At 37.9% G+C, this 60948-nt stretch overlaps 2 protein-coding genes and 1 pseudogene across 3 annotated transcripts; all 3 read right to left on the bottom strand.

The window, feature by feature from the left end:
• Positions 1 to 1840: 1840 nt before the first annotated feature.
• On the bottom strand, positions 1841 to 21739 carry LOC139007094 (transmembrane protease serine 11B-like protein). 2 transcript variants are annotated; one of them, XM_070410166.1, is made up of 10 exons: positions 21656 to 21739; positions 14284 to 14399; positions 10102 to 10220; positions 9938 to 10005; positions 7511 to 7671; positions 6577 to 6615; positions 5904 to 6078; positions 4928 to 5187; positions 4309 to 4451; positions 1841 to 2689 (listed from the first exon to the last, which is right to left on the bottom strand). In XM_070410166.1, the coding sequence occupies exons 1-10, from the start codon at positions 21661 to 21663 to the stop codon at positions 2528 to 2530; spliced, it is 1251 nt and encodes a 416-aa protein (XP_070266267.1). In that variant the 5' UTR covers positions 21664 to 21739; the 3' UTR covers positions 1841 to 2527. The 2 variants fall into 2 exon arrangements, with proteins under 2 accessions (XP_070266267.1, XP_070266257.1); XM_070410156.1 differs by lacking the exon at positions 21656 to 21739 and having other exon boundaries at positions 14284 to 14416.
• LOC139007088 (large ribosomal subunit protein uL1 pseudogene) lies at positions 16945 to 17568 on the bottom strand (annotated as a pseudogene).
• A 7393-nt stretch (positions 21740 to 29132) lies between the features above and the next one.
• Positions 29133 to 47007, bottom strand: LOC139007084 (transmembrane protease serine 11B-like). Its single transcript, XM_070410129.1, has 10 exons — positions 46891 to 47007; positions 44392 to 44510; positions 42639 to 42754; positions 42487 to 42554; positions 40737 to 40897; positions 36108 to 36146; positions 35111 to 35288; positions 31652 to 31911; positions 31154 to 31296; positions 29133 to 30403 (listed from the first exon to the last, which is right to left on the bottom strand). Exons 1-10 carry the CDS (start codon positions 46896 to 46898, stop codon positions 30242 to 30244), a joined length of 1254 nt encoding a protein of 417 aa, XP_070266230.1. The 5' UTR covers positions 46899 to 47007; the 3' UTR covers positions 29133 to 30241.
• Positions 47008 to 60948: the final 13941 nt, after the last annotated feature.

Raw genomic sequence — 60948 nt, 5'->3', positions numbered from 1 at the left:
CCGGGGGGGCATCAGGTTTCCTGGCCCGGTGCCAGGGCAGGGGACGCGGCTTGAGGTCCCCAGCCCGGCACTGGGGTAGAGGTGTGACCTGAGGTCCCCTGTCAAGCCCCACCAGGAAGGGGGTGCAGCCTGAGGTCCCCAATCAAGCCCCACCAGGCAGGGGGCGCAGCCTCTGGTCCCTTGCCCTGGCCCGGCACCACACAGCCTCAGGTCCCTGCTGATCATTCTTTATGGTTTGTTACGGGAACCCTGCATCCACTGTGGGCGCAGCCATCTTGTGACAGCGTGGCAGAGTGAGGGTCAATTTACATATTACCTCTTTATTATGTAGGATTTCTTATCATAATGAATAATACAATATTTGATGTTAGTTATATAACCAAATGGGTTAAATAACAAGGTAGATAATAACTGAATTTAATATGCCAAGACTTTTTTAAGAGTCTTTGGTCTTTGAACACAAAAAAACTAGGGTTATAGATGATGGAAAATAACTTATAACTGCCATTAAAAACAAATTTATGAAACTCTGGAATAACTAACTTATATGGTTGTATATAATATATATTTATTCCAGGTCTTATATAGAAAATGGTTATAGGTAGAGAGTAAAATCTATATTTTCTGGGAGGAGAAAATTCAATAGGTAAAACATTTCTTTTTATATATCCAAACTCAGTAGTGGAAGCTTAAATAAAATTTAAACACTGTATAAGGACTCTTGTTAAGCCTCTGAGTCAAAATTTTAGTAAAGACTAATAAAAATTTCTACCCTTGAAAGATGAATATTACAAACTAAAGTCACTGAATTTATGAAGATTGTATGGTTCATAAAACAGGATTCTGTGCTCACTTCCACAAACTGAGACCAAGAACCTGGCCAGTAATTAGCATTTCTCGCATACAAAACAGCCAACTACAGGCAGGTATCTGGGTATGGAAGCAACTGTCTCTTGTTTGGATGCATCTGCCCTCCAGCCTCCAGTGACCCTCCTTTCTCCTCAGCCCCCAGCTGCAGCTTCCAGAGCCTTCTCCTTGGTCATTCCATCATCCACTTCTGAGACCCACAAATGTCATTTTTTTGTGTATGGTTGGTTCTGAGTCGCCAATGAACCATGAGCCCTCAAATCAGCCAGAATTAATTCTTCTGAGGTGGAGGCTGCCGTCACAGCCTGGTCAACCTGCATCTGTGGCCTCCTCACCTGCCTCTCTCTGGGTCTCCATAACCACGGGATCACATGACCCTGGTCCACTTGTGCCACTTCTGTGAGTTAGAGGAGGAGAAGCAGAGCGCACCCTCATTTGAAGTTGTAAAACCAGTGCAGCAACAGAGCCCTTTTCTAGGAAATTCAGAAGCCATCCTGAGAAGTGAGGTGGCAACCTGCACGCCATGAAAACCTCCTTGGCCAGGAAGGCGAGGCACATCCTGAGCTCTATCTGCATGCCCACCAACTCTTTTGCTTCCTGGAGAAACACTTCCTAAACCCAGAGCTGACACTCATGAGAGGATAGACAATCACCTGACCAAACTCCGCAAGCTGTCTGGCCCCATCCCTGGCTGACGCAGCCTCATCCTCAAGTGTAACTAGGAGCCTCCCTTGCCCACTGCATGCCCCTGATCTGGCCCAGCCTCTCCTTCCCGCCTTCTGGTAGCTGTTTAACTACCCTGTTGCTCTTTCCCAAGTATTTGACCAAGTGGAAGCAATAACAGAAAAATAAAAGAAGGAAGTCACCTGCAAAACACTAATAAGAAAACAAACGAAAAGAAACAAAAAGTGTCATATTGAACAAGGATGATCTACTTTTATTTTTTCCTTTATTTTTTAAAATTTACCTTTATTGTTGAATATAAAATACATTAGACATCTCCATGGCTCATAGCTACTACTTCTTTTTATATATGTTACAAATAAAGAATTTCTACAGAAGCCTGTATCAACATTGAAGAATTAGTGCACCTGGTATCTGTAAATCTAAGATGAGTTGTTTCACCCAGTTTTGCTGGTGGTGAAATTCTTTGACTGAAAGAGTTGATTACACCAATTAAGAGACTCTAAGTTAGTGCCTAAATTCTGACAAGATTTAGTTCACAATCACAGCCCTTCCACAAAAACTATGATCTGAGGGCAGATACGGAGCATTCCAACCCACTTCTCAGAAGGTGTTGGTTCCAGACTCTCACAGTGTTGCCTGGTAACTTGCAATAGACAAAAGCATACTTTCATAATTCTGCAAAGTCTGAATGCCTAAAACCAAGAGCTGTATTTCATGATATGGGTGCATGAAATAGAAAACAAATAGTAATTGTCAGTTTTTGATAAGAGTGCTTTCTTAGGCCTTTCTTGACTAAACACGAAATTTCTTCTTTTGTGGTGTCTGCTTAAAATTAAAGTTCATAAATATTCCCTCAGGACCACAATTTTTTCTAAACAATCATTGTATACGCTAATTGAAAATCCACGTTACATAAGGCTTAGGAGTAATAGGTTATAATGACCTAAGATAGTTTCTACAAGATACTTTTCTCTTAAATACCAGTCTTGGAGGCAATCCAGTTGCGATAGGCAGTCACTCGCATATAGACACCTGGCTTGTTGATTTTTCCACATTCTACACCCCAGCTCACTATTCCAACAAGGTACCAAATATGTCGAGAATTGGGATAAACCAGTGGTCCTCCAGAGTCACCCTAAACAAAACAAAAAAATATTTATCATTGTGAGAATTTATTCCCAGATACTTAAATTACCCTGTATGAAAAGCCAAGATGATGTTTGTGATTCATGCTTCATAAAGATCATAGGGAGGTACATGATGTAAATCCATTCTTCATCCTTAATCGTAACTGTGACTGGCCAGAATGTAACTGCAATCATCCAGGATATATTCTCTGGGGCTCTTTGGAGTTGACCTGAACCTTGAAGGCATGAACTGATAGGTTATAAGGTCTAATTCCATGAGAAAGCTTTGGGAGACATATTATTAATAAACTTGCAATAGAGGGCTTCCTATCTGAGAAAAGTAGCCAGACCCCTAACCATGAGGAGGCTAAAAATATAAGAAAAAATGAGCTAAAAACAATTGAAAACTTTCTGAGGCGGATTTTCTTTTTTCTTGTTGGTAATCCTCACCTGAGGATATTTTTCCATTGATTTTTTTAGAGAGAATGGAAGGGAGGGGAAGAGAGAGAGAAAGAGAGAGAGAGAGATTGATTGCCTCCCACATGCACCCTGACGGTGTATGGGATGAAGCCTGCAACCGAGATATGTGCACTTGACCAGAGTCAAACCTGGGACTCTTCTGTCCATGGGCATACACTCTATTCACTTAGCCAAACTGGCTAGGACCTGAGACTGATTCTTTATTGAAATATGATCAAGATTATGGATTGTGATGCTAAACTACTTGTTTCGGATGCCAGCTTTCTCACTTAATAGCTGTGTGACCTTGTGCAAATTACATTACCTTCTTCTGCCACTGTTTCAGTATCTATAAAATTATAATAATGATAGTAGCTACATGACAAAGTCATGATTAAAAGGATTAATATTTGTAAAGTACTTCAGTTTGTGCTTGGCTCAGAGTAAGTCCAACATAAATGTTTGTTAAACACTTATAAACACACTAGAGGCCCGGTGCACGAAATTTGTGCATGGGAGTAGGGTGGGGAGGGGAGTCTCTCAGCCCAGCCTGCACCCTCTCGCAATCCAGGACCCCTTGGGAGATATCCAACTGCCAGTTTAGGCCCAATCCCGCAACTGGCAGTTGGACATCCCTCTCACAATCTGGGACTGCTGGCTCCTAACCACTCGCCTACATGCCTGCCTAATTGCCTCTAACCACTCTGTCTGCCTGCCTCATCACCCCTAACCACTCACCTGCTGCCTGATCACCCCTAACTGCTTGCCTGCCTGCCTCATTGCCCCTAAACATTCTGCCTACCTGCCACATTGCCCCTAACCACTCTTCCTGCCTGCCTCATCACCCCTAACCACTCTGCCTGCCTGCCTCATCACCCCTAACCGCCTCTGCCTCAGCCTCTGCCCCTGCAGCTTCATCCAGAAGGACATCTGGAATGATGTCCGGAAGGTCGTTAGGCTGTCCGGTCTAATTAATATATTATGCTTTTATTATTATAGATGTTGCATGTAGGGAAGAATCACTTTAGTGCCACAGCTGAGGGAGTTTGACAGATTGTCAAAGTACAGATTAACTTAAGTATAGAATTCTCTTCATGTTGAAAATTTTCATAAAATAATAGCAGTTACTTATATTTGTATGTCCAATGTGAATAATGTTCAGATTTACCTGGCAGGCATCAATATGTCCTTCCATGTATCCAGCACATAGCATCGTGTCCTGCACCATACCATTGTATGCTTCCCTAGAATTACAAGTGTTTGTATCGATAATCTTCACAGGTGCTTTCTGAAGTATCGTTGGGTATTTACCTAAAAGAAGTAAATATTCTCAGCAAAAGAGCTGCTCTGAAACAGAGCAAGATGAAAAATTTGGTTTTTCCTTTGTGCATAAGACCTATATTTGACTGTTGCTATTCTTAGGATGAGAAAGCCCTCTTAGCTCCCTCGCAGTAAAACCAATGAAAAAGAAATGTTCAGAGAACAATTTGAACCATCCTCCTAGTGCTGCCTTCCTATGTCTTTGTCTCTCTTTTTACATCTTTGGACCAGAACTTTCTCACTTAGGTTCTCCAGCTTAGAGAGTTTTCACAAGTTGGTCTCCTTAGAATGTTCTAAAGCAAGGCAATTTGCAAAGCCACAGCTCCAAATGCAGCATTTTCTGAGAAGTTGCCTGGGAGTACTGGGCATCCAGAGGTAAACAATGCCTTTGACTCTGTACCTAAATCACTAATTTCTCTTGTTGCTTTTGTACCTTATTCACTATGTTAAGATTTCCCTGGACTTACCATTATACGAAAGTGCTCCCCATCCTGTAACAACAACGCCTTCACCTGGTAGAAAAATCTGTGTGGCTTCGGGAAGACAAACTCGATGGACATCATTCTTAAATAATACTTTTTCAGTGAGCAGTACAACTGCAATATCATCATGATGTTCGCCTGGGATGTAGTTTTCATGAATAATAATTTGTTGAACATAATGTTGCATATAGGGGGGAGTTACTTTGGTGCCAAAGCTGACAGTATAGTTTTTTGGATTTAGTGTCCTAAAGAAACAAAAATCATTTTGTATTTACTTCAAAGTGATAGAAATACGATCTGCATCTATTATACTCCTTTCATGACATTAATTTTTCCTTCCTTGATAATCCATTAATAGTGATAGAACCTGACTTTTAAATTAATTTTAAAAGCCTTCTTTGACTCCTTTCAATATACACTATGTAAGGCTATGAGGATACATATATAAAAATAAACCCATGCCTTCAAGAAATTTAAGTCTAATGAAAGATGGCATAAACACAGGCAGTTATGATTGCTTAAATGATTGTGTATATAATTAGTGGGACCACAGTTATATACATGCACTAGGAAATGGACCATTTCTTGGGGAAAGTAGCATTTTGGGTGAAACTATAGAGCTGAGTCACATGTGACTACAAAATGACAAGGGGACAGGCCCATGAAGAGGGGGAGGGAGATGTGTTTTAGCAACTACAAGTAGTTGCAGAATAAAGTGACATGAGATAAGCATCATGTGAGATAAATATGTCATATTATGAATGAATGACTCTTCCCATTCTTATTGGTAAGGTAGGAAAGCCTTAGATTGTTTTACCATATCATTTATCTTCCAAACCTTCCAGGACACTTTTGAGAATGAAAGGGTGTGCTACTGATAATTAAACTGGGATAATGGAGGTCAACTGGGAATGTTCCAGGGCTTTTGGTCCCCCTAGCCTGGGCAACATGATGAACTTACTTTTGAAAGCAGTGAGCTGCAGTCACCAGGTATCTGTCACTGATCAAAGATGCCCCACAGTAGTGTCGGCCATTTATTTTGAGACTTGCTTGCCAGGGCCATTCTCCTTCCCGAACATTGGAACCTCCCTTGACTCTATCATATGTAGCTGATATCCTTGCTCGTCTCCCACAGCCTGTCAGAGGGAGTCAGTTTTGTTCCATTGAGAATAGGAAAATAATGTTGATTTGATGACAAAGCTGAGGTATTCTTTTATGGTCTGTCTGACAATATCTTACACTGGTAGGAACAGAATCATCTCTATAGGAATCACTAGCAACCTCAGAATCACCTCCATAGGACCTCCAAGACATCTCATCACTTGAAGAGTGTAAAAGCTGTAGGAGGCATGTAAAGTCATGGTTAAGTCCATGGCCTCTGCAACCATACTCCCTGGTTTGAGTTCTGTTCCCACCTTTTACAAGCTGGTTGAACTTAGGCAAATTATGCCACTTCTTTGTGCTTCAGTTTCCCCATCTCTAAAATGGGGTGATAATAACTAATTTAGAATGGTTTAGAATGGATTAAGTAAGTTGTATGTAAAGCACTTAGACCTGTGCCTGGCCAAAAGTAACAAATCTTGACTTATGTTTTAGATTGTCATATATTTAAAGTAAAAGGTATCTGAACTTACGGTTGTTGATAATCCTTTCAGTATCGACCTTATTGGTTTCTGAAATAGAACAAAAAGGACATGGTAAATGAAATACCTGGCATTAGTCCATTGGCCCTGGAACCCATGGAGTGAGATGGTAGGTACAGTAACACTCTCAGGATAAAATGTCGATAGGAAGGAGAGAACATGGGTTTATTTGAATTGTTCTTTTACTGTATGTGAATGTGATATGAGTATCATCTTCATAGTTCCATGTGAGAGATTTCCTTCTACTTAATTAAAATTGTATTGTGTATCACCTAGAGTAGAAAACTACCAGTGTCTTCCTTTGTAAGAACAGGAAGTCCCCACAAGTGAATCTGATTCCTGTTAGCATACAAACATAACTTTTAAAAAGTGAGCTGTCATAAGAGCAGATCCTATGCAGTTTTTTTAATATATTTTTAATTGATTTTTTACAGAGAGGAAGGGAGAGGGATAGAGAGTTAGAAACATCGATGAGAGAGAAGCATCGACCAGCTGCCTCCTGCACATCTCCCACTGGGGATGTGCCCGCAACCCAGGTACATGCCCTTGACCGGAATCGAACCCGGGACCTTTCAGTCCGCAGGCCGACGCTCTATCCACTGAGCCAAACCGGTTTGGCCCTATGCAGGTTTTGAAAGCTACAGGAGATCGTGAAAAGAATAGCAAGACACACCATTACTTCTAGGAACTGTTCAAAGGCTTACTATCCGCTTCTTAATAAGAAGTAGCTTTATTCCCACCAGATCCACTTTTAAGGTGTGACATTATGATTTGAGTGTTTTTAGTAATGAAGACTGCTCTGATGTAAAACAGTGTCATTCATTTTAAAAAAATATTGAGGATCAGCTTTGTTTCTGGTGCTTGTGATATGTGTCCAGATAAAAAGAAGAAAACAATACTGCTGTGATTTAATACATGAGCTTACCCACAAGCCTAAGAGAATTAGGATCTGTAGTCAAGGATCCTGAGTTGTTACTGAGCATCTGCTGTAAGATGCTTTCGATTCTTCTTCTTGTGTGTGCCTTCATTGATCTGGGAACCTTGAACATCAGCAATATATGTGCTGTCACGCTGTTGCTATCAGGACTGGAAACAACATAAAGGTGTCATATGTTGCTAAAAAAAAAAATTACATTTCCTTCTTTTTTGCCTGATCTTTCATATCTTGATTTCTTCTGATTTTTAGGGGTCTGTGCAGTACCTTCACTTTAATCACAAGATTATGCGTCTAACTACATTTTACTTGGTAACAGTATATATGCCCCTATATTATTCAGTTAAGAAGATAAATAGTTTTACAAATCTGAAAAATAGGAAAGGCCTGAGCCACAGGGTAGAAGAACTGGGATCATTTATTCAAACATTCATTAATCATTTATTGAGCAACTGCTAGACAAACAACTGAGCCATGCAAGGGTGACTAGGACACATTTCCCACCCTCAAGAAATGTCCAGATTTCTAAGAGAGATAAAATATGTATACAAATGACTATAATAAATGTGTCAGAAGTGGTAAGATATTTATCTTATCTGCTGATAATAATAAAAAAAGATAAATCCTTTTTTACTTAAAAGATCATAGAACTTTTCATGGAAGAGGTGACATACACACTGGCCCTTAAGCATTTTTATTGCTGCTTCATCATCAAGCAGGAAATGTCATCAGGCAAAGAAGAGGAGGAATAGTACTCCAGAATAAGTAGAGAGCAATGACATTAATTGGTGCTTATTGGCCATGTGCTGTGTTCTGAATACTTGCTTATCACATTTATTATCACACTTAGTCTCCGCAGTGACCTTGCAGCACAGGTGTCATTATCTTCACTTGATAGAAAAGGAAAACTTGAGGTTCTGAGATGTTACCTAAAGTGCTCAAGATTGCACAGCTACTCAACTAGGATCCAGATTCAGTACGTTTGACTCTGCACCCCGACTCTTTACTTGTGGACTCTGTCTCCCTCTGCCCAGTCAGCTAGTGACAACGGTGTCTAAAAGACTGGACCTAGGAAGGCCTTTAATGCTAGCCAAAGGCCAGCAGTGAAGAGAAGTTGAGTAAAATCATGCTTGAGGAAGATCACCTGACTGTGGTGCTCAGGGCAGATCTGTTTGAAACTGGGAAAAGGAGGGGAAGCCAAGAGGCTGGCTAATGGAATTGTCAAGCATCCTTGAGGGTAGTGTCCGAAGTGACACTATTATGCTTTGGATCTCCCTAATGAGCTACCGTCTTTTGGCGTATAAATCAATAATCATTCCCAGGAAGCATTCAGCTTGTGGAAGTGAGAGTTTGATTATTGTCACAGGGTGTGCCCAAATGAGACACTACCTCTCCATCCCTTCGTATAGATAGCTGAAGTTACTAGAAAGATTGCCTTGGTATCAAAAAAGGAAGTCTTTCTGTCATTGCAGTTTTGTCTTAGAGGTATATGGCCCTTTAATTTTAGTCTCCTATTTCTTTCCAGTACTAAACGTGACCCCCAATGTTAATGCTAGTTGAAATCTTGATTTATTGTGCAATTCCGGCAGTTCCAGGAGTAGGGGAAATGTAGGCAGTCTGGTGGCATTGATGAAGGTAGCAGCATGATTCCCTTCATTTGAAATGTGTTTATTTGCAAATCGTTGCATGCATATTACCTTCTTTGATCCTGAGCACAGTTTTATGGGTGATGCAGTGTAGGTGTCATTATCAACATTTCACAGGCAGGGGAGCTGATTCAAAGTGGTATGGTGACTTTCCCAAGGTTCTAGGTTAAGTGGCAAAGGCTGAGCTCAGGTTGTCTATTTCCTATTCTAGGATTCCCTCTCCTTTTTCATGCTACTCCAAACCCACATGCAGAGAACACAGAACAGGTATTTCACTTCTTGCTGTGGTGACTATACCATGCTTTGATGCCTGAATATCAAAGCATGGTATAGATATGTTCTTTTCCCTAAGAACTCTAGAATAGTTCTATTAAGTGCTTAGCTGACTTGCGAGGAGGAAGACAGGAGAAAACAAGATCTGTGTTTATGCTACTGCTAAATAAAATTGTCAGAGCATCAAACATCAGTCTAAGGGACCATCTAATAATGTTGTCTGAACATAAAAAGTTAGGAAACCAGAGGGATATATTTTCTTTAATTTAAGGATTGATAACATTTTCAATAGGTCTAATGAACTCAGTTATATTGCCTGATATTTCCTTTGGTTTTATACTGAACAATTAATCTGACACTTAGCTTAGGACAATATTGAATATTAGTAACTCATTGGCTAATTACTGTAACATATTTATAGTAGACTGTTATAGGAGAATTATAAGCATAATAATATTATGGTGGGTTGATCTCTTTTATGTTACTGTTAGTTACTTACACCAGTGTGATAACTTGAGAATTGAGATATTGTTTGTAAATACTAGAACTCTGAAATGCATCAGCCATCTGTTAAAGAGAACACATAGAGTCAAACATCAAATTCCAATAATATATTTATATTTCAGAGAATTAACGAGTAAATATAGGAAAATACTAATTTACCTTAGTCTCAAGAATTGTGCTAAGATAGTTATTTTCTGATGATGTCTCTCTTTCATAATTTCTATTATATGGGATATCCAGAACCTTAAAGTTACCTTGGTAGTAGTAGACTGTGTTTTCTGTGAGATAAAGAAATGATGCAAGAATTAGTTAAGTGAAATGGGTTTACAATCCAAATATAGATGACATAGTAATACCAACTAGTAAGAACTGTGCTCATATTAGATATTGATAAATGCTGTGAATCTTTCTGGCATGGTTGATTAGATAACCTGGGCATTGTGACAACTATTTATAAGACCAAGAATGAAGTAGATATATATTAGACAAAAATCATAAAGAGTTGCCACATCTTGATGAGACAGGTAGGACCATATATAAATAAAATTTCTGTCTAGAATAATCAATTGTCAGACAATAAAAATAGTTACCATTGCCCTAACCGGTTTGGCTCAGTGGATAGAGCATAGGCCTGCGGACTGAAGGGTCCCAGGTTCGATTCCGGTCAAGGGCATGTACCTTGGTTGCAGGCACATCCCCAGTAGGGAGTGTGCAGGAGGCAGCTGATCGATGTTTCTCTCTCATCAATGTTTCTAACTCTCTATCTCTCTCCCTTCCTCTCTGTAAAAAATCAATAAAATATATTTTTAAAAAATAGTTACCATTTATGAAGTACTTACTGTGTAAAGATACTTTACAAAAGCCAGATGAAGTATACCCATTTTTTCAGAGAAATGTAGTCTTAGAGATATGCAGTAACTTATCCAATATCACATAGCTAGTAAGAAAGCCAAGGATCAAAACTTGGTCTGTCCAAAGCCCACACTTAATCCATTACATTTCCTTCCTAAATTTTCATAGACACTAAGCTGTTTGGTATCTGATGTATCTTACCTCTAATCTTAATCGATATTAAGCATCTAAGAATATGTTAGATACTGTATAACTGTATCTAGCATATAATAAGCTCTAAACAAATGTTAATTTTATTTTGCAATATAAGTATTGCCTTTAAAAACTATTTTGTGGAAGACACAGACTCAATGAGGATTCAATCATTGAGATACCCATAAGGATAATTAAGTGATAAAGTTAATTGTTATATATGAATTCAGAGAAGGGAGATACTATACTTAAAATAAAACATGAACTATTTTGCTGTCATAAATGTGAAAATATTTTACAGTGAGAAAGGTAATGAAAAAAAAAGCCAGAAAGTGCTAAATAAAATGCTGAAAATGGGTTGGTTATAAATAATGATATATGAATGAAAATTATTAATTGTAGTTAGCTTGTCTGTAAGTCATGGATCCTTTACTACGGAGACCAAGTTTTGCAATGGTAGTTTATTAGATTTTACCATAAATATCAAAAGTATTCAAATTCATTTTTTGTAATTTACTATTCACAATAAATGCTTCAGTTCTTTGATTGGATTCCTAAATATCCATTACCTGTTACAGCAATTAGGCAGCCATGAATATTTTTCAATGTAAAAAACAATAAGTTGGCAAATTTTTATTTCAACTGCATGGAGCATTTTTCCCCAAGTATAGTGGATAAACTGAATATATAATTGTCTAAGACATTTAAGACTAAGAAACCATACTCTGGAACAAGGAAATCAACCCTTGAATATCATATTTTTAATTTAATTTTTTGCAGCAACCTTAATGGGTCACTGTGCATATAGCCATTGTGCTCTGTTGGTACCTGATGAGATGAAAATAACCCCTTAGGGATGAGGTATTGATAAGGCTTACTTAGACTTTATGATAACATTCCCATCTCTATTGGTTCAAATACAAATAGGAATTGAGAAAGATGGAAAAAGGGGCAGAAAGAAGGAACATGTTTTATAACTTTTGCAGGTCTTGGTTGCTTATAGCTTATTTCTATAAGGAAAACTTACACAAACACATGATGTTGTCATTTTGGGGGATTCGTTTATACTAGGAGTTCTCTATTTAATAACATAGTTTAAGCATCAATTATGAGAACATCTATATTTGAAGCTGTCAGAGTATAAACACTTCTATATTCTCCTGTTTTAAATTCCAGGGTGGGGCGGGGAGAAGAAAAAAAGATGGAGGGCTTAAGTTGAAGGGAAAAAAAGAAAACAGCCATGACTCCAAATAAAAAACTATGAAGCAAATATGACAAAAACTGAAATATACACTAAGGTAAGAAAGGATATAGAGCAGAGATTCATCTCCTCACAAGTTGAGATGAATAAAGATTTTTCTAAAAGTTCTCAATGATTCTATGATTCTAGTAATAAGACTTCAGATTCTAGAAAGAGATAAGGAATATTTCTGTAGAGATTTATTTTGACACTGCAGAATGACGGCAGTGAAAATAAAAGTGAAACCATACTACTGTGACATTTTTTATTATATGTGGTCTAATCTCCCAGCTGAGGAAATTTGCTGGAGCTAACCTGCGGTGAAGGGAAGAAGTCAGAATCACTCTGCCATAATTCAGAGAGTGTAAATTAAGGAACTATCCTCAGGGCAACCCTGGCTTCTTAAGCGTTAAAAACTGAAGGTAAATGTGCCCCAGTGTTAAAGAAAAATAACAAACTAAATAAGAGAACGTTTGAGGGGACAAACTAAAATATAAGCTCCAAACTCCCTTAGCCTATGAGCAACCCCTAGACTCACTTCCCACAATAATCCTTTGAAAAGAGTCTTGTCCAAATCAAAAAGAGTAAATAATAATTACAAAAAGGATCCAGTAAGAAGCTTTTTATAATTATCATGAAACAAAGGAAAAGTTTTTACTAGTACTTCCCATTGTCTTAAAGATATTATAGAATAAAGAGCTCAAAATATACAATTTAGTGAAGAAGAAAATCTGGAGGATTCAGTAAATAAATGGAAGAGGAGCCCTGGCTGGGTGGCTAAATTGGTTGGAACATCATCCTGTACACCAAAAGGTTGTGAGTTCAATTCCCAGTCAGGGCATGTACTAGGTTGCAGGTTTGATCCCTGGTGAGAGTGGGTACGGTAGGTGATCAATGTTTCTCTCACATCAATGTTTTTCTCTCTCTCCCTTACTCTCTCTAAAATGAATAAACATATCCTCAGGTGAGGATTTTTATACAAAATTTCTATACTATTTATTAAGGTTCAGAATAGAATTAAGACATTTTCAGACATGCAAGTTGTCAAAAACATATACTTCTCAGAAAGCTCCTAAAGTATAGTATACAATGTACCATAACTGAGTAAATAAAATAATAAAAAGAAAATATGAAATACAGGCATTAGAAAATTAAGTCCAACAGACAATTGAAAGTAATCCCCAAGATGTTACTGAAGGAAAATCCCTAGTGAATTGCTATGTAGCCAGGATGTGAATGAGTACAGAATCCTCATATTCCATATGTGAATAGATAAAACCAGTAATTGAAAAATTAGGACATAACAATATTATGAATCAACTTAAAGAGTTGAAAGTGGTTGCCTCTGAGAAACTGGAAATAGTGGAGAAGGAGCTGCATTTTTTATAAAAAGCTCTGCCAGTTAGACTCTAAATTATGAGTATATATAACTTTGTAGGGGGAAAATCCAATCATGCCAAGGTCATGGAAAAAAGGTTAATGATAAGCATATTCAAAACTAAAAAAACTGTAGTGATTATGATTACAGACCAGAAAGAAGTGTTATAAACAATGAAAATGTAAAATAATAATAATATTGCTTATAAATTGCAGGAAAGTGTGGGAGAAAAATGAGAAGTATGATGATTTTTTTTTGTCTTTCATAGCAGGATATAAATACAATATTGTCTACAGTCAAAACATTATTTCTAATAGTAACTCCAACTATCCTCATGTTTTCAAAGTATTTTATCTATGCTAAAGGAGTTTTTATATTAATATTTTATTAGGAATAAAAATTAATCAAAATGCAATATTATTTGTTTTATCTTCTTCATATAAAATAAGTAATACTTTAATTATAAATAACATATATAATACCATCTTGGTAGAGTACTTTTTCTGCCTATCAAATATGTAGCTATGCATTCATATCTAGTATATTCTTCTATCCATGATCCCAGAAACATTTTAAATAGAGATAGTTCATTGCTTCCAATTGTCTCTTTTTTTTTTTGTAGAAATGGAAATAAAGTTTACAACAAACTGTAATAAGTAAAAATGTATATTTTACCAACCTACTACCAGAAAATGAACCAGGAGACCAATAGTTATTCCCAGGATTGCCAACACTCCAAACACAATAAGGGCAATTATCCATAATGGCAAAGATGTACGGGAAGTTGTGACTGGTCTGAAAGAAAAGGACATACATATGAAAGACATATTTAAAAAATCAGTCATTCTAAATATTTGTTTTTCCTTTTGCTCATATCTAGAAGCTCCACAATTTAGGCACAGGAATAGCAAAAGACATTTTAAGACAAGAGAGAGAGAGAAAGAGAGAGAGAGAAAGAGAGAGAAAGAATAAAGACGGGAGGAAAGAAAGCAAGTCCATGAGCTTACCTTTATAATCAAACCTCTCTGGATCTGTGCTATGAAATTATTTCTCAGGAGTTTGATGATTGGTGTGTCAAATTATCTATACTTAGCGTCTAGTTCCTTCCCATGATCAGTGGATATTGATAAAGTTGGTATCAGTAAGTGACCAGCTTGCCAGGTTGCAGGGGAAGAGGGGTGGAGAATTGAAATGTCCTAGAAGTTCTTAATGCCTAAGCCTATCCTAATTCTTAAAGTATGATCATAAGCCTATCTTATTTATTATGTCCTTATTATATATAAAACACACACAAATGTGAAGTGCTATATTGGGTCAAAGCAGTGTTCATCTCTCTTATTAGTTTGTTTATGGATATAATTCAAAAAATGATTTTTTATAGACAAGCATGGTATAATCAACCTACAACAAATAAGATATTTTCACTGTTTCATTTATACAACCAGAGACCTGGTGCATGACATTCGTGCACTGGCGGGTGTCCCTCAGCCCTACCTGTGTCTTATCACAGTCTATGACCCTTCAGGGGAATGTCCACCTACCTGCTTGGGCCTGATCCCCAGCAGGTAGACATCCCTCTCGCAGTCTGGGGCTCTCACAGTCCGGGACCCCTCACTCCTTACTGCCTGCTTGCAGTGGAGGCGGGAGAGGCTCCCGCCACTGCCTCTGTGCTCGCCAGCCATGTGCCCAGCTTCTGGCTGGGTGGTGCACCCCCTGTAGGAGCACACTGACCACCAGGGGGCAGCTCCTGTGTTGAGTGTCTGCCTCCTGCTGGTCAGTGCATATCACAGCAACCGGTCATTCCGCCATTTGGTCAATATTAGGATTTTATTATATTAGATAAATACTGGTATGTGTTGAGAGCCACTGCTTAAATAGAAGTATGTGTAGAACTTTCCAAAGAGGCATGGAAACATGTCTAAGAAGAGGAAACAACATGTAGTGCTCAAAGAATAGCCAGCAATTCAATTTTCTTGCAGCAAACTGTGAGGCATGATGATTAATTTTATGTCACCTTTGGCTAGGCTTGGTCCCAAGTTGTTTGGTCAATCACTAGTCTACATTTTGCTGTGAAGATAGTCTGTGATAAACTTTTATGATCAGTTGACTTTACAAAAAGATTACTCTCAATAATAAAGGAGATAATTCAGCCTCATCCAATCAGATAGTTTTCCATGGCCCAGCTAAAGCTGAGGTTTCTGGAAGAAGAAGGAATGCTGCCCTGGGAGTGTAACATGGAAATCCTACTTGAGTTTGCAGCCTGCCAACTTGTCCAATGAATTTCATATTTTCGAATTTCACAACTTTGTTAAGTAATTCCTTAAAATGAAATCTCTCACTCTCCAGATGATAGTTAGCTAGTTAGATAGATGATACATTAGATAGATATGATGAGTGCTATATAGATAGATAAATATAAATTTATGGGCATATAGATATATATAATGTATTATATCCAATAGGATCTACCTATCTATGATCTATCTATCTATCTATCTATCTATCTATCTATCTATCTATCAAAAGAGATAGCCCATAGCAGGGGTGGGCAACCCCTGGCACGCATGCCAAACATGGCACGCCAGTAACTTTTGCTGGCACGCGAAACCCTCTCTTATAATCTTCCATTTAAAATTTTTTTCTTAACATCTACTTTTTTATTTTTCAGATAAATTCGGTGTAGGTGCATCTTAGATAAATAAATAATTTTACATAACAAGTTATCTTAAAGACCATAGACATGGATTGACGAGAGAGGGGAAGAGCAATTTCTATGCCTCTGCCTTAACTCTCCCTGCCTTCCTAGATCCGACCAGTGTTTTGGCTTCATCGACATACGCTTGTGAATCTTTGTTCTCAGTGATGAATTTTGTTAAGTCTCGTAATAGGAGTAGCCTGACGGATGAAAGTAGTAGCTTGTGCATATCTCTGAAGGTCACGAAATATAAACCTGGTGTAAAATCTCTGTCATCAGTGATGCAGCAGCAAAAGTCCCACTGATAATATCAAATGGAGTCATAAAGTTTTCTGTCGGACTATCAGTGTACATATATACATTAAAAAACAAATGTATTTTTCATCATCATATACTGTGTTTTTGTCGCTCGAATGAATTTTATTATTTCTTCAAGGTTCTTCACATATGTTCACCTTAAGAGATATCAAGTAGGTGTAACATGTTCTCAAAAAATTAGGGTTGGCACACAGAAGAACTGTGAGTCAGAAATTTTGCTGGTTTTGGCACGCACTCACAAAAAGGTTGCCCACCCCTGACCTATAGGTTCCGTTTCTTTTTTAATTTTTTTTTTAACAGTAGCAACATGGTTTGTTAAGCTGTGCCTTAGTACAGGCGCTGGGGCTAGCCCATGGTGCTATTAATATACAAAGCTGGGACACTCTGCCAGTTCTTTTTGAGCAATGATACCAGGAAGTTGACAACTAAGTGGATGCTGTACACAAGCTCATCTGTCATCTTCACGTGGCCAATAGCCACTAGCAGACACAGCATCTTCTTCATCTGGAACTTGATTGTGAATTTCACCTCATCGACTTTGGCCACCATGTTCTCATTGTGGGTCAACAAGGAAGGGAACTTGCCAACCTTATTTAGTCCTGGGCCCCAGATTCATTGGATCTGCTTGATCAGAGACTCTGAAGCCAAAAAGGCATGGTACAACTTGACCAGTTTCTTATTCTCATTGAGTTTCTTCAGCACCTCGATGTCCATGTGGGGGATATCCAATGCCTTGGCCTCATTACAGTGCTGCTGCTCCCCTGGAACACATACAGAGAATTTGGGGTGGGGAGTGGACTTATGACTAACATGCCCGAGAAGTGTTTGTCCTTCTGAGGGTCATAGTTCTTCAAACTGATCTGCAATCTCCAAAAACTTCCAACGCTTGTGCTGGATCCTGTGCAGGACTTCCCACGCCACCTCGGTGTTTCAGGAGACTTTGCTGCTCATAATTCCTAGCTGCAAAACTAGGTTGTGATTCTTTAGAGAATCCTGACATCAACAGAGAGGCAACAACAAGAACCACCTTTGATGTCAAACAAAGGTATTGATATTTTGTCTTATATGGTGGGTCTCCTCCAAGTGTGATTGGAGGATGACCTTAGCCAGACAACCTGGGAGTGTTTATTAACTATGCAGATCAGATCTAATGAATTCAGATTCTTAAAAAGGCCTGAGAATTTGCACTTTAATACTCCTGGTGCTGCAGATTCTCACTTAACCATGTCAACATCAGGGGCAGTGTTTATGATATATTGGATTTCAGATCAAAATTAATTGGGTTGATGTTTTCAAGAAAAAAAAATTTTAATCCTCACAATTTTTTTTTTTACTCTCTTTGAAACTATTTCACATTTATTTTTCCTCAAACCTCCAGCACTATCTGGTCCATCCTCAGTCTTAGCTGATAGCCTTATTTCCTAGACTACTGAGAAAAGACCGGGCATCAGAGGAGAATATTTACAACTCCATTATTATATTTTTGAACTCTTTATCTATACCCTACACTCTGCTTTTTCTTCATAGTTCTATAAATAACTATGCCCCTGTCATATGCCAACATCTCATTTCACTTTTAAACCTGTGTTTCCACCTGTTTCTAATCTATGTGCCAGTCATTTCAAACTACTCCGAGTTCCATGGACAACCCAACTCTTTCACGTTTCCATATCCTTGCACATTCTGATCTTCTACCTAAAATGTCCACCTCAAGTCTACCCAGTGAGATTACACTCAAACTTTATTACTCAACTCTGTCATCCCCTCTTCACTGATGTCTTCCATGGCCCAGCCTATTATGTGTTTACATTGAAAGTAGTTTTTATTTTTATATGGAAATCATTTTACTTATAGTCGTGACCATGTTGCTGTCTGGGGCCATGTCATTATTTGTTGTTTTATACTTAGGGAATAGGGTGGTGTCTAGCACATTATAGATAATACTTTTTGAAGAAGTGAATGCATGAAGGCAAGGTATATTAAGGACAACTAGATCATGAAGGATAGATAGATAGATCAGAGGAATACAGTTTGTGGAAAGCCTTCAGTACCAATCAGAAGAGCCATAACTATCATGAAGACATGTGGTGCTTAAGAAGATGAATCTGCAAGTAGTCTGCATGATGATAGTTTAAAGGAGAGAGAAAAATGAGAGGACCAATGAGTAAAGAGACTACTGTAATCTATGGGAACATAGCAATGGAGTCCTGGATGGTGGTAGCAAGGAAAGAAAGTGATTAATTTGAGAAAGATTACAATATAATATTTGTCAGAACTTTGTAATTAGTTAGCTATATTGGTAAAGGATGGGAATATGTTAAAGATGACATGTCTTTATCTCAAGAATTAAAGGAGAGTAAATGAAGCTTAGAAGAGGTAACGCGAGGATAAAAATGATAAGTATTTTATATCTTGAGTTTGAGAGACATTTAAATTTCCAGTATACAACTAGAGATATCAGATTGATAGTTAACATAGTTGTGGATATCAACTGAGGAGTCATCCAAAAATAGGAAAGAAACAAAGCTGTGAAGCTAGATTAGTGTATTTTAGTGCATGCTGTATGATATATTATGCAAAACTGATATTTCTCTTTTTAAGACAAAAATTTGTTTCCATTCTAACTACAACTAATTTCTTGATTTTTCAGACATTTCTTGAATTGCACAGTCATATTGTTTGATGTCTCTCAAAAGACTCTAAATTGTCAGCTTGTTTCTTAAGTGTCAAATTCAAAATATTGTTCACCCTTCATTGATACGTTAGCACTTACTTCATAACATAAACATTCAGCTCCACCAAAACTGCTTTGCTCACTGCTTGGTTCTCTACACCCTTAATCCACACCCTTTCTTTACTTTTCTTTCTCCCATGAACTCTTATTCTTTTTTTTTTTCCTTAATAGTGTCTTAACTGGGAATTATATTTATACATTTCTTATATTGACCAGTTTTATCTTTAAATATTGACCTTCATATAGATTTGTGAAATTTTTTCTCTTATTTCTACAGTTTAAGAACTTGTATCATATAAGAACATAAGTAAATTTAAATCTATTAAAATTTAATCAAATAAGATGTCTTAGAATTCATTTAGACACAATCGTTTGAAAAAGAACTAAAATAGCATCCTCATTTTCAACTGTCCTTCATTGAAAACAGTCTAGAATTGTATATTTACACTTCCTCTCCTCTTTGTCCATTTTGATTATTGCTTGTTACTAGCTCAGATGCTCCTCTGGGTTGTAGCAATCTTTAGCTCTTAACCTAAAGATCTTACAAACTATTACACAGATTAAATAGCTGCTTAAAAGTGACAGACTTCCCAGGCAGAAAAATCTCTCAGCTACTTAGCCAATCTTTCTGTTAGTTCATACTACAAATTCTTCTGGAAAAAAAAATCACATAAGAGAACTTACTGAAAGAGCATACAGAATATTAATTATATCTTGTTATTAAAAACTCCTGACCATGAACTACTTTGGCAAGCTACCTTGGCAACCATCTAGAACACAGCTTTCTTTTGAGATTTTTCCCATTTTATCCTGTAAGACTAACTGTAATTTTAAAAAATGGAATTGATGAAATGTGGTTTTGAAGTCTTGATTTCCACTCCCAGTGTTCCTTTTCTTCTCTTGGTGTTCATCATTCTGGCAGCCAAGTGCAACCACAGGCTTGACTAAGGTCTCTTCAAATGCACCTGCAGAATCAACCATGTTGCCAAATCCACTCAAGCTCTTCCTGATAATCAGATTAATGGCTCACTCTGAGTAGCTAACCACTGAATTGGGGTTTAAAGCTTTCCTAGGTAACTAGGAATGCTTAGGAACAATGGGTTAATCCTTTGAAATCTTTTAGGTTGGGAGTTCACACAAGTATCAAAATGTTGAAGGAGATGAAGGAGGTGGCCTATGAGTAAAAAGAAAATCACCCACCCAGCATAAAAGTGATGACTGTATTATAGGCAAAACAAAACAAAGCAATTGTGTTTCCTCTCTACTGCTAAATGTGTATGATTGCTTTTTTTTTTTTCTTTTTTTGCTGATATATCAGAGCTGAGATTAATAAGAAAATATCAGGGTAGGAGTAATATAACATCTTTAATTAAAAATATTTACTTTAGTTCAAGAAAAAAATATTCTTACTATATATTATTACAGTGAGTATAATCTTTCTAATAACATTTTATGTGAATACTGATGTTGTAAAATAAATAAATGTGTGTGTGTGTGTGTGTGTGTTTGTGTGTCTTAAAGGGCTCAACTATTGGCTCAAGATGAACATTTTTAGAGAAATATTTGTATAAGGTATGCTTTCATATTACACAGTTACCTGAACATTAAATATTTTATAATTAGTTTTACTTAATTTTGCTATTTTGCATGCATTTTTATGAAAATGTTTTGTGAATTAAAAGTAAACTTTTAAAATGACATTAATTATCATTGTTTACTTCACATAATAATTATCTAGTTAGATACGTGATAAAAATAAAAAGCACATGTTTATACATAATTAAACCATTCTAATTCATGATCATTTTACAGATAAAAATACATGATTAAATAGCTGCTTAAAAGTGACAGACTTTTCAGGTTTTATATATGATTCTACAAAAAAACCCAGCTATGAAGCAATAATACTAGACAATATTTATGATAGCACTTTAGAAAGCACAAAATGTTAAAAAACAATTAACTCATAATCATGATCACCACCAATAACAATTTAACATTTGATTTATGAGAAAAAAATTCTCTTTGTTTCCTCTTTTCCATTTTACAACAAGTCACACATTTGTTAAGCTGCATGTCACCTTTCTGAAGCACTCCCTGAATCACTGCACAAAACTACAGATTCTAAAACAAATATGTGTGTGATAGGGTTGTCTCCAGGCAGGAACTTTAAAAATCTGTGGAAAAATTACAAACTCCTCCTAAACTCAGTTATTTTACTACAGTCCTTGGATGGGGGTCATATTGAGGAAATAGTTTAGTTTTATTTTTGTCGGAATTTTAGGCGAGCAAATCTCCACTTACCTATACATAATGTGCCGATATATTAGCTGTTGATGTCAATAGCAATAAAGGAAACTTCTGCACTTCTTTTGTCCTGATCAGTGGTTCTCAGGTAAATGTGCTAACCACAATGATACCTGGGATTTTAAGGGTTGGGTGCAATAGCAGAGGGTAATTAAAAAGAAACTTGTTTAACAAGTGTTGGTGACAGCTGTGCATCTGTGGTTAAAGGAAGAACTGAAAATCACTCTTTGAGTTGTATACTTAGAAAAAGACAGTAGACATCATTTGGATTGGTTGCCTGAGAGGTCCGCCCAAGAAATGCCACCACATATTGGTGAATCAGTGCTCTGACTCAGATTCCATCCATTCCTTTTATGATGCAGAGCTCTTCCTCAGTGAAACCAACTCTACTCACCAGAGCAGTCTTGGACAAATGACTTAAATATGCATTGTTGTTGGTTTTTTTGTGTGTGTTTTTAATACAATAATTCAGCAAGCATTACTCATTTGTAACATGCTTAATCTAAAAACTCTCACTGGGACTCTGCACATAACTATATAGAAATAGATTTACAGATAGAAGTAGTTTTTGGTGTAAGAAACATCAGTTCTATTTTGGTAATTCTTTTTTTTATTGCTTAAAGTATTACAAATAGTATTACATATGTCTCCTTTTTTTAATTCTTTATAAGAAATGGAACTAATTGACCTAGTCAAGAGTTATGTTATTAAGTAAATATGGAGTAAGTTTTCGAGTAACAAAATTTTTACAAAAACAAAACATTAGGAGGTAATTTAGATATTTTGGATACAAATATCTAGATTCTTAGCACCATCTTTCATATTTTTAACCATTCACTCGCTCCATTCATTTATTTAACAACTATTTGTCATGTACTTCCTGAGGCTGCACATTGTTCCTAGTAATGGAAATACAACGCTGGATATAATAAAGTTCCTGGCTTCATGAAGCTAACACTTGAATGGGAAGTACAAACACTCAAGAAAAGAGAAAATATATAATTTAGTACAAGATATTTATACATGCTATAAAGAAAACAAAGCAGAGTAATTGGTTTGAAAGTCATGTATGTGTGTATGGGGGTGGGGGGAGTTGGACACCGGGGGTGAGGTCCAGAAAGGCCTCTCTGAGGAAAAAGCTTTTGAATAGACACCTGAATGATGATACTAAATGTCATGACATTTCTCTATCTTCAGAACTCTAAATTGCTTTTAGGATTAAATATAAACTTCTTCAGTTGATGTTCAAGTCTCTTGAGAACAGCATCTTTTTTATCCATGTTGTTCCATAGTAGTTAGGTGTAACGGAAAGGACTTGATCTCTATTCCAATTCCAGTTCCTCTAGTAACTAGCTGTGTCGTATATGTGTATCTCTGAGCTTCAGCTTCCTCATGGGTAAAACTGATATCTAACAGTAGCATACCTGTAAAGTTGTTGCATTGATTGACACCATCTACTAGTATACCAAGCGCTTGGCACAATGCCCAGGACATTGTATTATCTTAAACTAACTCTGATTTTGCGCGGGAAACCTAAATAACTGCCCGCGCCATCTTATATTTTGGCGGGAAATTCACCCGACACCGTAGTGTTAACAATGATTTTACCTACAGATTGACTTTACTTGAGCCATTTCCCACAGTTCCATTTCTTAAAAAGAAGTGCTTTCCACCCTCCATCCTTTTATTTGTGCTGTGTAGTACTCTCAGGATTGCCATTTTTACCCACCCAATGTTTATTCCTGCTTCATAGTCCAACCTAATTGCCACTTCCTTTTTCTGGCCTCTAAGTACCATTGTCAGTACTCATTTTGGATTTAATCATCTGCTATGTTATACTGTTTCCTATTTAAATTTGTCCTTGGGGTGGTTCTATCACCCATATGAAAGTGTAAGCTGCTTGAACTTTGAAGGCATGGACTCTATCTTATATATCTGTCTTTCTTCATAATCATCAGAGTGCTTAGTATCCAATATATGTTTAGTAAATAAATTATATCTTTGAAATAAATGATGAACAACCAAACTATATGTAGACATTCTAAAAGTTAATAAAACATTTAATAACTCAATATTAAATGTAAATAGGATTTGCAGTATACACAGAAGAAATATGGGTGTTCAATTGGCATATAAAATGATACTCAATATCATCCATTAATAATTATAGAAGTATACATTAAAGCAATAATAAATCACACTAAAGTTAAAAATATTTCAATATTTGGTAAGCATGTGGAGAAATGGGCTCTCATATGTTGATAGTAGAAGTTAAAGTGAGGTAAGAACTTTTAAAGAGCAATTGGCAGCATCTATTTAATTTTAAAACTACATTTCCCATTACCAGTTAGTTTCACATCTAGGTATCTATCTAGATATCTATCTTGGCACAAGTAATCAGATAAAAATATAGGAAGATGTTTTATTACAAAGTTTGCAACAGCAAAAAAAAATGGAAACAAATTATTAATTGGTAAAGTAATGGTTAAATAAACTATGGTGTTTCAATATTATGGAATGTTAATTCGATATTAAAAGGAATTAGGTTAGACCTGAAGGGTCCCGGGTTCAATTCTGGTCAAGGACTGGTACCTTGATTGTAGGCTCAATCACTGACCCTTGTTAGGGCACGTACAGGAGGCAACCAATAGATGTGTCCCGCCCGCAATGATGTTTCTCTCTGTGTGTCTCTCCTCCTCCCTTCTACTCTCTCTAAAGATCAATGGAAAAATATCCTCAGGTGAGGATTAACAAAAAATAATAATAAATAAAAGTTTAAAAAGGAATGAGATTATTAATAGAGTGGTTGACTCATTCATCATCCATTCTACATTTTCTTTTAATGGCACAGATATTAGAAAGCTAAAAATGACATTTCCCAGACTCCCCTGCAGCTAGGATTCTGTATGCAAATTAGATCCTGCCAGCTAGATGCACTTACATGAAACTTGGAAAGGAGAAGCAAATCAGAGGCCTTCTAAGGCATAAATGAGGCCTTATGGATTTATGTTAGTGAAAGGTCATTGATATAAGATATTTCCTACAGCAACATTCTACTGTCCATTGTCCAGCTTCCTGGGGGCCAAGAAACAATTTTTGAGTAAGCAGAGACCTGAGAAACTTGTGGGTGTAAGGAGATTGAAGTGGTAATATCATTGGTGCTGGTGTCTTTTTGATCCCTAGATCTTAGGTATTTAATTTAATGATACCCATGGGTATCAGTTCTCTAGTGCTCTGCAGATCATTCTTGAGGCTAGAGCCTGGTCTTCCAGTTCTTCCAACAGTTTTTGAAGTACCTGATATCCTATTTCAAATTCCTTTCTGTTTAAAAATATATTTCCTCCTCTAAACCCTGACTGATATGTTGTTGACCTATATATAAAGGTTTCAAGAAAAACTGAGTAAAAATATGGGATGCAGAATGGTAATTCAATATACCATTAATACTTAAAAAATAGTAAATAATACTTTACATCTTTAATGGGTACTGATATATGTACTAAAATTAATGTGCTGTAAATGAAAAGATAAATAAATATATGAAAAGATATGGAAGAATTCACGAAACAGTGATTATCCTGGAGGGGAAGGAAAGAGACCAGAAATGAAAATGATGATTAAAAATAAGTTTAGTTTGATTTATCATAGGTTCATTTTTTTTACAAAGATAATGTATTGATATTAGTTACATAATTTTAAAAATTTAGATATACTTATGACATATAAGCTTATCTTTGATGTGGATCTGAATAAAAAATAAGTTGGAATTGGCAATAAAATACAGTTTCTCAGGGAGTTAGGGCCAAGTTAATATTGACTAAAAATAAATTGTATTTGTTGGCTTTATATAACCTTTCATGATGAGATGATGGCTTAATGACAATAATCATAATATCCATGAGAACACATTAGATAAAGTTTCACAAAGGTGTGAGCTAATTTTTAAAAAATGATAAGAGTATACCAGGAAAAAAAAGTCATTGAAGCACTCTAGACAAGGAGTACACTATTTGGAGAGGCCCAATATAGCATGTTTCAGAAATCTCAATAGTGTGATTAGGTCACAGGTTAGATGCAAGGGCATCATGGGAGATAAAAAGAGACGTATGTGTAGCAGCGAGATCTTGATAGTACATTTCAGTTTTGTCCAATTGAACACAATGATAACCTCTTTTGAAGTAGCCACAGACCCAGGAACTCATAGATGGAAAGGGGACCTTGAGAAGATCAGTGTCTAGTAAGATATTCAGATGCATAAACAGATCATTTTTATATCTTGTGGGCAGTGAAATGACAGGTGTAGGCCTGGTACAATCTGGAGCACCAGCAAGTCATAATAAAGAATTTTGGTTTTGTCCTCAATGAGTGTTGAGACCAGGAATGGAATAGGATTTTAAGCAAAAGATAGAGGTGCTGATAGACTAAGTCTCCCTGATTATTACTACCTCATCCCTGCTCTGAAAATGGCTTAGATAAATTTCTCTAATCCTTTATCTTTTATCAAATGACTGGGAAGGAAAATGTGGAGACAATCTCTCATTACCCTGGCTAGTGATTTTTGCAGTGTTGATTTATTTTTTGTAAGTGAGAAAAACCTGACTTTAAAAAGTATTAATGTAAGCTCATAAGACTATAGATAGTTATTTAATGGAATTCTTGTGTAATTTGTACCCCTATACTTAGTAAAAATAAAATTTTATTTATTCAACCATGAATGTCAATTGTGACAAACTCCATCTTGATTGATTGATTGACTGATTGATTAATTATAAGAGAAAGTTTATAAAGTCACAGAGGCAAAAGAAGAGCTCTTGGAACTGTGACAAATTTTAAATGAAGATAATTTAATTTTTTAGGAAACAACGAAAAGAAGCATGATATAATTATTTTATTTTCAGAATTAAACAAAATATATAATACAACATATTAAAATAACATAATCGCCTTTTCTAGAATCCTTTAATTAACTACTGTAAACTGCAAATTAGAAATGCACTTGACACATCATGAAAAATGTTTCAAAAAGAGCTTCTTCTGAAACTTTTGCTTGCATTGAAATTATGAAAACAAGTAAAAATCTTCTTACCTCAGTCACTAGCAGGCAGTACTTTAGGCATTTAACAAAAAGAATCTGGCATGATGACCAAAAGCTAGTTTGTAATGACATGGAATAAAAATTGTGCTCCAGTACGTCATTTGATGAAGATTTATTTTAAAAGCATAAATGAGGAATACTTAAATTCAGTGGTATGCTGTAAGTATTTAACATCCTGCTCCCAGAGGAGGTAGTAGCATTCACCAAATTTCCATGCTGTAAATACACAATAACCAATTCAAGATACCCACATGATATTGCCAAGCATGGATTTGGGAAGACGTGAGCAGTAGCGCTCTATTATATGTATCTTTACTATAAAAATATAATAGATGTAAATAATCTCAAGACCATAAACACTAGTAATATGTAGTAAAATTGGTAAAATATGATGAGTTTGGGATATTTAGTATTCTTGATTTTAAACTATGATGTGTTTCACAACTGGTTAACACAATCCCTAAAGTTTTCAAATACAGCTCATACAAATGGTGCAGGCCAACTTTTGTAAACACTGCTGCATTTTTTAAATATTAAATTTGAAAAGATTTCACAAGTCTGGATATTTGAAAGGACTGATAAAATTCCATAGGAAATACTAGTACTTACATAGAGTTTTATTTAAAGGCAAAGAATACAGTACATCAAGAGAGAGTACAGGCAAGCATTGGGAGGCCAAGACGTATACAGGTTCAAGTTTCCCATAGTCCTTAATCAGACACATACACATTTTGTCTCCAGATTGAACCTCCAAAATCTGTTAACTCCAAAAGAAATCAAGGCAGACATTTCCAGTTTTGTCTCCAGATTGAACCACCAAAATCTGTTACCTCCAAAAGAAATCAAGGCAGACATTTCCAGCAGGATCTTCGATCAGTAAAAAAACTGGCCCAGGGGCTGCCATGAAAGGTTCAGAATTTAAACCGCACATAAATCTTAATGGCCTCATTTTGGCCAAGAGTCAAAGTCCAATAATTTCCAGATGTAAGGATAGAGCTTCCCCAGGTCAGTTGTAAACCCTATACAAATTCTAATAATGAAAATCCTATCTAATAAAGAGTGAATATGTAAATTGACTGTCACCCTGTCACAAAGATGACAGCACCCATAGCCACAAGATGGTGGAGCCCAGTCCCCTCAGCCCCGCCAGAGTCCCCCAGTCCTTTCAGCTCTGCCGGGGGGGGGGGTGGTGGTGGTAGGTGTGTGGTGCAGCTGGACTCGCCCTCAGCCCCCCAGCCGCCCAGGGCCGGCCTGAGGCGCAGGCAAGCCTCGGATGGCGGCTGCCCAGCCGCCCAGGGCCGCCTGAGGCTCAAATAACCAGGGCCAGCCAAGGCTTGTGCTGCTGGCAGTGGCAGCAGCAGAGGTGTGATAGGGGCATCGCCTTCCCCTGATCGCCGGGTCACCTCCTTCCCTTGAGGGCTCCTGCACTGTGAGAGGGGGCAGGCCGGGCTGAGCGACCCACTCCCTCCAGTGCATGAATTTTCGTGCATCGGGCCTCTAGTAAGAAAAAATAATATCTCAAATATTGATACCCAGAATGACTCCAGGACTAATGTTCTAAGATGTGGAAGACTCATGAAAAATGAAGAATTCTGTTTTGACATACTAATGTAAACTGCCTATTAGACCTCCAAATAGAAATTTTAACTATATGCAAATAGGTCCCAGGATAAGTCAGAACTAGAGTTAAAACATTTGGGAGTTGTCAGCAAATAGTTGGTATTGAAAGTATTGGGCTGGATAAGAGCATCTAGGGTAGGAGTGCAAGTAGAGAAGAAGAAATCTGAAGACTGAGCCCTGGGACAATCCAACATTTATAGTTTGGGAAGATGTAGAAGATCCAGCAAAAGAGATTGAGATGAAATAGCTGATAACAGAAAAATCATTTCTGCCCACACATCCACCTCTCCTATTTCTGTCTCAAGGACTTTATACTAGTTTCCTTTGAATTTATCTTTGCTCAGATGTTTTGTATGTTTTGCCTAGTCATCATTTAGTTCCAGCTCAAATGCTCCTCTCTTAGAGAGAGGAGTAATTTAGATAGCCCAACCTCAAGTATTCTTAATCTGCCCCACAATTTTCTATCATATTATTTTTTATTTCCTTCATAATGTTTATCACAATCCAAAATTATTTTATGTATATTTACTATCTTTATCCACTAAATGCAGCATCCTTGAGAGAAGATACTGTGTCTATATTTGACAGTTCCTGGAACACACTAGGTGCTCAATAAATATGTGTGCCCCACCTGAGAAAGGAATCAAGAGAGAAAAATCACTTCTTGTCACACCTGGTTGTGGATTGGTTTGACATTATGTATGTCATTTAGTCATACCTTATAATAAAAAAGTAATATTACAAACAATTGAGGGAAGAACTAGTTTTACTTTATTTTAGCTACTTTTTTAAAAATATATTTTTATTGATTTCAGAGAGGAAGGGAAAGGGAGAGAGAGATAGAAACATCAATGATGAGAGAAAAATCATTGATTATTGATCGGCTGCCTTCTGCATGCCCCACACTGGGGATCAAGCCCACAATCTAGGCATGTACCGTGACTGGGAATCCAACTGTGACCTCCTGGTTCATAGCTCAATGCTCAATCACAGAGCCATGCCAGCTGGGCTACTTTAGTTACTTTTAAAATCTTGGGCTACTTCTTTTTATATTAGGAAATTATTTCCAGAGATTGGAGCTGCTGAATTGATTCCACACAGTTCCCTGCCCTTGAAAACCTCACATTATTTTTGCTGCAAGTGAAGGCAAACAAATGTCAAAAGAAGGGCAAGCAGAAAATGTTATTTAAATAATTGCAACTTACAATTTTTTTTAAATTCCTGATTAATTTTGGTTCTAAACTCTATGAAGGAAATTTCATGTGAGTGTTGTAACTTATCAGCGAGGCTGAAGATTGACTTTAAGTAAATAATTTTTCCTCTTTAGTCTTTAGTTTCTCAATCTATACATTGAGAGGTTTGCTCTAGTTGAACCTCTGAGACCCTTCTCCACATAAAGATTGCATTATTTTATGAGGCACACAAATTACCTCACATATAAACAAAAAAATGAACGTACATTATGTCTTATATATTCCACTTTAACAAAATGTAATTACAATTTATAGAATGAAAAGTAATTTATTTGGTAGATATAGCATTTGTGTTCTCATACTAAAAGTTGTGTTGTTGTTTTTTTAATTCTGAAAAATAAGTTAAGGTCAGTTCTGAATATAATGGTAGGATAGAACAGAACAAGGCAATTAAAAATATTCTGGCCATCTATTTTTTCTTAGTGTTTTCTCTATTAGTTAATAGAGGAAATAAATGGATAGTGTTTTAGGTATAATAAAATATTGATAAAGACCTCTGTGTGTTTATATATAAGAAAATGACTGGTATACCAACAGTCAAAAGAAAAAGATTTTGAAGCAACAAATAAGAAACCCAGCAGTTGTCTTTATGTTCCATTCCAAAGTTACTTTTTTTCAGAGTCCAGTCTTGGAGGTAATCCAATCACGATAAGCAGTCACTCGAGTATAGACACCTGGCTTATTCTTTTTAGCACATCCTTCACCCCAGCTTACTATTCCAACAAGGTGCCAGATATTTCTAGAGTCAGGGTAAACTAGTGGTCCACCAGAATCATTCTAGAAAAAAAAGGGGGAGAGGGGAGAATATTTCTTATCCTGTACAAGAATTTCCTTTTACCTCTCTTCTGGAGTTATCAATAGTCCCCCAGCATTAAAAACAATCCTCCCTTTTTTAGGCTTAGAAACTCTGGAACTCTTGGGCTTTTCAATAGTGTGGTGATTGGGAGGGGGTGGGAGTGGAGAAGGGCATACAAGAGATAAATGGTGATGGAAAATATGAAATAAAATAAAAATAAACAAAACCCAGGGAAACTCCAAACCAGAATCTATTGTCTACAGCTGCCAAATGCTGGATTGGACAGACTAGAAATTGACTTTATAATGAGTCCAACCTTGACTCTGGAGAAAGCGACTCAGCTGCTCTGTGAAGCCTCTGAGGAATGGGTACTGTGTGCACATGCTAGATCTCCTGCTGCATCTCTGGATAAGGAAGAGGCAGCATTGTAGATCTGCAGATTGCCCAGGAAATAGGGCCAAATCTATTTTATTGCCTTGTAGGTATTATCACCTGTGTGGATTCCTAGACTGAAAACTCCATGAGGGCAGGGATTGTGTTCACCACTGCATCCCCAACATCTAGGCTGGTGGCTGGTATATAAATGGGGGCAATCAATACTCGTTTTATGGACTGAAATAAGAAGGTACATTGTAGAAATCATTAACCCAGAAAAACATTTTGTGATAATAAAAACTGCCACTTAATTAGTACTTTGGGAGAAAATGATTTGATGATGTATCTGGACGTACCTGACAGGCATCAGTTTTTCCTGACATAAATCCAGCACATAGCATGTTATCGGTCACTAAGCCAGATAATGCATGTGGAGCATTGCAAACGTTGTTATCGATAATCTTCACCAAGGCCTCTTGAAGAATATTTGGAAAGGGACCTAAAGGCAACAAATTCTATATATTAAGGGAATCTTAATTTTGCTTGTTGAGATAAAGAATATCTATAAAATAAAGCAGAGTCTTTTGGTGACCAGGAGCCAGGCCAGTCCCAGGCTAGATTGGTCTCTCTCCGATGTTTATTATAGCTGTCTGCCTCACACAATTCCAATTTTCCCAATTCTCATTCCCAGAGGTATTATAGAAATTGAAGATAATGACAAATGCTGGTTCCAGCACTTGGTTTTCTTTTCAGTATATTTACTAATAGGTTAATTTCATGAGAGAATGATTGATTGGATGATCATTTAAATAATTATTCCCACGAAGCTATTATGTTTTTACAGAAAAACTTACCATTCATATAAAGTGTTCCCCATCCTGTAACTACAACACTGTCATTGTCTGAGAGCTTCATTTTGGCTTCAGGAAGACAAATTTTACGGACGTACTTTGAGAAAGAGACTTCTTTAGCAAGCTGCACCAGGGCAATGTCATTGTGGACCCCAGGCCCGCTAAAATTTTCATGAGAAATAATGCTTTGGACTTTCTGTGTCAGATATGGTTTATTTAATAAAGTTCCAAAGTTGACAGTCCAATCTTTTGAATTGTTTTTCCTGAAAGACACAATTCAACGAAAATACATTCAACTTCTGTGCCACAGCACTGTTCCTAGTGGTCAGTGTAAGGCATGAGATTCCCATATAACACTGTGAATCACTTAAATTTTTATTTTTATTTTTATTTCTTTGATTTGCAGATGTTATAAATGCTGTAGTCACATAAAAATACTGCTAAGGACTATTAGAGCTGTCAGCCTTCTGCAAATCATCCTAATTACAGTCACTGATGTCTCCTCCTTGTACTTCAGCCCATTTACATTCTGAACATTTCACTTAGGTCAGAATCATCCTAGCAGCCTCAGTGCATGGGGTCCAGAATCACTTACTGCCAAACAGCCTGGATTTCTACAGCCATTGGAGGCTCTGGCATCTGCATACATAAGAAAAATGCCACTGTTCTCACCCAACCATTCTGTTTACCAAGTCAATGCATTTTTGCTTCTAATTTAGATTTTATGTCCCATTTCTCAAGTTCTCACTGAAACTCTTCCTCAGTTTAGGGCCTAATATCTTGTTTAACTATTTTCAGTTTCCCTCAAAAGATTAGGTACTTAGTGTATTTTTGTTGCTGTTGTAAGGTTTCAAGACCTTCATGTAACAGTGCCACTCTTCAATCCTGCTACTACTCTGAAACCTTCTGGGACTCCATATGCTTCACAACTATGTTTGAAACTTCATTTCCTTAGACTCAGCCCAGGCTCCACCTCCCGAGATTTATATTTAAAGATTTAGTGTGATGCTTAAGGATCTACACTTTTGAAAAGTCTCCATGGTCCATAGTCCATGAACTATTGTTTGAAAATCATATCAGAAGGACAAATCCTGTGAACATGCTTTGTAAGAGAGTTAAATAAGTAAGCATCTTGTCATTTAGAGATGTCCCCAATCAATACAAATTTTCTAAGTGTGTATATATATATATATATATATATACATATACATATATATATCGCCAGTGTCCATGACAACCAGGACGACCGGTCACCATGAGGTGCATTGAGCACCTCTCGGTTGCTCCCCCTGGCCCACAAGCAGCGGCTCTTGTGGTGTGGTGTGGTGTGGCAGGGCAAGGCCTGGGACTCAGGCAGCCTTGAGCCACAGTGGCTGCAAGGCCCGGGGCTCAGGCCTTGCACTGCAGCCACCAGCAGCGGCAGCAGCAGCAGTAGGGTGATGGGGGCAACGCCTTCCCCTGATCGGCTTGGTTGCCTCCTGCAGAGGGAGGCCAGATGCGTGGGGACGGGCCTAAGCCATCAGTAGGACATCTCCTGAGGGCTCCCAGACTATGAGAGGGGTCAGGCCGGACTGAGGGATCGCTCCCAGTGCACGAGTTTTTATGCACCAGGCCTCTAGTATTTTCTAGTGCTTTATTTCACAAAATCCTCTCTACTTCAAGTTACTCTTTTTGTTTGCTATCCACAGAATATGACTTGTGTTATCCCATCTCCACACATTTGAAGAAGACTGTTTTCTCAGCTAAATACACATATTATTCTTTTCCATGCACTCACCCTTATCAATCAATTCTTATATCTATAGGAGCCAGATCAAATTTTATATCTTCACTAGAGGCCTGGTACATGGATTCGTGCACCGGTAGGGTCCCTCAGCCTGGCCTGCACCCTCTCACAATTCAGGACCCCTCAGGGGATGTCAGACTGCCAGTTTCGGCCTGATCCTCGCAGGCCAGGTGGGGATCAGGCCAAAACTGGCAGTTCAATATTCCTCAAGGGATGTAGTAGTGCACGAAGCGGCAGGTGACTGGGGAAGAGCCTGAGCCCGGTCCGGGCGCTGCACCGCTCCTGCTCATCCCGACCTCACTGCACCTGCTGCCGCTGCAGCTCAGTAAGCTTGCTGAGCGGCGCTCCTGCTGTGGGAGCACACTGACCACCAGGGGGCAGCTTCTGTGTTGAGCATCTGCTCCCTGGTGGTAAGTGTGCGTCATAGCGACTGGTCAACCATTTAACTGGTCGACCAGTTGAACAGTCGACCGGTTGCTTAGGGTTATATATATACTAGAGGCCCAGTGCACAGATTCGTGCACCAGTGGGGTCCCTCGGCCTGGCCTGTGCCCTCTCACAATCTGGGACCCCTTGGGGGATGTCGGACTTCCAGTTTCGACCCAATTCCCTGCTGGCCAGGCCAAGGGACCCCACAACAGGCCTCTAGTATGCATATAAGATCTTTGGTTGCCCTGACCTGTTTGGCTCAGTGGATAGAGCATCGGCCTGTGGACTGAAGGGTCCCGGGTTCGATTCTGGTCAAGGGCATGTACTTTGGTTGTGGGCATATCCCCGGTGGGGGGTGTGCAGGAGGCAGCTGATCGATGTTTCTCTCTATCCTTCTCCCTTCCTCTCTGTAAAAAATCAATAAAATATATTTTTTTAAAAAAAAGATCTTTGGTTAATCTCTTCCCACCCTCCCCCCTCCCTCCTTCCCTCTGAGATTCATCAGTCTGTTCCATATTTCCATGCCTGTGTGTTGAGCATCTGCTCCCTGGTGGTCAGTGCGTGTCATAGCTACCGGTTGGATGGTGAGACAGTCGCTTAGGCTTTTATATAGATAGATGATAAATAGATAGATAGATAGATGATAGATAGATGATAGATAGATAGATAGATAGATGATAGATATCTCAGTTGGATATACTGTCTTTATTCCTCAAACTTCCATAGCTCTTACTCATATTGTAGACAAGACATTTACTATGCTCCATGGTCTTATGCCCTGAATATATCACATTTAAAATTTTTTAACTAGATTGTAAAACCCTCCAGAGCAAAAATAAGGGGAAAAGTAACTGGAGTCAGATATACCAGAGTTCACATTCAATTTCTGATATTTAAAAGCTATATGATGTTGGCCAATTTATGTCACTATTTCTGAACCCCAATTTTCTCATCTTTAAATAAGTTTAATTATACCTTTTGTGCAGAATTATTGTTATGATGAAGTAAAATAATGTAAGTAAAGTACTTGCTGTCAGGCCAAAGTAGCTCTTTGGGAAATGAGAATTGTTTCCATTCACTTTTTCTTTCTTTATCAAATTTAAATAACCCTGCTTCCCTTTAATTTTGCAGGTACTTATAAATGTATATGGCCTTGATGAATGTTCACACATTTAGTTTAACCCCCACAAACAACCAAAAATATGCCAGCACCCAGAATCCTATGTAGAGTCAGACTTTCTACTTACTGAGTAAAGCAGTGAGCTGCAGATAGTAGCCACCTGCTGCTGATCAGAGATGCTCCGCAGTTGTGTTGGCCCTTCCACTGCATACTTGCCTGCCAAGGCCATGCCCCTGTCTGGGCATCTCTCCCATTCACGATTCGGTTGCCTGCTCTGATATTATTGACCAGTTGTCTCCCACAACCTGAAGAAAGGATTTATTTATACAAAGCAGATATCTTTGATAATGCTTTATAAGATATGTATCTTAAAACATGACTTGAAATCCTTTAGCGATTGTCCAGCATCTCCTAAGTAATGCTGTTTCTTTCCTGGAATGGGCTGTTAGCACAGTACCCACTCCATCTTGGTTTGGGTGACTTTTATATATTCTCTTTTCCAGTCTCAAGCATCCTTCAACCACTGACTTTTATTGCATCTATTTGTTATCATTCTCATTTCTCCAAGAAACTTTCCAACTTTTTGAAAGTAGAAACTTTGTTTCATTAATGTCTGCATCTTACATTGCATATCCAGTGCTACTTATAAGGCCCCATATGGACAACAGATACTCCAAAAATATTCATTAAATACATGAATGCAGGGTTAATTCTTGGGGGCAACATGATACTCTAAAGATAATTTATTTAAAAGGTACAGAACTGTTTTTAATCAATAATAAATATATTTGATACAGCCTAGTTGTTTATTTTCTTATTATCCTAAGTTGTCCTTTTTCCCTTCAATCTTTCTTATTTTAACTTACTCAGAATGATATTCTTAACTCATAATTCAACTCTTTTGAATCAGTTTTTATTTCATCCTCTTGGACAAATGTTTACAAAGTTAAAATTCATATGCCAGTGTTGTTCAAAAAGAAATTCCAGATATATATCTAATATATCCAATAATTTCAAAAGACTACTATGGATTTCCATGTGATGTACTTCAAGATCCTTTTTAGGGAAAGAAATGGAGAAATGTTTGTGAATGTGTTAAATTTACATAAAGTTTCTAGACTTACATTTGTTGGTAAGCATTTCAGCATCAGTCTTGCTGATTTCTGAAATTTAAAAGACATAAAATTGATAAAATATCACTGAGCAATTATCTTAGATCTAAGGACATAAAGACTAAGTTTTCCACCCCAATTATGACCAACATTTAAATATTCAGAATGTTTCATGTATTATCAGCCCCTCTCACTCTTATTTGTTATATTTTGACCATCTCTTCACATCTCTACCAGGCATAGGAAAAGGGAAAAGGAAATAAAAAACAAAGCTCTCAATTTTATAACATTTGTAAAATATTTAGTGCAGTAAAAAGCAGACATTCTTACTAAAAAAGGAACTGGGCATTATCTTTAAAATTTTTTCTTTATGATCATTCTTATTACTCTGAAATACTCAGAATTATCTATATTATAAAGAAAAAGGTCCAATTAAAATTATATTTTACTAGAAGGAGAAACCAAGATGGCAGCATAGGTAAACACCTGAAATTGCTGCCTCGCACAACCACTTCAAAACTACAACTAAAAGACAAAACAGACATCATCTAGAACCACAGGAAGGCTGACTGAATGGAAATTCTACAACTAGAAGGAAAGAGAAAAGCACACTGAGACTCAGGAGGTGCGGAAGTAAAGTGCAGAGGTATGGAGGCGCATGCGGAAAGGGCTGGCAACGGAGGACGCCAGTGTCTTTTTCAATAGGGAGGGAGTCACAAGATCCCGACGGCCCTGAACTCCGGTTCCGAGTGAGTCTCTGGGGACCCAGACTCATACGGGGTGAAACTGGACTGTCTGGCATCGGTGGGAACTCGAGGGCGGCTTTCTCTCAGAGATGCTTGCAGCAATTACTGCGGGACACTGAGACACAGGGGCCTCTTAGGCAGGACTGAGGATCAGCCATAGCTGTTTGCTCAGCCCTGTTGATTCCCTGAGACCCCGCCCCACCCAAGCTGTGCACAGAGGCTTTTGCATATGAATGGGCTGGCCCTTTGAGATCTAAAATTACCTAACAAATTGCAGCTGGGTCAGAGAAACCCAGAACTTCCAAAAGAAGGCCCAAGGCCCCACAGCAGCTTGCATTGCTTCACAGCTGGGCCTCATCTGGGTACCTCCAAACCCCAAACAAGGCAGAGGAATTTGCAGATCTCTCTGTGGCTCCTGCTGGGTAGCCTCAGGAAGAGGCTAAATTAGCACCTCCTTAGAGATCCAAGAGCCAGTGTACCCAGTGGTCAGAGTGGGACCACCCAGATTACAACTCCTCAGATCCATAAGGGACACACTCAGGGGGTAGACGCAGTGAGCACCAAAGTCCTACTGAAGCAAGTCTTGCCCCATAAGGGTGTCTTCAGCACAGAAGTTCTCCCACTGTAGACACAGCTGATTCTCACAGACAATTGGTCTGGAGGTCAATTCCTCCAGTGATACCAACAACAATCAAGGTTTAACTACAACAATACTGTGCACACAGCCCACAAAGGGGTACACCTAGAGCTCCTAGCTCAGGTAACTGGGGAGGCTGAGCCACTGGGCCCTATAGGACACCTAGCACAGAAAGCCACTCTATCAACACAGGGAAGCAAAAAAAATGCAGAGACAAAGAAACAGATCACAAATGACAGAAATGGAGGAAAGCAAACAACTGGACATAGAGTTCAAAACCACGGTTATAAGGTTTTTCAAGAACTTTCTAGAAACCACCGATAAATTTAGTGAGACCTTCAAAGATATGAAAAAGGACCAACTAGAAAGTAAGCATACACTGTCTGAAATAAAGAATATTATACAGACTCCCAACAGCAGACTAGAGGATCGCAAGAATCAAGTCAATGATCTGAAATACGAAGAAGCAAAAAATACCCAACCAGAAAAGCAAAAAGAAAAAAGAATCCAAAAATATGAAGGTAGTGTAAGGAGCCTCTGGGACAACTTCAAGCGTACCAACATCCGAATTATAGGGGTGCCAGAAAAAGAGAGAGGGCAAGATATTGAAAACCTACTTGAAGAAATAATGACAGAAAACTTCCCCTACCTGGTGAAAGAAATAGACTTACAAGTCCAGGAAGTGCAGAGAACCCCAAACAAAAGGAATCCAAAGAAGACCACACCATGACACATCATAATTAAAATGCCAAGAGCAAAAGACAAAGAGAGAATCTTAAAATCAGCAAGAGAAAAAAAGTCAGTTACCTACAAGGGAGTACCCATACGATTGTCAGCTGATTTCTCAACAGAAACTATGCAGGCCAGAAAGGAGTGGCAAGAAATATTCAAAGTGATGAATAGCAAGAATCTACAACCAAGATTACTTTATCCAGCAAAGCTATCATTCAGAACTGAAGGTCAGACAAAGAGCTTCACTGATAAGAAAAAGCTGAAGGAGTTCATCACCACCAAACCAGTATTATATGAAATGCTGAAAGATATTCTTTAAGAAGAGGAAGAAGAAGAAAAAGGTAAAGATAAAATTATGAAAAACAAATACATATCTATCAACAAGTGAATCTAAAAATCAAGTGAATAAAAAATCTGATGAACAGAGTAAACTGGTGAATATAATAGAATCAGGGGCATAGAAAGGGAGTGGACTGACAATCTTGTGGGGGGATGGGGTGTGGGAGGTGTGGGAAGAGACTGGACAAAAATCGTACACCTATGGATGAGGACAGTGGGGGGGTAAGGGCAGAGGGTGGGATGGGAACTGGGTGGAGGGGAGCTATGGGGAAAAAAAGAGGAACAACGGTAATAATCTGAGCAATAAAGATTTATTAAAAAATTAAATAAAATAAATAAAAAATAAAAATAAAAGAAGAAAAGAGAAAAAAAATATATTTTACTAGAGATGAATTCATTCACCAGACCTCTAGTATGCATATAGGATCTTTGGTTAATCCTGCCCTCCCCCAATCCCCTTTCCTCTGAGATCCATCAGTCTGTTTCATGTTTCCATGCCTGTGGTTTCCACTTCTGCATTGAGCGTCTGCCCCCTGGTGGTCAGTGTGCATCATAGCTACTGACCAGTCGGCCAGTTGCTTAGGCTTTTATATATGTAGACTAGAGGCCCGGATTCGTGCACAGGTAGGGTCCCTCAATCGAGGACCCCTTGGGGATGTGGTAGTGTCGAAGTGGCAGGCGACTGGGGAGGAGCCCCAGCTGGGGCTGGGCACAGCTCTGCTGCCGCTCATCCCAGCCCCACTGTGCCTGCCACCACTGCCACTCAGGAGCACTGCTGTGGAGGCTGGAGAGGCTCCCACCACCACAGTTGCGCTCACCAGCCATGAGCCTGGCTTCTGGCTGAGTGGTGCTCTCACTGTGGAGCACACTGACCACCAGGGGGCAGCTCTTGGGTTGAGCTTCTGCCCCCTGGTGGTCAGTGTGCATTATAGTGACCGGTTGATCGGTCATCCTGGCCATTCCAGTCGTTCAGTCATAACGATCACTGGATCGGTCTTGTTCTTTGGGATCATCTCATTACTAAGACCAGGGGTCCTCAAACTTTTTAAACAGGGGGCCAGTTCACTGTCCCTCAGGCCGTTGGAGGGCCGGACTATAGTTTAAAAAAAAACTATGAACAAATTCCTATGCACACAGTGGCGGCAAAAACACCCGGTGGCCGGATAAATGTGTTCGGCGGGCCGCATGTGGCCCGCGGCCGTAGTTTGAGGACCCCTGACTAAGACTAAATTCTGAAATTTTAAGAATATAACTTTTCAGGTCTTTTTTCCATTGGGAAAAGACTTAAGAGAGAAAGAGAAGAGTAGGGAACTAAAGGAAGGCACACCAGACAGTGCTGACTGGATTCCTGGGGCACAGGAGTAGTAGCTAGTGCAGCTATCTTTCCCGACATCTACCCACAGAGAATTGTATCGCTCCTTTGAGAAGTTCTAGTTTAAACTCACTTCTCATCAGTGGCTCATTGGTGGTAGAATCTGTATTCTGAGTGAAAGGAGCTGTAATAAGCAGCTGTCAGCCTTCATAGCCTTCAAGGACGCTCAGATCAACTGTCAGTCTGGAAAAACCACAAAACTGGACTCTGTAACCACATGCTTATCACCTAACAGGCCCTCCAACAATACAAATGAGAGTTTCAAAACCTTTGCAGGACATTGAAGTCTTTACAAACTTCACTTTCTATACTGGGACAAATTCCTATCATTTTCTTCCCTTGTTTTCTAGGGAATTAGTCCAGACAATTTTTTTTCCTTTAATACTATTATTCCCATTCTTCCTCAAGAAGCAACAAAAACTCCCTATTCCATCTTCATTCTTACCATTACAGTCTTTACACTGAATGATTGAAAAAATCTTAAATCTGTTACCTGTAATGGGATCCTGACAAGAGTACAGGGTAGGGGGGAACAATGCTTCAATTAGGTCCCTTCACTGCCTTTTCAGACATTGACAATAAACCCTTCCAAACTTGCATGCTACAGTTTAACTTCATTTCAATCACTCTTCAGACAAAATTCTCTGGCACTGACCCTTCTACTACCAATTCATTGTAGAAGTGCCAGACTTTGGGAAGCATATTTTTTCTAAACAAATTCCAGAAACTCTTGCCTTTTTTTTTTTTCTCGTATCCTTTTTCTTTAATAGTCCATAAGCCCAGGTAATGGAAAGTAATGGAAATAAATGAAATACCCGTAAGTTTAATGGAAGCTGGAACTGCATTCCAGGTCGCCACATTGTCTTTCAACAGCTGAAGTAAGACAGCTTTGATTGCAGGCTTCATGATTCCCCTCTTTGCTGGAGGAAACTTGAATGTCAGCTGCAACTGCACACTTGAACCATTGGGAAAAGGGCTAGAAACAGCAGAAGTATTCTAGTTGTTGCTTCTTGATTTTTTAGATGTTTTGTGAACACATTGAACTTCCCACATTTTAATTACCATATTTTCTTTACATATATTAGAGAATAATACATAGAAATTGTCCTAGTTTGTTTAAAGTGCAAAGGTCCCAAAAAATATTCTAATGGGTTCAGAGGTATGGTGCATGGACGAAGATGTGAACCACAAACTAGAAATCAGAATACAGGGTGGGACAAAAGTAGGTTTACAGTTGTTCATATGGAAAATAATATGATAATTAATAAATAATTATACGATAATAAGCCCTGTATTTCACCTACTCACAACTGTGAACCTATTTTTGCCCCACCCTGTATTTTAAACACATCAAAGAAACTGAGTACCAGCCAATAAATAATAAACATGAGATTTTATTATAACACAGTAAAAAAACCATGTTCTCATATAGTTATTTTCTAATAACTTAAATTTAAATTAAGAGATAAGTGAGAGCTTAATGTCAAACTAGGAGGCATTCAAAAGATAGCTTCTAAAATATATTCAAGAGCCAGTACTAAGCTCCTTTTTATAGTTTCTTATACATATCTACCCCATGAGAAATCTGTACCATGAGAAATCTCAGAAAGATAGCTCTAAAGCATGAAGAGAAGCTCCATTATTTATACTTTCAGTACATTCTTTTAATTAATCAGAAAAAGAAATTAATTCATTTGGAAGACTTTCAAACCAAAAGCCATGTTAATCACAATTTTAAAAAAAACACTATATTTTCAAATAATTATGGTCAATGGAAGAGCTTTGAAGGTTTTTGTTTGTCTGTAGGAAAGTTGTTTGGTTGTTTGGCATTTGGTCATCTGGATTTTTTTGTTTGTTTTGTTTTGGAAGTTCAGAAATCTCTGGAATAGATATTGACAATTACCAAAATACAAGTGCTGTCTACATCCCCTATGCTACATGCTACCCTCCTCCCTGCACCACTTTCCCCACCCTCAAATACACTTCAAAGACATATTTAGACAAATGCTCTCTTAAATGATTCACTTTGCTCCACAGTTATTACAGTAATGGTAATACTAAAGAGACCAAAAGGAGATTATTTTAGGAAAGGCATGCCAGATGGATATGGATAAAAGGAAAGGTGGCTCATATATAGATAGCAAAACAATAAAGTTGGAATCCTTGGTTTCCATAGAGTTATAATTATCTTTTATCATAGAAGTCAGTTAGACCTGATTGTCACAAACAACCTTGTAATTCCCCTTTAGGTATAAGATTACAGATTTGTACAGAACAGTTCCTACTGTGAACAGAAATTTGTTAAATACAATGATACCTTAATTTATGGACAACTCTTCCTTCCTTCCTTCCTTCCTCCCTCCCTCCCTCCCTCCCTCCCTCCCTCCCTCCCTCCCTTCCTTCCTTCCTTCCTTCCTTCCTTCCTTCCTTCCTTCCTTCCTTTTTTCTTTCTCCTCTCTTCTCTCTCTCTTTTTCTCTCTTATGTTGTTATTATGTAAAACCAGAGCTAATGTTACATATCACCTACATCCCTTTCCATAATATCCTGAATAAATTGGCACTTACAGAAGTTTGATGACCTGAGAGTTGACATATTCTTTGTATATGCTAGAATTTTGAAATCCATCAAGCATCTGTCAGGAGAAAAAATAAAAGAGCCACCATGTCTATTTTAATCAAATTTATAATGAAATTAATAAAATAAATCACTGACTTACCTTAGTCTCAATATCTTTGCTCAGATCTTTGCTAACTTGTGAGGCTGCATTTTCACAGCTATCATTGTATGTGACTCCAGAAATATGAAAATCCCCTTGGTAATGGTAAATCTTTCCTATGAAATAGAGAAATACTCAAAGAATTTTAAAGTAGAAATTGACCTCAAGTCCCCCCATATCTTTATGTCAAAAATAATATTCAACCTAATTTTAGAAATAATCATAGGGATGGATAAAAGAAGAGGAGGGAAATTAATATTCACTTATTCTAGAAATAGCAACTACCCAGCATTCATAAAGTGATCCCCCGCCTTTCTTCATAAGATATAGATATCACTGTCCCTCAGAATCCTCCTCAAAGCATTAATATTGGCAGCTAATAGCAATTTACCTCAGTATGCACTAGAGATGCAATGTATTTTTCATGTGTAATCTAAATTCTTAAGCTTAGTAATTACCCAGTTAATCTTTCTAAATACCTGTGATACAAGAAACATCTCCCTTCACTTTCTGACTTATCTATACTCACTTTCACCCTTTCTTATGCCCCATTGACTATTGGCCTTCTTTCCACTCCTTGAAGTCATTCCTTTAGGACTTCATGCTGCCTTTGCACTTCCCTATAACATCTGATGGCTGGTGCCTAGCATATGTCATGGGTCTCACATTCCCCATTACTTCCTATCCCCAAATGTAAACTGCTTCACCTGATATAGTAGGCCACCATAATTTAAAACATGACAAGCCTACAGGTAGCTCTTCCAGGTCATATATGTACTTTCAAAAATAGGAACTAATAGGAAATGGTACCATATTTTGATTAGGGATAAGCCATTTACATATTTCGAGAACAGCTGTGCTTTTGAGCAACCTTAAAACTCACCACATAGTCTCCAAGCACTGCTAATAGACTTTGAAAAATGTGATCACCTGAGCTGTAATAATTCATTGTCCTGGAAGTCAGAAATATTTCAACCTAAAATAAAAATTAGTTTCCTTTTTTTATAGCTTCCTCTATTTTTTCTTATGGCAACCAGTACATATGAAAAGCAAATGCCAGTGTCTGTCTAAGAAGTTATCTAAGGTCATTATGAAAAGAGTAAAGTATGTAAAGTTAGATAAACTAGTTCAACTTGTTAAATAAAAGATGACACAAATTGGCTGTCACCCAGCATATCACTTTAACCCTCTGGAATATTTTTCACTAATAACAAAGACTAGATTACAAAAAATAAACTCCAAAGACCCTTTTTTAACTACCATTTCATAATTTTAATCTGTAACATTTATCACAAAACAGGACAGCAAATAACTAGTATCTTTAACACTGTTGCATTCAGTATGCTGAACTTGAGTATTTGCGGCTGGACAGATTAATCTGTCAATACCAGAACTGAGCCAAAAAGAGTAGGGATCTCTACAGTTTGAGGTATATTTACTGAAAGACATAACAACTCAACTACAGGCCTACTACACAAGTTTCTTTATTTACAATGAATATTAGCATAAATATTGAATATTTCAATCTTGCCGTATTCCCATAGTTGATGATATAATGTATACAGTGGATCAAAGAGGCATCTAATTCAAAAGGTTTTTATAAATTTCATGGAAAAGTGTTATGTTGAAATAAAATACTAATAAATACTAAATTTTACCAAAAGAAATTTAATATTTATGTTGTTTCTTGACAATTCCTAAGTAAAAGGAGATTTAGTAGTAAGGGTGAAAATTGAAAATAGTTAATACTGACCGACCGCCAGAAAATGAACAAGAAGACCAATAGTTATTCCCACAATTGCCGCCACTCCAAGAAAAGCAAGGATTGACAAATATAGTGGCCAAGATCTTCTCTGGGATGATATGCCTGACCTATGAAAGGAGAAAAATGGCTCAAATCAGATAATAGACATTCTAAATCTACCTGTCTTTCCTCCAACTCATACAACATGATTTATAATATATGTATTAGGTCTGATTGTATGTTTCTAAACTATAGCCACATCATGAATAAGGATGTATGTAGATTTATAAACAAATACATAATATAACCATTTATAAGTTTTAATTAAATGTGGAAGGAAACATCATGATGTCAACTGCGGTTATCCCTGTTATGAGATCATGGATAGATATTTTTCTTTTTTGTCTACTTTAACTTTATTTTCTAATAGTTCTACAAATATTTAATATTTGGCAAATTAAGTATTCCCTATGACTATGAGCATCTTTCATTTTGTTCTAATGCCTAAAGGACCAACTGATTTTTAGATAGAGGAGATTTGGGGGGGTTACACTTTTTTAAAATACTACCTTAAGCCACAACTGTGTAACTCCACCTGTCTTATTTCCTCTCTACTCTGTTCTCTATTCTTAATCCTTCCTCTTCCTGATATTGATGACTTGCTAATTCATGTTTACAAGAACCATAATCTCTTCAGAGAAACTCCCCACTGCATGTAAGCTTTCATACTGAAATTCTATTGTTTAATCTCATACTCAGAGCAAAATGCTATTCTGGCACAGTCTCTTTTACTAAATGAATCACACTTTAAAGGAAATATACAATTAAAGTAATTAATAGCAATATTTTTAATCCTACTAATATCTGAGAATATGTTCTTTTAATGAGTAGAAGTTCACTGTGATAGTAAGATCTCGAATTATTTTGGATTAGCTAGTAGACTGGTAGTTTAGTCTTTCTGAGAAACGCATATCAGTTTGAGGAACTCAAACATGTAGCCTAAATGGTGATTCTTAAGTTGCTGAGATGGTTTCTATAAAAATAATCACTACATAGCATCTTATAAAATGTTTTTCTATGAAAGCTCTATTAGATACTCTGGAATGCCCTTTTAGATACTCTAAAGAAAACAGATTGTTGACTATAGTACCAATATGGCTCCCCCCATTATGGATTTCTTCCTGTCATAAACAATTAAGAAGTGTCTTTGATATCTGAAAGATCACAGTAGTTTATGATTTATTCAACCCTTCCTTCAGTAAATGTGATGCATGGACTTTAAGAATTGATTATTATTTTGAATAATAACAGAAACCATTAAAATGATGTTCTAAATACCAAAAAATTTCCATTCATGGAACAGTTTACTCCTTTGTCTGCCAAATTAATTTTAGCCATAGATTTTTTTCTTTTTTAATGTAGGTATTTGTATTCCAGGATGAACCCCACATTAAATAAAGAGAATAAGTTAAAAATTAATCTTCAATGAATTTAACCAACTTCATATACTTAACTGTACTACCATTGCCTCAATTTTGGATTGAATCTACGTCAAGTTAAGGCTCATTGCTATTATGACATAATCAACCATTCACCTTAATCAAATTACAATAATAATATTCATACAAGTAGTAGTAGATACATTATTCAATTTTAAACCATCAATCTCACTATAATTTACCCCATAGTCCATACCAGGTATAGTTTTCTAGATTAGATTTCCTTATAACCATATTCTGATATTGCATTATCAGTTTGACTGCAAAGCATAATGAACTAGTTTTCACTTATTAGACCTTCAGTTACACACCATTTGAATAGATGCACCTAAGTTGTTATATAGTGAAGAGAGTTAGCACAAGATTCCAGTGCAAAATTTCCCAAATTTTATAAAGATAAACCTTTTATTTTCATTTATTTATTTATTCATTTATTGTTATAGAGGACTTTAAATCACTAAAGAAAGTTTTGAAAAAGGAACAGAGAAATTAATGATCAAATGAGTTGAATGGCCTCCTCTTCCAACTTTCTCCTGGAACTCTACAAAAACAGAATACCCTAGAAACAAATCTCATTTAAATATTTATGAAGTTTTGAGGACCCCCAGAAGTTTGCCAGATACTAATTCATGATGTGTATTGTAAAGTACATTATTTCAAAAATCTATAAAGACATTCATAGTTTTAAATTATTTATATAAAAACATTTTTATATTATAAAGTTTATTTCAATTCTGTTACTAGAGAACAAAAATGAAAGTGTTCTTATGGGTAGTTCTTTAAAAAAGTGAGCAAAACTTTGCTGCAATCTGGTTCTTTTTTCCAACTTTCTGAAACTTTCCTAAAGATTTTACAAGGCCTTTAGACCTCAGAAACAATAGCATGTTTGTTGACAGTGACCAGAAAAAACTCTGAACTATAGAAAGCAACCAATTAGCAAAGAGTTAGAAGATACCTTGTTACTGGTTAGGTTTCACAGACTTAATTTCCCAAATAAAATCCTATTTACCTGTACATTATATCCTGATTGTTGCGGTGGTGTCAGGGACAATGGTGGTGACGATGATGGCAATGATGATAATGGTAACAAAAATAAGAATCTTCTTGTGTAGCTCTAAAGGTGATCGACGTGTCACAGGTTTATGTGCTACATTCAATGTTGGTTGGTTCGTTTTTATGGGCTGGGTGAAATGTAAAGAACAAATAAAATGAAACTTGTCTGATCAGGGTTAAAGACTGTCATATTTCTATAGTTTCAAGATAGGAGTCATCCAGGGAATGACAAACTTCCTTGACTTGGCCATTTAGAAAAAATAATAATAGCCTAGTCTTAGATTAGTCACCTAAAAGTTACACCCAAGGAGTAGCTTTGTGGTAAATTGGCATAATCCTAAATCTGTTTGACCAATTCCATTCTAGTGGCTTCTTCCTCAATTCAAACCAACTTCATAGAAGTTTCTGACAAATGACTTTGCACAAGGCATGAATTTCAGTATAACTAATATTGCCATTATTCTGATGTAAATGAATTTCTATTTTGTTATGGTTTGCATTTGCTTTTCCCTAATTACCATTGAGAATAATGATCATTTCACATACTGTAATATCATGGGAGGGTGCAGGCGGAGAGGAGGCTGGTTTTCTCTTCTGAGATGCCTGTTCATAAATTTAGCTTATTTTTTTCTATTGGTTGTTGATGTTTTCTTACGGATAAATGTGAGTTTTCTATAATATACTCAATATTGTGGTTCTGCATGTAAGATGTTTGGAAGTCCCCTCTCTTCCCTAACAAGTACAAAGTTCAATCAACCACATTCCCACAATAAATATTAAAGTAAAATTTCTTTGGGTTCCTCCATGGGAGAGGAAAAAGAAACCATTCTGAAATATTACAGAGCACTCTATTCTTTTTAACAAGGCCTGCCCTCACGAATAACTAATTATCCAGAGCCTAACCTTCTGGAGTATTGTCAGAGCCCTTCTGACCTGGAAAAAGGAAATACCCAATTTCAGACCATCCAGCCATCCTCTTCCACCCTCGAGCAGGGTAAAAAACTGAGAAATACTTGTGAAGCTTACAGTCCAGAGGCAGAGGTTCACTAAAAAACTGGACCTAACCATAGGCTATAGAACGCTTCCTGGGAAGTGTTGCTTAGTCCTATTGATAGCAGTTCCTTTGACCTGCTACATCATGTTCAGTTTTAAAGAAAAATTACAAGGCATACCAAAGGCCAAAAACACAATTTGAGGAGAGAGAGCAGTCATCAGAACCATACGTAGCAGGAATATTGGAATTATCACACCAGGAATTTAAAACAACTATGATTAATATGCTAATGGATAAACTAGACAGCATGCAAGAACATGTAAGAAATATGAACAAAAGGATGAAAATCCTCCAAATGCTGTAGATACAAAACTAACACCACTGGAGAATGCCTTTGAAGGGACAGACAGATCTTCTATGTGCCGTAACTGATTTGGCTCAGATCCCCAGTAGGGAGTGTGCAAGAGACAGCTGATCAATATTTCTCTCTCATCGATCTTTCTAACTCTCTATCCCTCTCCCTTCCTCTCTGTAAAAAATGAATAAAATATATTTTTAAAAAAGATCTTCTATGTGTAGGTACCTAACAACAGTATCCGTCTATCTGACACAAAACTGATAAAACTGCAAGGAAAAATAGATTAATTCGTTATCATAGTTGGAGACTTCAATACCCCTTGTGGGAACCATGTCAGAGTTCCCGGATAGTCAAGGCTAATTAGAGTTTGGAGGCCTCAATGATAGTATTCTGGATGGCCAAGACCACTCTAAACATGGGAATCTTAATCAGAAATATCCAAGGACTACACAGCTGCAAGGCCACAGCGATCTCACAGTATGCTCTGCCCTTCTATAGCCAAATGATTGATGTCATTGTTGGCAACTAGCCTCCTTTGTCTAAGTAGCTATAATACATGTAATTAACCAACCACTGTGCTGAGAGAGAAGCTCAGAGGTAGTTTGTATGTGAGGCTACAGAGACCAGCTAGTGTGCTGGGCAGGGGAGAGAGAAGCTGCTGAGCCAGATAACTCAGGTGCCACTACTATGTGAGGTAGTGAGTCTAGGGGGCAGCGTGAGGCTGCTCAGATAATAACTGTGGGTACAGCCGAAACCGGTTTGGCTCAGTGGATAGAGCGTCGGCCTGCGGACTGAAGGGTCCCGGGTTCGATTCCGGTCAAGGGCATGTACCTGGCTTGCGGGCACATCCCCAGTGGGGGGTGTGCAGGAGGCAGCTGATCGATGTTTCTCTCCCATTGATGTTTCTGACTATCTATCTCTCTCCCTTCCTCTCTGTGAAAAATCAATAAAATATATTAAAAAAAAAAAATAACTGTGGGTACAGAGACTGCTACTACTGTGTGGAAAAACATGTATTTACCAGCCGGTGTGTGGCTGCCTATATGGGATTGCTGTGAAGAACTGTCCTTTCTAATAGCTATATGGCCACTGGCTTCTGCAATAAAGACTCATTCTTATACACCCACAACTTCTCATGGCTTCTCTGTCTAAGACCCGGCCTCCAAGAAGGTCCAGTCCCTAGGCAGAGGGGTTCGGCCCAACAGTTAGTGCAATGGGCAGGGTCTGAGAAGGAACCTGCCCAGATAGTTGGTGTAGTCTAACAGAAGTCAGGGAAATATATGGACTCAGAGCAGAGCTCTGACTAGGCTCTGGCTGTGTTTCTGACACCCCTCTGTCAGAAATGGACAGATCCAGCAAGCAGAAAGTCAGTAACAGCTTTAGTTGAACTCAACATCATCAATCAACTGAATATCATTGACATCTATAGACTACTTCGTTTAACAACAGTAGAATACAGATTTTCTCAATCTCACATGAAATATTCACCAAAATAAACCACATTCTGGGCCATAAAACACACCTCAACAAATTTTAAAGAATGGAAGTCCACTCTCATAATAAAAAGACAACTGGAAATACCAAATTATCTGGGGATTAAATCTATTTCTAAATAATACATGGGAGAAAGAGTAATCTCAAGAGAAATTTAAAATATTTTAACTAAATAAAAACAGAAACACAATTTATCAAAATTTGTTGAATGCTGTGAAAGCAGTGCTCAGAAGGAAATTTAGAGCATTGAATGCATAAATTAGAAAAAAAGAAAAATTTCAAATCAGTAATCCAAGTTTCCATTTTAGGAATCTAGAAAAAGAAGAAGTTAAATCCAAAGTAAGCTAAAGAAAAGAAATAATAAGAAGTAGAGCAGAATTCAATAAAATTAATAGGAAATAATAAATAGAGAAAAGCAATTAAACCAACAGATGGTTCTTTGAAAAGAGCAATAAAATCAGTAAACCTCTAGTCAGTCTAAGAAAAAAGAAAGGATACATATTACTAATATTAGAAATGAAAGAGGGAACATCACAACAAGTCCCATGGACATTAATTCTACACTAATAAAAGAGAAACATGGTAATTGGCGTACAACCGCTACCCTTTTCATTGGCTAATCAGTGAGTATATGCAAATTAACTGTCAGCCAAGATGGCGGCCGGCAGCCAGGCAGCTGGAAGCCAACATGAGGCTTGCTTGCTGCGGACTCCAACGTTCCCCACCTCACTTGCCGGCCTCTGAGCTACAACTCTAAGAAACTATGTACTATGTTGCAAATAAGAAGATAAACAAAACTCCAGAAACCAGCGGACTGAAACCCAGCCGGACCGAAACATTGTATCCATGTTTTCAGTAGCAAGGCCTCAGAGCTAAAGCTGGCCCAGAATAAAAAAAAACAAAGAAGAAAACAAGGAGCGGTTGGGAGCTTTAGTCACTCGCCACCAGAAAACAGCCCTCAGCCCCTCTCCCAGACTGGCCAGGCACCCCAATGGGGACCCCCACCCTGATCCAGGACACCCTTCAGGGCAAACCAGCCGGCCCCCACCCATGCACCAGGACTCTATCCTATATAGTAAAAGGGTAATATGCCTCCCAGCACCGAGATCAGCGGAGCAGCGAGGCTCCCAGGACTGGGATCAGCATGACAGGGGGCAGCTCCCAAACCCCCTGATCGCCCTGCAGCTCTGTGTGTGACAGGGGGCGGAGCCACAACCTCCCTATCTGCCCTGCTCTGTTCGTGACAGGGAAAGGCGCCCCAACCCCCTGATCAGCCCTGCTCTGTGCCTGATAGGGGGGAGCTCCCCAATCCCCTGATTGCCCTGGGGCTCTGTGCTTGACAGGGTGTGGCGCCCCAACCCCCCCCCCCCACGGGCCCTGCTCTGTGCCTGATAGGGGGGAGCTCCCCAATCCCCTGATCGGCCCTGCTCTGTGTGTGACAGTTGTAGAGCTATAACTTCTCCATCGGCCCTGCCCCGAGTGTGACAGCAGTGGTGCCCCATCCCCCTGATTGGCCCTGCTCTGTGGGTGATAGAGGGTGGCACCCCAACCCCCCTCCACGGGCCTTGCTCTGTGTGTGACAGGGTAGAGCCATAACCTCCCTATTGGCCCTGCCCTGAGTGTGACAGGGTGCAGCGCCCCAAACCCCTGATCCACCCTGCTCTGTGTGTGACAGGGGGCGGTGCCCCAACTCCCCTATCGGCCCTACTCTGTGAGTGACAGGGGGGAGCTCCTCAACCCCCTGATCGGCCCTGCTCTGTGCATGACAGGGGGGAGCTCCCCAACCCCCGATGGGCCCTGCTCTGTGTGTGACAGGGTACGGAGCCCCAACCCCCCTGATGGGCCCTGCTCTGTGAGTGACAGGGGGCAGCGCCCCAACCCCCTGATGGGCCCTGCTCTGTGCATCACAGGGGGTGGCGCCGCAACCTCCCCATTGACCCTGCCTTGAGTGTGATAGGGGGCAGTGCCCCAACCCCCCAATCAGCCCTATCCTGAGCGTGACTGAGGGTGGCATCGCAACCTCCTGATCCACCCTGCTCTGTGCATGACAGGGGGCGGCGCCCCAACTCCCCAATCAGCCCTGCTCTGAGCCCGACCAGGGGCTGCACCTAGGGATTGGGCCTGCCCTCTGCCACCCAGGAGCAGGCCTAAGCCAGCAAGTTGTTATCCCCCGAGGGGTCCCAGACTGCGAGAGGGCACAGGCCGGGCTGAGGGACCCCCCCTTCCCCCCCGAGTGCACAAATTTTTGTGCACGGGGCCTCTAGTAGAATAATAAATGAATACTATGAACAACTCTATTCCCACAAATTTAATAATCTTGATGAAATGGACCAATTCCTTGAAAGGCATAATCTACCAAAATTTACACAAGAATAAATAATATAAATAATATACATATACTAGAGGTTTGGTGTATGAAATTTGTGCACAGATAGGGTCCCTAGGCCTGGCCAGCAATCAGGGCCGATCTGTGGGGTGACTGATGGAGCGATTGAGGGACCCTGCTGGCACTCGCCTTGGCCGACCTGGGGCCTGCGGGCTGAGGGCAGCTCCTGCATTAAGCATCTGCCCCCTGGTGGTCAGTGCACATCATAGCGACAGGTCGTTCTGCTGTTCAGTTGATTTGGTTATTAAGCTTTTCTTATATAAGATAGAAAAATCTTCTAATAATTAAAAACCAGTAGAGTCTACCAAACATTTAAGGAGGAGATGATACCAATTCTCTACAATCTCCTTCATAGGGTAGAAGCAGAGGAAATACTCCTAATTCATTCAATGAGGCTAGCATTTGAAAATTATAGGCCAATATCTCTCATGAACATAGAAGCAAAAATTCTCAAAAAAAATGTTAACAAACTGATTTAAAAAGGTATATAGACCACAACCAATGGAGATTTATCCCAGATATGCAAGGCTGGTTCAACATTCAAATCAGTTCATGCAGTTCATCATATTAACAGACTAAGAAAGAAAAATTGCATCATTATTTCACCATCACTTCACTATATATACTGGATATTAACCAATTTTGTTCACCTATTTAATAATTATTTATTCCCAGTGTGCAACTTGATGTTTTTTTATTTAATGAAGCCTTTTCATGCATAGAACATTTTAAAAGTAAACCAATTCTTGAAAGACACAACAGTGAATACTACTAAACATTTTAGAGAGAAATTATAAAAATTCTCTACAATTTCTTTCAAAGGATGGAAGCAGAGGGAATACTTCTTAATTAATTCTATGAGACCAGGATTACTCTAATACCAACACTAAACAAAGGTATTAAAAGAAAACTACAGACCACTATTTCTCATAAACTTTGATGAACAAATCCTCAACAAAACATTTTTTAAAATAAAAATACTTAATAGTCTAACATATCACACTAAGAACCATAAAATATTAACAAATATTTCCCACCTTTATTTCTTCAAAATATTATCCTATCTATCTAAAATTTAAATTTTATCTTTTTATATTTAGGTTTTGCTGCTATTATTCAGGTCTGGTTATAAACCATTTTTTTTGTGTCAAGATAAGTTAAAGAGCCCTAGCCTGTTTGGCTCAGTGGATAGAGAGTCAGCCTGTGGAACCAATCAATGTGTTTCTCTCACATTGATGTTTCTCTCTGTCTTTCCCTCTCTCTTCTTCTCTCTCTGAAAAAGATCAGTGATTAACAAAAATAAATAAATAAGTAAAAGAAAAGAACATGTATTTTTTAAAGATAAGTTAAAAATACAGATTATTTGTTAACACAAATAGAGTACCTACCTATAAAATAATCAAACTGAGATGAATTTAACAAGACTCTCCTCTGTCATAAGCTGCACATCCTATATAATAAAAGCATAATATGCTAAGTGTCCAATTGTCCGGTCTACCATTCAACCAATCAAAGCGTAATATGCTAATGACTAGAGGCCTAATGCATGAAATTTTTGCAAGTGGCCCGGCCCTCACAGCCCCAGCTGCCTCAGCCCTTGTAGCCCCAGCTTCGTCCGGAAGGTCATCTGGAAGGTTGTCCAGATGGTCGTTCCGCTATTCAGCTATTCAGTCGATTTACATATTACCCTTTTATTATTATAGGTATATTATTATAGATATGCTAAGGCCACTCAACCACTTGCTATGATGTGCACTGACCACCAGGGGGCAGATGCTTCGACTGGTTGGTTAGCTTACTGCTGGGATCTGGCCAATCAGGACTGAGCGAGATGGGCCAGACACACCCTGGAGCCCTCTGGTGGTCCCTCCTTGGCTGGCCAACCTCCCAAATCCCTCCCCGACCCTGATCATGCACCAGTGTGGCCCCTTGGCCTGGCCTGCACCCTCTTGCAATCCAGGCTGAGTGACCCCTCACCCGAGTGCATGAATTTTGTGCACCGGGCCTCTAGTTTCATATATTGTTTCATCTCAGCTTTAAAAGTAAAAAAATATATATATATATTTTAAGCTGCCATTAGGAATCTGAATTCCTAGGCTTATATTAATACCAAAATCCTATCTCTTTTGAGATAATTTTAGTGGAAAAAGTAGAACCCGCATACACAGTTAGATAAGAAATACTATTTCATACGATCCATATCTTAGTTTTCATCAATTTTTGTTTCTTTTTCTTTTTTCTTCAAAAATCTGTATAAATTCAGAATTTCTTTTGTTTTTGAAAGAAAGTCTCTATCTCACTTTTGCAAAAGAAATTTAAATAAAATTGAGTTGATTTCATCATTTCTAATTTTCTAAACACTTCTTGACTTTTGCCATACTCCTTCTTCCCTGGTAAGGTAGACCATTTTGGGAGAAAGTAGTTGTATATTTTTCTCCTGTCCTGACATTTTTATAAATCATTAATTTTTTAATTATATTTTTCTTTTTTCATAATTCTATATGTTATTTTATTATTTTACATAAATTTTAATTTGAGAACTTAATAATATTTTTACCTTCCTTTTAGCATTACTTCCTTTTTACATTATTTTTAATATATTTTATTGATATTTTACAGAGAGGAAGGGAGAGGGATAGAGAGTTAGAAACATCAATGAGAGAGAAACATCGATCAGCTGCCTCCTGCACACTCCCTACTGGGGATGTGCCCGCAACCAAGGTACATGCCCTTGACCAGAATCGAACCTGGGACTCTTGAGTCTGCAGGCCGACACCCTACCCACTGAGCCAAACCGGTTAGCGCACTTTTGCATTACTTTTAAAAGATTATTTCAGGAACTAAAAATATACATTGTTATCACATTCTACTTATATAACACTTCAAGATTTTACCCTTCACTTTTCAGCCATGTTGCAGCCTACATCTTTGTGTTCTGATGCCTAAAGCCAGTGAGAATGTGGCTTTCTTCTGGACTCTTTTTTTAACTATTTTTTTTTAATTTTTCAATTACAGATTTACATCAACATTACTTTGTATTAGTTTCAGGTATACAGCATTGTGGTTAGAAAGTCAGTATTTTACAAAGTGGTCCTCCTTATATTTCAAGTACCTGACACCATGCATAGTTATTACAATGTTATTGACTATATGCCCTATGCTGCACTTCACATCCCTGGAGCTACTTTGCAATTACCAATTAGTATGTCTTAATCCCTTCACATTTTTCACCAAGCCCCCCAAACCCCCTACCCTCTGGCATCATTCTGTTTTCTATAAGTCTGTTTCTGTTTTGTTTGTTTATTTTGTCTATTAACTTCTATATATAAGTAAAATCATATAGTATTTGCCTGCTAGATTTTTAGTTGCCCTTTGCCACCTGGACTAGGCAATGCTCTCTGGCAAGAAACCATATGTTTGTAAACCTCACCCATTATACTTCCTTCCTTTGACTCTCCTTTGATTGACTCCAGTTTTTGCCAGTTTGGGGTCACACTTGACTGTCTTCATATAGTCAGTTTTTACATTTTTCCAAAGTTTAGCATTATAACTTCCAAAGTTTATAACTTTAAGAGCGCTCAATATAAGATACTTTATCATTATTGAAAACAGAATTCTTTAATGTTGACTTTTATTTATTTACTTTTTAATATATTTTTTATTGATTTCAGAGAGGAAGGGAGAGGGAGAGAGAGACAGAAACATCAATGATGAGAGACAATCATGGATAGACTGCCTCCTGCACACACCCCACTGGGGATCGAGTTTGCAACCCGGGCATGTGCCCTTGACCAGAATCAAACCTGGGACCATTCAGTCTGCAGGCCAACACTCTATCCACTGAGCCAAACCAGCTAGAGCTACTGTTGACTTTTAAAGAACACCTTTGGTTGGGGGGGGGGGGGGGCGCAAGGGCAGGTGTGGGGAGAGTATGGACATTGATTCTTTTTTTAAGAACATAAATTCTTAATTTTAGTTTAAAAGTTATCATTTCCTTTTAAGTTTAGTATTTTACATATACATGTGTGCAGGGTGTTTAGAATTCTTTGCCTTTCATAAAGATATTCTCCCGCATTTTCTTTTAAAAACTTTGTGTTACAATTTGCACTTAGACCAACAGTTTATATGGAATTTAATTTTGTGTGCATTATAAAGTAGAAATAAAGATACACTTATTTTTTCCATATAACTCTTTGTGGAATCTGTGCATCTTATTGAAAATGTACAAAGACAATCCTTTATTCACTGCACTGCAATGCCACTTCTGTTATAAATCAAGTAGGTATCAAATGTGGGTCTGTTTTGGAAGTTTTCATTGATTCTTTGATTTGTTTCTAGTATCAACAATAGCCACTATGGACTGGTGTGGTTTTCCATGTTACCCCAAGATCAGCCTTTCTTCCATCTGAACAAAGCCTAAAATTTCAGTATTTATGTCATCTTTCTCCTCTTGGCTCCATGACCACAAAAAACAACAACATATATATGTGTTATTTTTATGTACTTGTTGAATCATCATGCTTTAAATGAGTGAGTTACAGAAAGTACACTGTTCACAGGACACTCCCAAGACTGCATATTCCAGTTTCAGTTCAACCAAGAAGCCTTAATGTCAACTTGGAAAAGAATTAACCAAATGCTCTGTAGCAACTGGAATTATCCACCCCATGACAACACTTCCTCTTTCTGGGTTTATATTTTTCCCAGGGCAAGCTTCAGAGCAGAAAATATGTTTTTAATACATTTATCTGACAAAAGACTTATATCCAGAGTAGAAAATACTGCTATAAAGCTAAAAAAGGGGAGACATCTAAAAACAAACAAACAAACAAAAAACCTCACAAACTTTACTAGGCACTTCAGAAAAAAAAAAAATAAGTATATGCAGATGTCCCTAATATTATGAAGTGATGTTCAACCTCATTGGTCATCAGGGAATTAGAACCACTGCATATTGACCAAATAGCTGCAGTGAAATAATAACACCAAAGGTTGGTGAGGAAGAGGAGCTACTAAGTCTCTACTATTGAGAGTGTAAATTGCTCCTGCCATTTTGGGAAATTACTTGGCAGTTCCTAGTAAAGCAGAATACCCACCTGCCTTATGACCCAGCAACTACGCTACAGTAATAGAGGCTATGTTCTAAACCCACCAGAAATGGCATGCATTTTGTGCACCAAAAGCCATGTACAAAAGCATTCCCAGCCACACTACTTCTGACAGCCCCAAACCGTAAATAACTCAAAAGCCCTTCAGCAGTAGAGTGGCTGCATACTTTATGTATCTTATTTTGTTATATTAGTGTGGTATTTCCATACAATAAAATATTCTACAATACTTTAAATAAAAGGACTTCAGATACATGCAGAAAATTAGATGCATCTCAAAAATGAAAGAATTAGACACAAAATAACACAAAATAATATGTGCCATATGCTTTTATTTCTGTATTAATCAATCACTCTTAGGTCTAAAGTATAGAGTTGGAAGTCCAAGATGGTGTTTGCTTTTGTAAGAAAAAAGGCTCATTGGGGGAAAAATTTGGGGAAGGGGGTGACTTCTGGGATGCTAGCAGTGTATTTCTTGAATAGGTGGTAAAAACGTGAGTGTTTCTTTGTGACAATTCACTAATGTACATTTGCCTTCTGTGTTCTTTTCTGTATATCTTATAATCTGTAGCACATTTTCTGAAAAATTTAATATGGAAAAGAATTATTTATGTAAGAAAGCAAAATAAAGAGCCTGTGCACAATCTGTACTGAAACCTATACAGCAGAACACTTTGCATGGTGCTATAAGGGTAGATAAAAAGACACAGGAAAAAGTTCATCTATCATGTGCCAGATACACTGGAAATACACCAAACAAGAAGCAAAATTTCCTGCCTCATGGAGTTTACATCTTAATGTAGAAGACAGACAAACAAACATATGTTTGTTTTTGTGTGTGTGGTGTCAGGCAGAAATGATTGCTATAAGAAAGTGTAAAGTAAGGTCAGAAGAATATGACTAATAGAGGCTACTTGGTGAGATAAGGTAGTCAAAGTAAGCCTCTCTGAGAGATTGACGTTTATACAGAGACTTGAATGAAATTAGGCAAGGGGGAAAATCACATGGCTATCTAAGGAAATAGCTTTTCAAGTAGAAAAGGCAGAAAAAGCAAAAATGTGGGGCCAAGAGAATTCTTGAGATGCTTGAGGAATTGCAAAGTGGCCAAAGTAGTGGAGAGTTTAAAAAAATACTAGAAAGATAAGAAGTTTTTAAAGGTAATGGCCAAAGAGAGAAACAGTTTTTCTTGGACCTAATGAATGTAATGAGAACTTTGAATTTTATTCTAAACTTGGTGGAAAGTCATTGTATGTTTTTAAAGCAGAAAATTATGTGGTCAAACTTATGTTCCTAGTGACTGTATGAAGCAAGAAACTAGGTGTCAGGGCTGAGTAGGAGCAGGAGTAAGGGAGTTAATAGGCTGCTGTAGTTTGTCAAGGTGAGAAAAATGGCTATTTGGACTGCAGAGATAATAAAAAATTTTGGAAGTCTGGTATATTTTAAAGGTAGTGCTGGCAGAATCTGCTGATGAATTGAATGTGGTAGAAATTTTGGAGCCTGAGCAATTGGGTTCACAGTAACACCATTAACTGAAATGGTAACACTCAGAAAAACAGAGTGAAAATTGAATATCCTGACCCCGTTTTTAGACATGCTCCATTAGAGAGAGCCTTTAGAAATCTATGGAGAGCTATTGAACAGGTGCTTGCTTATATGAGACTGGAGTTCACTGAAAAGGTGTAGTTGGAAATATAAATTTTGGAGGTGTAAGAAATTGGAGACTAATTCCTGTGATGAAATGTCCAGACACATTGATTATTCCTATTGCTATATACAGAGAGTAAGCTGTAGACTAACTGAGGTGCCTCAACAACTATGAATAGGAGGCTGAATTGTAGATAGAAAATGCTGAAGAGAAAAGAAAAAAACTTTAGGGAACTACTTTGCAATTATAAATGCTTTTTTGTTTCTTTTCCCAGAATGAGCTCTACTCTGCAGTAAGAAAAATAGTTGAAAATTATTACTTGCCTACTGAAGCTAATGTCTCTGAAATTATGATGATTCGGAGAATGAAAGAAATGGCAAATTACATTCTTTTCAAAAGGGAACAAAAGATTAAATTATAAACAATTGGCAAGTGAACTTGAGTTTAGGCAAAATTCTAGAGATTATTAATAAACTAGAAAAGTTTTAGATGTGGGATGTGAGAAAAAAGGAGTCAAGAGGATAGATAGCAAGGTTTGGGGCCAGAACAACAGAAAGAATGGCATTGGCTGAAACAGGGAATACAGTGGGTATAACACATGAAGCATGGTGGTCCCTCCTTTGGAAAACTGCTGTTTAAAACTGCTGTTTGAACAACTCTGTTATTTTTAGATAGTCTCTTATTCTGTAAAATATAATTTTGTTTGTTAGCTTGAGTAATATAAAAGATAAACTTAATTGTCTGACCTTGCAAGCTAGCCATCTAACATAAGGGACTGATACGCTGATTCTGATGCCAGGTGTCTGTATAGATATGTACCCAAGGTTACAGGTGTCTGTATAGATATGATATGTACTCAAGGTTACAAGTTGTCTGTATAGATATAACAGGTGTTTGCTAGATATGATATGTACTCAAGGTTACAAGCTGTCTACAAAAATAACTTACACAAAGAACTAGAAGGATATAAAAAGGCAATACTCCTTCCTGTGTTTGTTCAGAATTTGACAGAGGTAATCTGCTCTGAACCTGCACGCAATAAAGATGACTCCTAACTAATTGGCTTGTTAAGGCATCTTGTCCAGCTCGCTGATTTGCAATACAACACACATATGAGGAAAATACATGTTGTGTTTGAGATGATTATTACACAACTGAATGAAGATAAGCAATAGGCAATTTGGCATATGAGTATGGCTTTTGGGAGAGAAGTTTGGACTGAAGATAAAAATCTGAAGTATCATGTATATGGTATTTAAAACCATGAGATCACCAAGGAAGAGTAACAAGGTCTTAGCCCTGGTGTAAGCCAACATTAAGAGGTTAAGGACAAGGATAGCAACCAGAATATAGGACTAGCCTGTGAATACAAAGTCTGAGAGTAGCAGGAAATCAGGAGGATGTTGTGCCCTGGAAGAGGGAGAAGAAAGTTAACCAAGGGGAAGGGAACATCAACTGTGCCAAGTGCTATTGATAAGACATAAAAGGTGAGAATTCACCATTAGATTTAGCCACATGGAGAGTACAAATGTCCTTGAAAAGAGAAGTTTTAGTGAGATTATGAATCCAAAGTTTGAAATGTGCTTAAGGAATAATGGAATGAGAAATGAAGGAGATAGTAAATATAGGTCAATTTTTTTAAGAACCTTTTCTGCAAAGTTTTGAAGCAACAACTGATAGAGAGAGTGGGGTCAAGATGATTTTTGGTGTTTGTTTGTTTTAAGATGGAGGAAACAACAAAAGGAAAAGTTGACCATATAGGAGAGGGAGGGAAGAGTTACTAGAGTAAATTCCTTAAGTAGGTGAGAGAAGGTAGGATCTAGTGTGCAGGTGTAGGAATTGGCTTTCAGTGAGTGCCTCGTCCACAAGTGGAAAAGCCAAGTGTGAAGGTTTGACTGCTGGTAAGTAGAGGCAGTGGTGGGTTTCTTCAGAATGCTTTAATTTTCAGTGAAGGAGGATGGAAGCAATATCTTCAGTGGAGTTCAGAATAGATAAGATGTTAGGAGAGTTGAGGAGAGGAAAAGATGTG

Source organism: Myotis yumanensis, unplaced genomic scaffold, assembly GCF_028538775.1.
Source record: "Myotis yumanensis isolate MYYU_CA2020_CCGP unplaced genomic scaffold, mMyoYum1.0.hap1 SCAF_1, whole genome shotgun sequence".
NCBI lineage: Eukaryota > Metazoa > Chordata > Mammalia > Chiroptera > Vespertilionidae > Myotis > Myotis yumanensis.
Note: the sequence above shows the minus strand (reverse complement) of the source record. Positions and strands in the feature narration are given on the sequence as shown.

What these genes read in the sequence shown, in the direction of transcription:
- LOC139007084 (XM_070410129.1), bottom strand. An exon ending in TGAAATGCTTACCAACAAAT is followed by an intron (nt 35,289 to 36,107) that starts GTAAGTCTAGAA and finishes TCCTTTCTTCAG; the next exon opens with GTTGTGGGAGACAACTGGTC. An exon ending in GAAAAACTGATGCCTGTCAG is followed by an intron (nt 30,404 to 31,153) that starts GTACGTCCAGAT and finishes TTTTTTTTCTAG; the next exon opens with AATGATTCTGGTGGACCACT.
- LOC139007094 (XM_070410156.1), bottom strand. Translation starts at nt 14,416, where the DNA reads ATGTCCTTTTCTTTCAGACCAGTCACAACTTCCCGTACATCTTTGCCA. An exon ending in TGAAAGGATTATCAACAACC is followed by an intron (nt 6,079 to 6,576) that starts GTAAGTTCAGAT and finishes TCCCTCTGACAG; the next exon opens with GCTGTGGGAGACGAGCAAGG. An exon ending in GCAGCTCACTGCTTTCAAAA is followed by an intron (nt 5,188 to 5,903) that starts GTAAGTTCATCA and finishes TTGTTTCTTTAG; the next exon opens with GACACTAAATCCAAAAAACT.